At 44.5% G+C, this 72,089-nt stretch overlaps 1 protein-coding gene across 1 annotated transcript; it reads left to right on the top strand.

Annotated features, from left to right (window-relative positions):
* The first annotated feature begins 37,415 nt into the window (after positions 1-37,415).
* On the top strand, positions 37,416-44,632 carry LOC119464214 (forkhead box protein L1-like). Its single transcript, XM_037725100.2, has 2 exons — positions 37,416-37,556; positions 43,252-44,632. Exon 2 carries the CDS (start codon positions 43,262-43,264, stop codon positions 44,402-44,404), a length of 1,143 nt encoding a protein of 380 aa, XP_037581028.1. The 5' UTR covers positions 37,416-37,556; positions 43,252-43,261; the 3' UTR covers positions 44,405-44,632.
* The last annotated feature ends 27,457 nt before the right edge of the window (positions 44,633-72,089 follow it).

Here is a 72,089-nt window from a genome sequence, read left to right as displayed (position 1 = left end):
TCCCGTCGATGTGTCCTCGTCTCAATTGCTGTGCTGCCTCGCACTTCGATTCTCATTACACAAAAAACCATCAGTAGTGACGTGCTTGAGGTGGTCTTCAAAGTTTTAATAATTGTCTCTTGGTAATTTAGCATAGTGGGAAAGCTTGTTCTTGTACTTGTGTCCAAACAATGGTTCAAACCCACTATATATATACTGGGGCCTGGCCAAGAAGCAGGTAGCTTTACATGTGTTTTTTGTTAAGATTATAACCAAAATAAAATTTTACATTTGAGAGCGTAGGTGAAAGATAAGTCTTCACTCAACTCGACGCATTTCTCGTCCATTTCTTTCTCAATTCAGACAGCGCGGCCTTTTCTCACTGCCGCTTCCTTTGTTTTTGTTTTGTTGGCGGGTAAATCTGGCCCGTTCCCAATATCGTCGTAGTCGTCTTCGCGCCGATGGGTAGACGCCGCAAGTCGGGCGCACATATCGGAACGGGAGACCCGACCTCTGCGCTTAGAATCGGCCGTTGAAACTACATTTACAGGTCCAGAAATGTTCATTCGGGGACTCCCGCGCAACAGCTGTGGCCCGGCGCGCGGAAACGGTGGAGGGTGCACGAGCGCTGAAAAGAGAAAGCGAGAAAAAAAAAAAAGGAAAAAGGAAACCACACAAATTGAGAACTATTTGTTTTCTGAACGAAAGTAGGTTACCGCGCGCAAGGTGCGGCCGCTGAGTGGCCATAGGAAACGTTGAAGGTATATCACAAACAGGCTAGCAAGTATATGGCGTTGAAATGTGTATTAGAGCGTGGGCGCCGATCTGCATAGTTTGAGCCACTAGCCCGGTCCCTGCGTTCGTTGCTCGTTTGAAAGATCCTCTGGATTGTCAGCCACATACGCTTTCTCTGGCGGTGCAACCTTGGGCGCTGCGCTGAATTCTTTGTCGTCAATGCAGTCATCGCGCGCTTGACGGAGACATGCAGGGTTGTCATACACGCCACTGAAGCATAAATTTAGCCACGAGAAGATCACGTATGTATAGGAGGCGTTGAAGATTCGTGAATTATAAAACCGATTTGACGCATCCGAGCGTTGATGCATGCATGAGCGAGGGGAGCAGATATGCTGGAAACTGCGCCAATACGAGGCAATGTCAAGTGTGTGTCGGCTCAAAACATAGCAAAATAATGTCAAGTCTGTGTATGTTCAAAACAGCAATTTCTCTCAGGATGATGATGATTTCGACTGGCATCCCCTTTGAAACGGGGCGCCAACAAATAGTCACCTATCCTGCTTGAGCTAATTAGGTATTATATACATATATTGCAGTCTAGAATTTTGCCTATCTCTCCTTGATCTCTTCTCGCTTAATCAAAACCTCTATCTCTATGCCTGTAACGACTTCGGTTCTATCAACCTCTTCCCTGCTTTTTCCCCGCCAATACTATGAATGTCGCTTGCTTATCTCAACCGTTGACCACAAAGTGCTTCCATCCGCTTTGGATCCCAGCGCCTCTGGAAGGCAGTAGATGTCGGCGACGGATGATATCAGTATGGAGGGGCTTTAGTTTCTTTGTATAGGGGGAGGGGGGCCGGGGGACCAGCACTGAAATTTCGCCTGCCAACAGCAGCGCCGTAACACAAAGCCTTACGACCGAAGGAAACAGTTTTCAGTAGCACATGCTGCGATTTCGCGTCAGCGAATTCACCGCTTATCTTGAGGCACATGTGTACAGCTCCTGACCTGAGGCACCGGCGTCGGCGTGCATGCAAGGCCATGCAGACATCTTGACTGGGCGCATCGGGCTAAAGAAAATGTAGATACAGCCGCGCGTGTAAGTATAGTTTAAAAATGTATTGAGATTTTTATGGCCATCTCTACCGGATGGTGGCAGCATCGCAGCATTTTTCAGCTGAACACTTGAACTGCCGTATAGTGCCTCCTGGCTAGCGCTGGTTCCCTATATAAGCTTACAGGAACATTTCGGCCGGCGCTCGCGTGCCCAGCTATAATACAGTAAAAGTCTCATTGGTACAAATGTCTCGAGACCGTTTAAATATTCATGTCATCCGAGATTTGTATGATCCATAGTAATTAAATAATATTCAGCACCAGACGGTTAGGTGTCCTTTTTTTGTGAATACTTACGGTTGAATAAATCCTTGATGGCTTTCTGGATCTTCCCTCATTGTCGTCGAGTGGACACTTCCGGAATGGCAAAGCGCTCGTTTCTTCACCTGTACTCCGCCTCACCAACTCCATGCAGTGAATCAAAGACAAGGGCTCGTGTCAACCAATCAGTAGCAAGAGCCGGCTGCCTGTTCCAGAGAAGGGAGGAGTGCTCGCCCATTGTGCGCCACTGATCCTTCCGTGAAGCTTCCACTAAGTCGGCGTCGCGCTCAGAGCGATCAGAGGCGGACAATGAAGGAGCCCTTCTTTTTTTTATTATTCCTTTTTTTTTCTCTCTCTCTCTTTTCTGTCTTGGCTGACGCGATTGACAACTTTCGCTTGTGAGATGTCAGCATGTTGGTACAGTGAGCGTTTTTAAAATGTTTAGGTCTTCGCCAGGAACACGGAAGACCAAGATTTCGAACTCCGACTTAGCAACTATATACGCAGCGGCCGTACTCCTCTATAGAGTACTGCAGGGTTGTCTGCAGAGGCTCACAAAATCATATTATCCATCACGGGCCGGTAGATTGATTGAATTATCTGCAAATAGAACGTATTTTAGAATGCAAATTTTGGCCGGCGTTTTTTTTTTTCAAAATTTGTATCATCCCGAAATTTGGACAAACCGTAATCGCATCATGAGATTCTACTGCATCGTGAGCAGTAGCTGTCACTGTTTAATTCCGCCATATTGTCACATTCGCCATTTTGGCATCTTTGATTGGCTGAGAGGGTGTCTACGCCTTCTCTGAATGACTTCAAATGCCAACATGACAGAATTTGACGGTGTGCAGTGTAGCACTCCGGGTGCCGGGTCTATATACATTGCATGTGATCTCAGGCTTGTGTGCTTTGAGCGACCATGCACCTGTAGTCTGACATAGATATAGGAGCAGTCAGTAAAATGCCGCGAAAGCTGCACTTGTAATTGCGATGCAATGATGTCATAACTGAGGCAGTAATGGTATTCTAAAACTTGAACGCATGGAGGCGTGTAAACGTTGTGCAAGATGATGCAAGTGCTGTTCTTTTGACATATATCTGCGGTGATGACAGCTGTCAGCACGCATACTTGCTTTAAGCTAGACGCTCTCTTTTCCTTTCCTTTCCTGCTGATGACGTTAGTTGGAAATATTAGTTTTGGTAAAAGGAGGGGCAGCGCAGGGACAGCTAGAATGCAGAGAGGAACCGTGCAGACGCGGCTGCATGCTAACGTACGGCGTGTAACGCGGCGTAAATACCACTGAAGCTGTATACAAGTGGCCGCCGCTGCCTGACCGACTGCGAAGTCTACGGTTCTTGACGTGCGGTTTGCAGTACTTCTCGTGCTCGCTGGGGCGAGGGTAACAAGAGGCGTCGGCGCTGAATCGGCGCGCGGCCACCTCAGCCGGAGCGGCGTGCTCGGCCGAGCAGGAAGCGCTGGCGTGCGCAACAGCAGCAGCGCCCGTGCTGGCCGGATAACTGACGAGCATAAACACGCCGGAGCTCTCGGTGGTGCGATTCGCACTGGGCTGTGAACCGTTTCTGCGGAGAGCCACTGAAGCGTCCGAGACAAGCCTCCCCATTCAGCGAATATAAGCCGAAGTTAAAGGCGCGCGAGCTAGGCAGACTGCGGCGCTTGGGGCACCTTCTGTGTAAATATTAGCAAACAAAACTTTCCCCTGTTTTAAACGATGTTGTCTTTATGCGAGCCATTCCCGCACGTATGCCGGAGCACAAGGCCTCCTCTTCGTTCCTTTGTTGTGTTTACATCGCTACCCCGCGCGCTCCGGCGAGAATATAAACAAACCGAGTCCGCGGAAACGCTCCTACACTGAAACTGCGCGCTGAGGGGAGAAAACCGGGGCGCGAGCGCGCACGCGCTGCCTGTGTGCTCGCGCGCGCGCGAAAACACGAACAAGAGAGCAGCGGCTTCGCTGGCGACTAATCAAAACAGCCGGAGGCCCGCTTTTGGTGGTCCCAGACAGCAGGTTTCTGGGCGCTGTTTATGAAAAGGCTTACCTCGGTGGCCGGCTCTTTGTCCCCGAACTTCGGCCCGGCACAATGGTGATGCGCGGCAACATTTTCAAGCGGCCGTGTTGCGCCTTTTGGGGGCTGTCCAGAGGATCCGCTGAGGAACATCGAACAGTGTGTTACTATACCTCTCCTCCCTCTCAGCGCTCCCGCCCTCTCGTTGGTGCGTTTCGTTCTTGACCCATTCTGAACTGGAGCACGGTAACTTCCATCGGCTACTGACTAATCCTTCGCGCTTCCTCTTTCTCTACTTGATAGCTACCCTAGTAATGTGTAATCCCTTGAAACTTTGGGTAACAGCGCAAACAGACGACCACAAGAAGGGAGACACGGACACCAACTCGCCCAAAAAGAAGTATTGTTGAAGTGTAATCCCTGTATGGATATTACTTTTGTATCACGGGCAAGACGCAATAAGCAATATAACCATGCTAACAGATGACTTTGGCACATTTTTCAAAAATCCTGTTTGGGCTTTAGAGAATCGGTCCAAGTTTCATGCTTGCACATTAAACAGAGCAAGCTGTGGTTGAAGTGATAGCAGCCGGGCTTCGTGAGCGGATCAGTGTATTTTAAATGTACAGTCTTGGTGAAAAGATCCCAGGCCATAGCGTGGTCGAACACGTTGATTTTCAGACTGGTGGCGGGGCTCCTGAAGTAATTTTCGACACTCGAAGTTGCTGGTGTTCGTGAGTAGTGCTATCGCCTTTATCGGAGCACGGTCAATGCTTTATGCACCACCGCCCACCGCCAAGCATTGGCTTTCGCCGTGAGCGTACATAGTGACCTGTATACTTTTGACAAATGATGCACTATAGCTGCCTTGCACGGAGAATATACAACGTAAAAACACTGAAGTTCTTTCTTTTCCTTTTCAAGCTGGTTCCTTATTCTACATTTATATGCTGGTCCGCAGTTTCTTATGTGTTTCATCCACCTAGAGTTATCATTTGCCTATTCTATTCCTAAACCTGATGGCTTCAACTGTCTTCCTCAGCACCATCCTTCCACTTGGCTTGTACATAACTAATTTCTTTTTTCCAGCAAAATCAATCTTTAGAGTCTTCGTGTCGACGCAGTCCTCGTTTATGCTTGTTACGTGGCCAAACCATCCCTTTTTCCTCGAAATTGGGCTCCGATCGATGCCCACATCGTCGACCATTTTTGGGATGTAGTGGTTCCTAACTCGTGATTTTCTTGTCACCCTGACATACATACCTCAGCTTGCTCGGTTCTGCCCCTTGACATTTAAACCAAAGCTTTCTTTGTGAACTCTCCCAGACTTTCCTGACCGTGGCTGCTGGGTGCTGCTGCTGTCTTGCCGAATAGCTCACACTTAAAAAAAAAAAAAAAATACGTGCCCGCTAGTGGGACGGAACCTCGGTTCCCCAGCAGCCTGGTGCTCTAACCATTGGGCCACAATCCCTTGTGTACTTCTATCGTGCCAGCGCCAACTATTATAGCTCTTTGAGATGATCGCAGCTCGTTTCACGTTGTGTAGCACGGGTGCGCGAGAGCACATGCGCGCGCGTGGCACTTTCCTTTACTCCAATGACGCAAGAATAAAATGGTCAAATTTATAGCATTTTATTAACCGCTTCACGACAGCATCGCTTCACATAGATTCCAAGATGTGCGCTGGATCTGCATAACTTTTTTTTTCATGGCTAAATAACTCTCATCGCAATTGTCTCAGTTCTATGCACAACTCAACTTGTATGAAGAGGTGATTGTGTGGGAACACTCGTGTACTCTGAACTTGATACAGTAGCTCAGAAATGCGATCATTGTGTAGCCAGATGCGATATTCTGCATTCGAGTAAAATGTTCGAGTAAAAAGTTACCGTCCTTATAACACGGTCGATGGTGCAGAAATAACTAGTAATCGCTTACAATAAGTTTTAAAATCGGAGGAAATATATTCAAGGTCTCGGAAAGTAATTTTTTTTTCTTACGCATGCCCTGGTAATCCTGTTTTATTACAGGGATTTAGTGTAGTAAGGTGGCGTGACGCCCACTCTCACCTTACGTGGTGATTCTGTCGAATCTCGCAATACGTTGTGCTAATTTGTTGTTGGCTCAACACTAAAAAACACGCTAGCCTTTGTTTTCTTTGTCGTCATCATCATCATTGCCGTCGTCGTCATGACTGGAATGTGATGACGAAGAAACAGAGTTGTGCTTTAGAGAAGCTGATTTATTGCAGGTTGCAATAAATCAAGATATATGTAATGCGGCCCTGTACAAAGGGTTGGGGGCCAGAGACCGTATTTTGATACGTTGCAAGATTGATAATTTAATACGTTGGTACCCCACCGTAACTACACCTGTACATGCTGAGAGCACGCACCTTAGGGGAGCTGTTGATCGCCTTCCCTATGAGATCAAACCTCCCGCGACCTGTCTGCGCAAGTGCAGCATACATACCTGACAACAGCTGCATATAAATACATAAACAAATTAGAATGACAACACAAAACTGCAAATAAGTCTACATAATAAAGTATGGGTCCGCAATAATAAAACTTTAAAGTTTAATAAAAGTTTTGACCAGTACAGTGAAAGGGTGAGCAAGCATCCAACGTTCGCATTCTTGCAAAAAAGAAACTCTTGCACGTAAGGGCTCCCAGGTATGTTATATAAATTAACTTATATCAATGTTCTGAAATGCGTAAACAATAACTGAACTGGTAGCTAAAATGAAAGTCGGCGGTCCAAACAAACTACATTTGCCAGTCAGTCGCAAGAAAGAAAACAAATTGCTGGCTCTCCCGTAATTGCGAGTAGATGTAAGCATGAAATGGCTACTATATGGCGTTCTTTTGCTGCCTGTGGTGCCGCCGCCTTCAACCGCGTTTCTCTAGCAACAGTCCAACGCGCTCAGCGTCTGCCGCCACTTTTTTCTTCTTGTCGCATCGAAGTGGTGGGCTGCAAATGTGCGGCTTAGGTTCCCTGTATCTGCCCTTTGAACGTCGCTGTTGGAAATGACAAATAAAACTTCAGCGTACTAGAAGTTACAGCTTGAGTGATATTGTGAAGAAACATTAGGAAGAACTCGGAAGCAATATTTTTGGTAACTTGTTTGCAGAGTAACTATATATGTAATGCGGCCCTGTACAAAGGGTTGGGGACCAGAGACCGTATTTTGATACGTTTTGACTGGTTGCCCAGATGATCTCGTTTTGTTCTCGCAACTTGCCGGCATGTTCTCGTTTTGAGTGCCCGGGTAACGGCTCTGGCTTTTGGCTCAAGGTCACTTGAAGGTCGCCGATAACGGGAGCTAAAAGCATTTCATGCTTAAAAAAAGTTCAAGAAAACTGAAAAAAGCGTAAAAAAATGCGAATTTACAGCTTACATAAACATTGAAATGTAGAGAGAAAACCTCGCAGCCACTGAGACCAACTCATTCAAGTAGGTTCTTTGTTTAGGGAAGACACTTTACATGTCGGTTTAGCATTTCTCGTTCTCTTAACACTAATTAGGTGGCAAACCATTCCAGACCTTAGATCAAGCTTCGGCAAGTCCTTCACCGTACACATGACAGATGGACAGATAGAAATTGTCATTAGAAGATTTTCGTGTGTTGTAAGCAGGGGCGGGGTGTAGAGAAATAACTTTATTTAGGAAAAATAGGGTTAATTAAGGGGGCCGGAGGGTGGGTCGATCCTTAGTCCAGGACTCCAGTGGCCACCGCCACGCACCGTGCCTGGTCGAGGAGGCTCAATTGAGTCTCCAGGTCACTCCGGGCGAGGATGGCTGCCCAAGGCTCCCTAAAGTAATTTTGTGCTAAACGGAGTGAATTTGAATTTTGGGGTCGTTATTGTCACTCTCATGTCACTTGGGGCAAGGATGGCCTCTCCCCACACCAGGGGCATTGACTGGCATATCTGGTTGACCAGATGGTCATGCCATCGCCCCAGATGTGGGTAGGTGTTTGTCTGGATTTCTCTGTATAGCCGAACCTCCTCCACTGTTAATTGCGGGTTTGGCGCGGCGAGTTCTTGGCGAGAACGACGTTGACGTTGACGCAGGAAAGTTGAGGAGACTTAACTGTTTTATTGCGATAGCAATTATATGGACATTCCAAGCGCATTTCTGCCGTCGCCCTCGCCGTGGTCGTGGACGTCACAGTGAGCGTGTTGACAGCGAGTTTCCGTGGTCATCGAGCGAGATGTGTTCCATGTTTATCTGCGTACGCGTGACACCGTGCTTGTTAATTTAGTTAGTAAGCGAAAGTTTATAAGCTTATACCGCCGATAAACTACTACCCTTAGTTCGTATAACTGTCTACTAATTTGCTATCGCAATCGATGGTTTGCCTTTCGGGCGAAACTGCGACATTTTCTTTTTGTTATACACGCTAGGCTATTTACTAAAAGCGATATTTGATATTTGCGAGAGACGAAAAAAATAAAAATAGGACAAGTAGCTGATAAATTTCAGCACTAGCACGACTGGAAGATGATAAAGTTATCTTGCGCAGAGACTTATCTTGCAGTCGGCGTGCTGGTCTAAAATATGACGTGTGTATGATAGCCTGAAACTCCGTTAAGTAACCGGACTATATGAAATAATGGGCTGAGCAAACTTCACGAGAAGTAATAGCACCTTTTAATTAGCATAAATAGAACAAAAGCTAGTTGTCTTATGTACATTTTGATTTCATCTGCGTTTTGCGGTGCAATGTTCATGAAAAAAGAAAGTAACCGACGATAGCGATACTCCATAATGCGAAATTTGAGCGCAGCTGTATACGTGCTTTCATTGCGTGCTGTATTGAGGCAAATAATTTGAGATCGAAATCACCGCACCGAGTGGCAGTGGGTCAGTGCCCTCAGCGCCTTCGCAGAGGGAGGGGCAGTATGGGAACGCGAGACAGTTGTGGTAGAAGACGACGACGACCGCGTTCGATCGCGCTGTTACGCCGAGGGTCGCCGACGCTCAACCCAGGAACGGGCGCCTAAGAGCTGCGCTCTAAAATGATCAGAAATTACTTGCAAAGGTTACTCTGAATTATGCGACTGAACATTCACGTGTTGCCGACACATGGCGCTCTGATTATGCATACCATACATCATTATTAACTTAATGTGCTTAAAGTCCGGAAACTGTCCATTGGGTTAAGAAGGACGCCGTATAGTGGAGAGCTCCGGATTAATTTTGTCAACCTGGGGTTCTTTAACGTGCGCTTAAATCTAAGTACACGAGCATTTTCGCATTTCGCCCCCATCGAAATGCGGCCGCCGCGTTCCGGAATCGAACCCGTTTTTCGGGATCAAACTCGGATCAACTTGATTCACCGTAGAAACATGGATAAGGAGGAAACATATAATATAGACATGTGTCTTGTATTCCTATAGTAGGTGAGCGCGGCGCAAATTTCATTCCAGCCTAAGGCGAAGAGCGTCTACTTAACACCTCTCGCTTGATATTATCTATTATAAAGCAGAGCTATATAATCTAGCTATATTAGATTATCCAGGAACGACTGGGCAGGCGAATTGGCATAACGGTTTCATGAACATGGTGACTTGTGCGTTATTTCTTCATCTTCAGTCAGTCCATATTACATATCGTGAATAAACTCTCCATGGAATGGTATTTGACAACATGGTTCCATGATGCATCATATTAGATCTATTTTATGCAGTGGAGCCTGAACTAAAATTCAGACTTCCTTAACTTACCGAGAGGCGTAGAAATTTCCGAGAAAAACAGTGCAGCAACAGGACTAATCTGACAGCAGGCTCTGTGTTGCTTTTTCTTTCATTGGTCTTGTTGATGCACTGTTTTTCTCGAAATGCTGCTCAGCCTACTAGCCCGACTTGCCACTCTTGTTAAAAATGTTTTCATCGACTTGGGCTATATGTGTGGCCTTCATAACGCACTTCCTACATAAAATAGGGGTGCTGAATTGTCATCATGTGATTGTGCTGAACCAAATGAGGACATATTGTAGCCCTCTTCAATGAAGCACACTAAACAAACTGCTTTATTGTGGGTGAACTTGTGCCCGTTCAGGTCACCTACTCGGTTAATAACCTCGTAAGGGCCAAAGTATCGGCGAAGTAGTTTTTCAGATAGCCCGCGACGGCGCACTGGTGTCCATACCCACACTTTATCGCCTGGCTGGTACTGAACTTCACTGCCGCGCAGCTTGTAGTAGGTTGCGTCTTTGCGTTGTTGCTAGCGTATACGGAACCGTGCCAACTGCCGCGGTTCTTCAGCTCGTTGTAGGAAGTCGTCGACGTCGCACGGGTTGGTGTTGTCCTCATCGATCTACTGGTAACATGGCATCCAGTGTGGTTGTGACTGTTTGGCCATACACCAGTCGAAATGGAGTGACCTGAGTTGTCTCCTGTACAGCCGTATTATAGGCGAAAGTAGCGTAAGGCAAGATTGCGTCCCATGGCTTATGTTCGAGGTCGACATACACGGACAGCATGTCGACCAGGGTTCGGTTTAGACGTTCTGTCAGGCCGTTTGTTTGGGGGTGGTATGCAGTGCTTTTCCTGTGACTGGTTTGAGTCATCTTCATCAGGCACTGCATCAACTCAGCTGTGAAGGCCGCTCCTTGATCGGTAATCACGACCACCGGTGCACCATGTCGCAGCACTATGTTATAAACGAAGAATTTGGCAACTTCAACTGTCGTTCCTCGCTCAAGACAGCCAGTTTCAGTATATCGTGTTAGGTAGTCTGTCGCTACTATGATCCATCTCTTCCCTTACGTTGACGTTGGGAATGGTCCAAGAAAATCCATTCCAAATTGTTGAAATGGAGTCTTCGGTGGGTCGATGGGTTGGAGAAGGCCGGCCTGTTTTACGGGTGGCGTTTTGCGCCTTTGACATTCGCGGCATGTCTTGTCGCTAACAATTTAGGCCAGAAGATATCTGAGACGAATTCAGGCGAACGTCTGGTTGGCACCTAAATGACCCAAAGATGGCTCATCATGACAAGCTTCTAAAATTTCCGGTCGCATGGCTGACGGCACGACGAGTAAGAATTTTTCCTGATTATGTTCAAAGTTTATTTTGTAGAGCGCATTATCTCGGAGACAAAATTGCGATAAACCTCTCAGAAACATTAGCGGGACTTGGACGTCGTGTCCTTCGAGGTGCTTGATGAGTGGGAGCAGTTCCGTGTCGACCCGTTGATGCTTGGCGATTTCCGAAGCTTTCATCACAGTAAGGAACGGGAAATCTTCGTCTGAAGGAGTAGAGTTCACTGGTGAGCGGGACAAGCAGTCAGCATCATTATGTTTTCCCCCAGACCTGTATACAACAGTAATGTCCTAATCTTGGAGCCTGAGGCTCCACCTCGCAAGTCGTCCAGATGGGTCCTTTAGGCTTGCCAGCCAGCAAAGGGAATGGTGATCGCTGACTGCATGGAACGGCCTGCCGTAGAGGTATGGTCGGAACTTGCTGATGGCCCATATGACAGCCAAACACTCCATTTCTGTCGCAGAATAGTTTGTTTCAGCTTTCGAGAGAGTGCGGCTAGTATACGCTATTACTTTCTCTTCCCCATTTTGCCATTGAACTAGAACCGCGCCGAGACCAAGATTGCTTGCATCTGTATGAACATCTGTGTCCGCCGTCTCGTCGAAGTGGGCGAGGATCGGTGGGGCTTGCAATCGTTCCTTTAATTCATTGAAGGCAACCTCTTGCTCAGAATGCCACGTGAAGGGTACGTCGTCTTTAGTAAGTCTTGTTAGAGGTTCGGCAATTTTTGAAAAGTTTTCTACAAATCGCCTGTAATAGGCGTATAGTAACAAAAAATCGCGGTATTGCCTTTTTGTCTGTCGGCTTCGGAAATCGCGCAACGGCAACAGTCTTGTCAGGATCCGGGCCAACACCTTGCGCGCCGATTACGTGACCCAGAAAATGAAGTTATTGGAATCCAAACTAGCACTTTTCCGGTTTAATGGTCAGGCCTGCCGAGCGGATAGCTTGGAGCATGGAATTAAACACTAAAAAATGCAAAGCTATGTGTTTAACTAGATCTACCAATACAAAGGTTTCATATCATCTTGGTAACTTTCCTTTCGAAGTAGTATCGTCATATCGATATCTTCGCGTCACTGTATCCTCAAAAAACCTGGAATGATCACATCGAATCCATAATCGCCAGCGCCAACAAAACACTTGGATATCTTAGCCGGAATTTCTCACGTGCTCCTCAGGCTCTTAAACCTTTACTTTATAAAAACTAATTCGTTCGAAGGTGGAATACGCCGCCTCTGTTTGCGACCCTTTCCATGACAATCTAATCTACTCACTCGAAATGGTTCAAAATAACTCTGCACGTTTTATTATGTCTAATTATGCTCGAACCGCAAGTGTGACTAATATAAAATCAAGCCTTGAACTACCATCACTAGCATCTCGCCGTAAGAGTCATCGCTTGTGTCTTTTTCTCCGCATATTTCACCATCGTTCACTACACTATGATTTCATCTTTCCTTCCCAGTATGTATCATCACGCATTGACAACCGACATAAAGTTGCCGTTCCTTTTTGTAGGACTTCTACTTTCCAGTATTCATTTTTTCCCAGGACTTGTGAGGAGTGGAACCATCTTCCTACCGCTACTGCACACATTACAGACCATCAACGTTTCAAGAATGTTTTAACTAGCAGTAACTAAATAGTCCTTTACCTCATGTTATTTTTCGTTGCTTCATCTTGTTTGCTTGTGCTTACTTGTATCATCTTGTCAGTTTACATTGTTTTATAGTTAGGTGATTTTATTGATTTAATTTGTTAATTAGAGTATTGAATTTGTATTGGTACATTATATAACTTCATGTATAAGTGTATCTTTTCACAGAAATGTTTTTGCCACTCCCCTCTGTAATGCCTCGGCCCTGAGGGTACAATTTAAATAAATAAATAAATAAATAAATAAATAAATAAATAAATAAATAAATAAATAAATAAATAAATAAATAAATAAATAAATAAATAAATAAATAAATAAATAAATAAATAAATAAATAAATAAATAAATAAATAAATAAATAAAGCCTCTGTATATGCTGGTCGAATATCGCGGTAAATACCACCCCGTCGTCTAAGTACACTAAGCACGACTGCCATTTGATACCCGAGAGGACACTGTCCATCATGCGCTGGAATGTCGCCGGCGCACAACAGAGGTCGAATGGAAGTGCTTTGAACTCATACAGGCCGTCTGTGGTTACGAAAGCAGTTTTTTCACGATCTACTTAATCCACTTCAATTTGCCAATACCCACTTTTGAGATCTAATGAAAAGAAAAATTTTGCATGTCGTAGCCGATCCAAGGTGTCATCAATGCGTGGCAGGGGGCAATACGAGTACATCACGCTTGTTCACGCTGTTCAATTTCCGGTAATCAACACAGAATCTCAATGTATTGTCCTTTTTTTCTCAAGTACTACGAGCAACGGCCACGGGCTGTTTGAGGGCTGAATGGCGTCATGATGTTATGGCGTCATGCGTACTTTGTGCGACAGGTGGCCTTGACACTAAGCTACATACATCTGTGACGGCAGTAACGTTGTGCAGGAAGGCAATGGCTATTCTTTGTGACATGCTGAAATTCACTTCCGAAATTCGTCAGCAATGCATCAGCATCGCGTAGCTCAACAATTCCTCGTGCTACGCAAATACCTTTCTTCAACAGTAGCTCGACGTTGGCATCCGCTCTACCTCCGAGTCGTCGAATGCTTCGTTTCTTACGCGAACCAGGATGCTGCATCGTGGTGGCACGGTTATGTCATCGTCGGTAACCCGCAAGGCAACGGGCTCTGGCTTCTCCGACTCTTGCATATCGATAGCATGCTTCGTAGAAAAGGACACACTAGAATTCTGCAGGTTGATTATTGCATTGTTTGCCAGAAGAAAGCCCATCACGAGTATTACATCCTTCGAACATTCCGGTAGTACGACAAAGTGCGTATCTTACGACGGAATAATCCGCACCTGTGTCCACTAATGCAATCAATTCCCGACCGTCCATGGTAATACGCTTGTCTGAAGAAATGTTCTGTTTACTTATCGTTCAATTTCTTCTCTTCAGTCATGTTTGGGTCAGCGCGTTTAAAGAGGTGGGACATGTCCTCGATATACATGCCAACACTCTCGTTAGTGCGCTGGTTTCTGGCTTGTAGAGCGTTCTCTGCCTTCTCTCGCCGATCGGTGCTGGCGTACGTGGCAAGCAACTATCGCCGAAATTCTTCCCATGAAGATAGCGCTGTTTCATGGTTCACGTACCATGTCCTCGCCGAATCTTTTAACGTGAAGTACACGTTGCGAAGCTTCCGTGTCTCGTCCCAGCGGTTGAAATCTGCGACCGGCTCGAAGTGTTCTAACCAGTCTTCCACATCTTGGAACGTATCGCCGTGGAAGGACTCAGTCGCGCGTGGTGGTTATACGATGAGCTGGGACAATGCCACCGGGCTGGTCATGATTGTGCCGTCGGTGGTTGCTGTTGCCAGCACTGCGGCAGCAACGGGAAGTTGTCCGAACTCGGGCGCGTCTCCTCGGAGGCGGCGGCTTCTGCGCTGATGCACTGGAGTCAGTTCTCCGGGTTCCAATCGCTGAGGAGTCGGGGCCCCACTCTCTTGTGCACTGGCGACTTCCAATCATACCCCGCTCCTCCACCAGAAATGTAGCACTCTTCAATGAAGCCCACTAAACAAACTGGTTTGTTGTGGGCGAACTTGTGCCCGGAAACTCGTGACTAAAACCCACTCGCACAATTCACAAGCAGAGTTAGCTGGAGCCTGCTCCACAGTCAACCACGTCCCTCGACCGAACACATGCGTAGTCGCGTGCGCGTGCACGAGAGACACGCAGTGTCTCGCCATGCGCGAGGGGTTGCTGGCGCTCTTCTAATGGCGATGCAAGGAAGCGCTTGGAAGAGTACTTTGCTAGAGTGCTCATAACTGGCGTGTAGAGAGCTCTCTGCGGCAATATCACATGTGCAGCTAACTTCTCCGCTTTATGACCAGCAGATGCGAGAACTGTGTGCCAAGTTTAGAACAATGGGGTGTCCTAGCTGCGCCCTCTTCAGAGAATATTCTTGGATCATGGCCTTCTCCATACATGGTAAATAGGGCATGATGTGATGTGCGGATTTTTTTTTTTTCGTGTATATGGGCGGATCAACTTTATTTTGATGTTATTTATTATTTAATGCTTTGTACATGAGCATGCACGCGTCTGAACTCTATTTTTATTTAGTTCCTTTTTTCGAGCAATTTTTGTCACTCATATGCCTTAGCCCATATGCGTACATCTAAGTGGAATGGAGAAGCCAGAACGTGCTTCCAATAACTCTCCACCTGATCACCTAGCTAAATCTATCTGTCTCACCATGTCACCGACAAACAGAACCGCCATTTAGGATGAATTTGAATCGTTAGCAAAGGGACAAAGTGACAACAGCTACTGAGCAATGCGCACTGGCATTCAACTGAAGATCTGTTTTGAGCATGACTTATTTTGGTTGTAATAGTTCGTTCGTAGGTTGGGTTGCTACATCATGGGAAGGAGCACATTGCTGTTGAGCTGCTTAGCTACTTAGCGCATTGCTGTGGGCTCCTGAGTCGTTTTTTTTTAAAGTAGAAGCTTTGTAAACAGGTGAACGGATAGCTTAATAACCAACTGGGATCTGCGCAAATCTTTAAGGGTGGGGAAGTTTCATGAAAGAGAACAATGTGATCTACCCGAAAGTGGCGTAAAGCTACAAAGGAAACACATTCAGGCTCCTCAAAAAGAAAGCTTCTCCACTGAAGAAAAATTTCGCTGAGTTGAATTTTCCCTCATATGATGTAACTAGGCTACTTGTTCGCTCAATTGGAAGAGCAACTGCCCTGGGATGGCGGTGGTGCCGGGTTTACTCCCGAGCCAGGACGAATTTTGCTTCCATTGTGACGCTCTTTCCGAGAAACCTGTATGAGTTTTCTCTGTAGCTTCCTGCTACTTTAGAGTGAATAAGAATCCACATATTGTTTAAACAAGCATGCAGTGCGTCATACCAAAGTATGTCGTCGGGCTTATTGGGTGCGCGCCACAGACTGTCTGGGCGGAACAATAGCGACAGGAAAACGCTTGCTCATAAATGTGTATTTTACTTGGTGCATATAGCCTTCGCACAACGAAAGGTATTGTTGTAGCATGCGAGAACAATAGCGCTTAGGTTCCAGCCGATCGTTCCAAAAACTGAATTTATTTTCGAGAGGTGTGTTATTGACGTTTGATTATTTTCGATAACAAGAGAACTTCAATACAAAAAAAAATGACGCAATACCGTGCACTGAAATTGCATACCAGTGACTCAAGAAATGCAATTTCACCAACTTAACTGATCGCGTCGATAAAATGTTGGCGTTCCTAGTGAGAAAGTATCCTGTTGATAATTAAGGGACGGTTGTGTGTCCATCAATCCTACTTCAGATTTCTCGGCTTTGAGATTGATTATTACTGACTTTCATACATATTTGTCCAACGCTGACTGAACTTGAATTTCAGACACGTGAAACGCTGACGACTGACAAGGCTGTGATGTATCTTGCCATCACGACTGCTTTAAGACCTCTCTTGTTTCTTCTTAGCATTTTATTCATGCTGTACTGTCTTGAGCTATTCCCCTCTTATCTCGCTCATGGACGATGTCCAGATTTTAAGAGCTTCTCGCTCTCGCTGCTGTGGTCATCTTGAAATAGATGTCACTGCTCTTAACAGCTGCTGCAGCGATAACGTGCTTGTCTTGAACAAAGATAAACAAAAGTTGTTTTGCACAAACGAAGAACACAATGTATTTTTCCATACCCACGCACTCCGTCTCGAGTGACAGAAATAAGTGATTTTGGTGCCTTTTCTAACAACATTCTTGCATTTCTTGCAGTGATACATTTAGTTTTCGCAATGCGAACGCGCCGCCTTAAGATATGCACACAGGCTAATGAGAAAATCTTCTGAAGTTAAACAACAAAATAATTCTCTCGGGTTCATAGCTAGCGTTGACTGGCTAGAATGGCTAATGTAATCCAAATAGTGATATTGTTTAGAAGGCGTTTAGAAAACTCGCGTTGCATGATCTGTGCACAAAGAATTCCTCATGGGACAGAGACTGGGAAATGTCGCGGCGAGAAGCTCTAGCTATATTTTTGATAGGGTGCACAGTGACAAACGTCTATAACCTTTCCGTATGAATAAACTATAGAGTTCTCTACATTCCGTGCACTTGTGAACCAGATCGGTGCGTGCAGGTTTTTTTACGGTAATGGCAATTCCAGCACTTATTTATTTATGTATTGTTTTATGACTGATTGACGGCTATATCAACAGTATATAGCCGTTCCGACTTGTTGCACAAACATTAAGTTGTTCTCCGTCGAAAGCCAATTCATAGATACGATTCCAATTTTTTCTCTCGAAGATTAGTTCTGATAAGTTGAACGCTAATAAAGATCCGTGCGGTTGGGACAAAGACAAAAACGCGAGGTATGAGTGTGACGGCGCATTAGTCACCATAACCGACTGACGCTTTTGTTCTAATCATGCATGCTTTAAGATAATAAATCTATAATTTCGCAGTATATTACATTTAACGGGTGCGATACAAATCTTAGTTTTGAAGCACAATCCACATATTCTAGTAATTGCGGAGAATTTGCAACGACTCGGCTTTCGGATGCTGCTGTTATACCACTTGACGTAACAATTAATAACATCCGAAATTTCATCGCATCTGGAATCGTACGTAAAGATGGGGACGTGAAGCGCTGTTGTTGCTATTTTGCTAAAATGTAATTTGGCATTTGCTACTCTATGACCCGCAAGCGGGGTGGAAGTAGCGTTGATTAAGACCAGTTTGTACAATTGTTCTGTTCATATTGGAGGGGTATATAGTGGCCTAGTATATTTAATAGACGTATTGGAACGCTGTTAGAAGATTTTAATTTTCCAAGTACTAACTGGAGCTCGTACTAAACTGGAGGGATCCATTGGAAGTAGCTAGTTTTGAGCAATTGATTACCAGAATTTGTGTTTTGTTACAACTTAAAACACTCCATCATTAGATTTCTATATTTTAAGCAGACGAACGTAGTGCAGACGCCGAAGCACGCCGCGAAAACTGCTGAAGATTCAAACAAAAGCTCGCGCGCTCTTCTCGGAGAAGGCTCTCCGCCATAGGCGTCGACTAAGGGGGGGGGGGGGGGGGGGGGCAGAGTGACGCCCGGCGATGTCGAAGCCTACACCTCCCGCCCTAAAGTGTCATTACCATAGTATTGTTGTCCGCATCATTTCAGGTTTCTTCTGCGTTTCCTCTAACTTTTGATTTAAAATTTTATTGTGGCCAAAAGCTTACTGCATCATTGTTAGAGCGGACGTGCACGGCTCTTAGTTCAAGCTTTCACTTTATTTCTGAAAATCCTGACAATAGGAGGACAAGCGCATTAGAAGCATCAGGGTGGATACCTTATTCGTATTTTCTGTCTTCATTAAAAAAATTCCAATGTGATCACCATGCACAAACACAATATATGGAAATATATACGCAGGACAAAGTTTATTATAGTTTTAAAGAGAAGAAGGTAGCCAACTAACAATTATTTCTAATTATATGGATAGCCGATGCCTAGAGAATGAATATGTTGCTGTATGTTCACCTCTCTTCAAATTGTTTTGCGTGCTTTTTTGACCCTGAAAAAACCTGCGAACTTCAGTTACCGCTTAGGTATAGAGTCTTTAATCAACGGCGTGTGAAATGCAAGTGAATGTTATGTGCCGCAATATTGCTTCTCTTTAAAGTAGGCAATGCTAACGACTCATGAAAAATAAACGGTTCTAATAAGTCACAATGGCACATACCCATTATGGAGGATTGGCCAAGAATGGGCACCCACCCACTGACCCAATAGTGGGATGGCGGAAATATAAGAAATTTATGAAAATCAATGAAGCCGTGAAATAGTATGAGCTGTTTCATCAAGAGATCTGTGTGTTTTAGAGATACCGATAAGTCGACGTTATATGTACAGGTTCTGGGTCATGAATTTTTGTTTTCTTACGCAGAACAGATGTAAGCTCAATGACACTAATTTGTAGGTTCAAATTAAACCACTCTACCGACGTACAAGTAAACCGGGGGATAGATTCCTAATGCTGCTCCGCATCAAAACACAATGACTCGGCAGCCCGGAGTCAATGACTTAACCCGAATCAATCACAACAGCGCATGCTTAGCTATTCTGAATACAGGACCCATCTGTAATATCTGTTGGCTGCCTACTTGCTTCTAGGGAAGTTCGAGAAGAAAATTTATGGTTTACAAGAGGAACGCACATTTGTAGGTATAAAATGATTTTAAATACAATAAGCAATTACGAGAAGGATCCAATTTCACGCGTTGTGCACCTAATTTTTCTTGGCACCTGGCTGACACGTGGTCTTGGGCCATGACCACGTGTCATGGCCACGATGTCATGACCACGATAAGAAAAGACGACGATCGGGGCGAAAATGCAAAAACTCTCGTGTGCTTACGTTCAGGTGCACATTAAAGCAACGTTGCGTTAAAGAACCCCAGGTGGTTAAAATTAATCTCCATTCCCCCACTACGATTAGTGGCGTAGAGTGAAACAAGACAAGATGACGAGTAAACAGGAAGACAACAAATAATACGGAAAACGAACTAGCCCAATCCGCCACCTCCAACTATGGCTGTTTTTACTTCCCCCAGTGTTGCTTTTGGGACGTAAAACCCGAATGAATGATTCAATCGAAATCATTCTGTGAACTCGGAGAGGAAGATTTTAATACAACTCTTTTTTTTAATGCGATTACCATCCTTTGCCTACTTCAGGCACTTTGAGTCTGTCTGTCACACCAACGTAATCACGCTGTCGTCATTGCATCGTGATTATGTCATGCCATCGACGTCATTGCGTCGGATTCATATGTACTAATGCCGTCGTCGTCACGCTGTCCTGGTTCTACCATCGTCATCGTTTTTTTTATTTTAAAATTTTTATTAGTGTTCGAGCACCGGCGTCTAATCCCTGACGTTCTTGGTTCAGTCAAAACCACGTAAATGCTTGAGCTTTCTTCGTGCTTTTCGTTTCCGCGACTGTGCGTGGTGGTAATAAGGGCTGTGATGCTACAGGGATATCCATGTATACAAGTCTCATAACTGCTTAACGTATAGTGAAATGGTGACACGACCTGTAAACATGTCCCCAAGTTATTCTCAAGGTTATGCAGATAAATCTGTTTAGAATTTTCAAATTGTGGATGGTTCCAATGTGCAGGATCATCTTAGTGTTATGTTTCATCATTTAGTTCTCTACAATGAATGTCGTAGTTCTTCGGACGTTAGCGATTTCAGGCCCATTTATCTCACTAGTACTTGTTTCAAATTACTTGACCATGTTGTACGTCAACATCTTTTAACCTGCATTGGCACATATAAGTATCAGGGGCGTAGCCAGGGGGGGGGGAGGTTCAACCCCCCCCCCCCCCCCGAAATTTTTGCCGCAACCCCCTCTCCCCCTTACCCACCCTTAGTTCTCGTCGCTTCGCGCTGACATAGTTCATGCAACCGGTGCTACTATCACAAGTTCATTCCTGGGCGCTTTCGTTTGGGTTGGTAATTTGCAGCGAATCATGTCTGCATATGGAAAAAACTGTCACGGTGTTTGTCAAGGCTTTGACACTCTGTGAAGTTTTGGGCGAGAATGTGGAGGCCGCATTCTGAAGCAACAAATGCGCAACAAATGAAGCAACAAATGCGGCAGCCGCATTTGAGATGATGACGAAAACGCTCGAGGCCCGTTTACTTAGATTTAGGTGCACGTTAAAGACCCCATGTGGTCGAAATATCCGGTATACATTTCCGCCGCTTCCCTTCAGGTGCCGGCCGCACTCGCGCAGGATCTTTCTGCGCGAGAAGCGTCTCTTGTTTGCGATTGCACCCCTACGGAAGGCTGGTAATTACTGTTGTGTTGTTGAATCCCAAACCAGCAATTACGGAAGGCTGGTAGTTGCTGTTTTGTTGTGAAATCCCAAACCAGCAATGTACACACGAAGGGGTTGATGACAGCAGTGAAATTCCAGGGACTCGAAACAGACAGCCGACAAGCCATGCAAGAATTACTGCTGTGCGCAGTACAGCGTAAGTAAACTCTTGTTGCAGGCGCTGACAGTTCTCGTCGGAGTTCACGCGTCCTGAGAAATTGGTTATGTGCACGATGCACTGAACAAGACCGGAGTTCATTCCTGCATCACTAGTACACCAATCAGTCGAGATTCTGTGAGGTACAAGGCCGCTACCTGTTTGCACTGGCGTAAGTGAAGCAGAAATGAGTTGCACGCACTACTTAAAATGCGTACACATGCCATATCTATGCTGTGTGGTGAAATATTCTGTACAATTCTGAATCTGTTGACGTAAAGGCAAATGACGGCTGCACGCTCGCACACAGCGGAAGACACAGCGGCCCATGCACTTGCCGCAGGAAATGCAACCCTCTCGTATGAGGGAGCAGGGCGACGAAAGCTTCTAAAAAAAAAAAAAGCCTTAGGCGTTTTTGCGCGTATTTAAGTTTTCTAGCGCAAAGACGCAGCGAACAAGCTATTGCTATGGGAGTAGGTATACAGGGTGTTTCATTTTAGCTGCACCAAATTTTGAAAAATTGCCTGTGGCAGATAGCACAATTATAATCGTTGATCTAAACTACTCGATGAGGCGGCCATTACTTCCACGAGAAATCAACACGCCTAATTGAAGAAATAAGATAATTACGCTAATTAACTTTTTAATTAAGTATTTTACGGCACATCTTTCAATCTACGAAATATAGCCGCTTTGTTCGCAAGGCATATCCCCTTGGAACGAATTCTCAGGACTGAACCAGTTTCGAGATATTAATTTTTAAAGTGTCCGACGAAATGCATGGGCGTTCCAGGTAACTTTGTCCTTCAATGCATAAAACAGCGTTTTCCTCAAAAAGTTAACTGGAACGCCCATGCATTTCGTCGGACACTTTGAAAATTAACATCTCGAAACTGGTTAGGTCCTGAGAATTCGTTCCAAGTCGATATGCCTTGCGAACTCAGTGGCTATAATTCGTAGATTGAAAGATGTGCCGTAAAATAATTAATTAAAAAGTTAATTAGTGTAATTATCCTAATTCTTCAATTAGGCGTGTTGATTTCTCGTGGAAGTAATGGCCGCCTCATCGAGTAGTTTAGATCAACGATTATAATTGTGCTATCTGCGACAGGCAATTTTTAAGAATTTGGTGCAGCTAAAATGAAACACCTTGTATATAGCCTGGTAACACGTGCATTTTCACGCGTATAGCCGTCCTTGACTTGTGAAACGCACTTCGCCCCGACGAGGACGACGCCATCTACGCTTAGCGGAAATTAACAATTAATGATGTCTTCTCCGATCGCGCGGGTCGTCTCAATGATGCGTTTTCGAAGTCTGATCCATTCAGTGGCGCGATGAGATACCGTTGCTCCAAACGCCCACTGTACCTATCGTACTTACTGTATTTACTGAGCTTACTTTACTTTTTACTTAATAATTTCTTCACAAGCACACGCGAGGGTCGGGGGGGGGGGGGGGGGCGGTCACATGTCTTTGATATACATGTATAGAGTCTGCTTAAACTGCCGATATTTATTATCGATCACGTGAGGTAGAGGAAAGCAGAAGCTTGCCCCCCCCCCCCCCCCCCCTCGGTCAGGCCGGTGAACCCCCCCCCCCCCCCCCCGAAAAAAATTTCTGGTTACGCCCCTGATAAGTATAACTGGTAGATCGCCCGCCTCGGCTGCGGGAGGTTGTGGGTTGGATTCCCACCACCGCCGGGCACCCACTGGTTCAAATGGGCACAAGCGTACCCCGGCCTGGCGTTCGGCTTCCTTCAGGGGTGATACGCTTGGGAAAGGAGCCTGCGCCTTGAATTACCGTCGAAACCCTCGTGAGCACACACAAAAAAAGCATTTTGTGTTAAAATCGAAAACCATAAAAAGCACGCCGAATGTAATTTCAGATATTCGGCTTTAACCGAAAAACTCCTGATCTCCTGCATAATTGTATGTAGCGTGGGTGCGTGTGGGTGGCGTGCGCGCGCGCACGCACCACCCACACACATGCAACTAAACACCGAAAAAGCTGGCAAACTTTCAGTCGAAACGTATCATTGAAAAAAACGAAATAACAACAAGCGGGCAATTCTCTCATTGCATAAAAAATACAAAGCCGAATTTAGACAAATAAAACCGAGAACGCTTAACCCTATACACGTAATGTAACGTTCGAAAAACAGCTCGTTTTCCGCATTAACTGTCAACAGTAAGCAGTTATGCAACCTTTAAAAATTCAGACATCGGTAATTGTTTTGCCTCATACTTCCATTCTCGCGAGCATTGTGTTTTCATGAATCGGAAAAAAAAATAACGTTGCCAGTGTTTACTGGATACAGTAGGTCAGCGTCCTGGGCCCCATTTCATTTCCCATCTTTATAACTGGTCTTCCAAATGACCTTACGGCTGCCTTTACGTTATGCGCAGATTACTGCGCTATTTGCAGAAGAATAGAAACAGCCCCTATACGTGGCCAGTTTAAACTAAATAATAATTTACGAGTAAAAAATATTGTGTTATAAATAACAAATGGTTCTTCTACCTAATTAGACCTGTTATTGTGTATGCTGGAATTGCTTGAAATCCGTTCACAGTAATAAACCTTAATGAATTAGAAAAATACAGTGTCTAGCTTCTACGTTTATTTTTTAAACGACCAGGACATCCGGTTCACCGACACATCTTGCTAAGATGTTGCAAGTATTCCATCGTGAGAATGAAGGACTATAACGTGGTATACTAAAGTTCATTTTTCATGTCATTCACAACGAGGTAAAATGAGATGCGTACTGTTTTCAGATTCCAATTGACGAAAAATGCAGGCGCCGCCATAGTATTCGGCTTCGTGTAGTAGATGAAACTACGAATAGGGTTTCTTTGTCAAGGTTATCAAGAAATAGAACATGCTTCCCGTATTTATTGAAGGCTCGCCTTCGCTTAGTAATACAATTAGCATTAATACACAGCGTTAACCCCAATTTATATTTTGAGTAACAACTTGCGTTCATCGCTAAGATGTATAGAGTCCTGATGTCTTTGTACATTGCGCTTTTACTTTACAATATAGAGTAATAAATAGAGCACAATCTAATACCCAAGTCATTAAGTATGAGTCCCGCAGGGAGCTATTCTTGGGCCAGTTCTATTCCTACTTTACATAAACAATATTTAAAAATTTAGGTCTTACCAGTATGATTTTAAACGCAGATGTTGATGTTGCCATGCGGATTTGTTGATGTCGACATTCATAAACTGTACAATGAGGCAAATGTATGGCTGGAAAGAATAAACAGATGGTAATAGCAAATAATGTTCAATGAAGCACAAGTAAAACAAAGTACATGTTATTTAAACCTAAATGAGTTGTCAACACCACCGATTTTATTTTCCAACTTTGTAACAATAATAGTTTTAGGCATTTTATTTAACTAACATATTTCATGGCCATCCACATCGATTCTATAAGAAAGGACCTCTCCATGTCATTCGATCTTTAAAATCGATTGACATATTATCTTCCATTAACTGCTAAACGCCAAATTTATTATGCACTTGGGCATTCATGCCTGACATACTCCTCGTCAGTATGGTTAACGACGACGGCAACAAACCTCCTATGTTTACTTCCCTTATATAGAAGTGTGCAGTACACGCCATTGGTAACATTCAGCTGCATGAAAGCACAATCACTTATTTCAAAAGCTACAAGATAATATGAAGCTGCTATATAAGCACCAGACTTGTACGTAATACGTTTAATGAATTACTTGTAATGAATTACGCTTTTTTGGTAATTCAATAAGTTAACGACTACTTTGTTTACTCGGTAATGCTCACTGTAATTCAATTAATTTTTTCAGTAACCAATCACATGTAACCAGTTGCATGTTCGATGCGACAAACTATAACAGGCGACGCAGCTTTGAGCACCTAAATTTGGCGGGAACGAGAGTGTCCAAAGGGATCAAAACATATACATGGGGTACATACTCGTACAGTCAGCGTTCTGCAGCTACGCCTCGACCACATAAACAAGGCAGGCTCGTAGATTTGCACACCTCTTGGAAGTCCGACCTCTGAGCTTTTCTCTTATAATCAATTTCTCTTTGTCTCTATCCTGGAAGCGATATTGTGTGGCCTTCATAGTGCAGTCTATGACTTCTAAGTGACACACAAAAGTCCTTGGCGGTTAAACGCATATGTTTCGATCTGTTTGATACCCGGGTGTTTTATTTTAAGATTAAAAATTTTTTTGAAAATTGCCTGTGGCACAAAGCACAAATCTGCTTAATAATCTGAATCACTCGAGGAGCAAGGCTTGACTTAGACTAAAAGCCAAAATGTATAATTGAATAATGACCAAAAGTTCACAAATGAACATTTCAACTCATTAATTTAGGGCACATATCGGAATACACGAACTGCAGCCGATAATTTTCCAAGGCACCTGAACTTGGAACAAATTTTGTAATGAACGTCAGTTTTTACGTACCCGCAGTCAAAACTGAGGTAAAAAGGCACTGTTGTTCTAGTTCAACAAAACTGTTTGTTATGCATTGAAGCTCAAAAGTTACTGGAACATCAATGTATTTTGTCGCAAACTTTGGGAATGCATATCCTGAAACTGGTGTCGTCAGAATTCGTTCCAAGTGGATACGACTTTCGAAGTCACCAGCTACATTTCATAAAATGTAATATGTGCCTTAAAGTAACTAGTTAAAAGTTAATTAGTGAAAAATTGTTAATTAGTCAAATTTTCATTTTGATTTTTTGTGCAAACAATGTCCGCCTCTGAGAGCATTCTATCTCAAGAAGCAGAATTGTGCTACATACCAAGGGTTATTTTTAAAAATCGTGCTTAAAAAAATAGACACCAGGTGTACTTGACTCATACAGACTTATTAATGCGGAATCATTATATGCCCACCCGCCGCGGTGGCTCAGTGGCTAAGGCGTTGCACTGCTGAGCACGAGGTCGCGGGATCGCGGCCGTATTTCGATGGAGGCGAAAATGCGAAAACGCCCGTGTGATTGCGTTGTAGTGCACGTTAAATAACCCCAGGTGGTCAAAATTAATCCGAAGCCCTCTACTACGGCGTGTCTCATGATCAGAACTGGTTTTGGCATGTAAAACCCCAGAAGTAAGAACATTATATGCCCCTTTACGCGAAAATCCGGCGCTGTCGTCGGCGGCGTGATCGAAAGAGGGTACCAAAAATGGCCGACGGCGCGAAGAGTAAAAACACGTCAAAAATGCTCCGACTCACGTCAAATTTGTCAGACGTTTCGGTCTAGGTGGAAATCAAACCTGGGCCTCCGGGGTGCGAGACGAGCACGCTTCCCCGACGCCACCGTGGCTCCACGGTTATGGTTGACTAAAGTTGTGCCTAGTGCGTGCGTCATTGCACACGTCACGTCAATGCTTCCGTCATTGCCTCCCACGTGTCACTTGCTCTTCGGATTTCATCGGCGCTGTTTCTACTGGGATGCTTTCCGAAGCGTCTACCTCAGCGGTAGCTGTGAAACGTGGTCGCCCACCACGGAAGCACGCCTCAGAAGCTTCATGCAGTAATAAATGTTTGACTGATCTTTATTGTTATATTATTATTATTATTATTATTATTATTATTATTATTATTATTATTATTATTATTATATTATTATTATTATTATTATTATTCAAACATATTAAAACTGAATAGCGCCTAGTACATCACGCACCTTTAATTACGAGCGTAGTATAGGGCGTAAACCATGTTCATAGGCTTCGAATACAGTTGTCTGTGAGTTATACAACAGCATCATGTTGCAGTGGTCGCCTGTGAACTATACCATATTGGGACATTCACGCTGCGATGCCGGAGAAGCGCGCATTCAATCCATGCATTGCTGTGGAGAAAAAAAAAAAAAACCCATTGACTGTCTACCTGCTATTCCAGAAAGACGACGCCACCAAGACTCAAGGTCTGGCCGCCGCCTGAGGAAGGGGGCTCCGGTGGGGCTAGTCTCCTGGCCCCCGCCTCCCTTGACCCCAGCAAGGACATTCAATAAAGTTTTGTCTCTCTCTCTCTCTGCAGGAAATTCGCAGTGGTCTTTCTGGAGACTCTAGATGCACGAAAGGAGACCATGTAAATAGCCTCTTTGAGCCAGCTTTTTGTGTTTTCGTGGTGTCTGCGCGCTTGTGTGTTTGTGTGCGTGCGTGCGTCTGATGCATGAGTGAGCGAGTTTATGTTATCTCGTCCTTCACCTATCGACAGCATCACGCTGGGTTCCGGCCTGGCTAGCTCAAAATTGCGTTAAGATCTTCATCCTTTTCTCTCCGGTTACAAATATCATCTTATTGTAGTTGTCACTTTTATTTGGTTCTAAATATTTTTCTTGGCAGTGTCTGAAAAAAAAATTAGAGGACACCTAAACACTTTTTATGAGTTGTGAATGCGAAAGCATTAATGTCCAATTGAGCGCCACTGAGCGGTCCTTCGAGTTATCAACTGCTCACGGGCAAGCGAGCACGTTGAGAAGCTTGGCCAACGCCTCCTTGATAGCACAAGGCCGGTGCATTTTGATCCGTGACGTCATGCTACCTTGCCCGACTGCCATAGAATCTAATCGGGACGCTCCCGAGTAAGCCGCGGTGATTTTGACGTCACTGCTTTCATCACTCCGGCCTTGGCAATGGAAATTTCGTTGCAAGTAGCATGATGTCATCAAGCAGAGTGCACAGGTCTGCTATCTAGGACGCGCTGGTTCAGCCCAGTATGGGTTGATCTAGGCTCAAACAGCGCGTCCTAGATAGCAGGCCTGTGTAAAGAGGTAAAGGTGTTAGCTTACGCAGATTATCTAGCGTTTTTCTGCACGGATAAGTCCAGTGTTGAATAGGTTGGGGCTACAATAGAGAAATTTGGCAGTGTATCAGGAGCGCGAATGGACTCCTCGAAAAGCTTAGGCTTATGGTTCGGCTCATGGTGTTATAAGCCAGAACAGTTTGCAGGCATTAAGTGGACTGATGTTCCCCCAAAGTATCTTGGCGTGCCGCGAGACGCATATAAATTAAGCGCGCACTATTGGAAAGAACGCGTTTCAGCCTTGGAAAGTTACGCTCAGAGATTCGTTCCAAATCGACTTTCTATTTTCAGAAAAGATGAAGCCTGTAATTAATTTTCGGGAACAAAATTTACTACGTATTGCATGTTATTCACTGTGCCAGGCTCTACATCCAACGCTTTCACCGAATTTTTACAACTTTCATATGGTCTTCGACTGTTGAGCCCATGAGGCGAGACAATATTTTTAGACCAGTTAGTGAGGGTGGGCTGGGCTGGGCTTAGTGCATCTTTACGTGCGGTAAATAGTGTCTCGTTTCTTCTTTTTTGCGCGATATTGGCATCCTATAATTCGGTCATTCATGCAAGTTACACTTGTTAATGCTTTACCTGATTGAGTTGTTTCGTCTATTTCTTCGCGTTTATGCTTGTGGGGGTTCCTGCAAGAGGTTTACTTGGCGGTTCATTTTCTGACAGTTCGGTTTTCCACTGAATACTTGTACCCCGTGTCGCGTAAAACGTTATACAAAGTCAACAAGGGTAGCGTAGGGGGCTTGTTGGTGATTCATGAGGAACACTTTTGATGCAGCGCGAAACGCAATATGGACACAAGAAGGCACAAGTAAAACGACAACACACAGCGCTACTGGTTACACATTTTCGAATATGGCGCAGCTGTGGAATCCAGAGCGACTCTGAAACTAAACCGGCCGCCGACGGATGACTCGAATGAACTGTGAAGGCGTACGCTGAGGTATGTTTTGTGCAGATGAATCTGCCGATACCATTGAGCGCGCAGAATCGCCGAAAAGCGGAAGTGTGTCTTCGGTGAGGATACCCGTGCGGATGCAGAAACCCCGCGACCGTTACACAAACAAACACACACACACACACACACACACAAACAAACACACACACACACACACACACACACACACACACACACACACACACACACACACACACACACACACACACACACACACACACCCACACACACACACACACACACACACACACACACACACACACAAACACACACACACAACACACCACACACAACACACACACACACACACACGCACGCACGCACGCACGCACGCACGCACGCACGCACGCACGCACAAATTCATCGTTCTGCAGCAAAATGGTCCGAATGTTTCCAGTCTGTGGACAACGTATACGCAAGAAAAACACCCACCGATTGAGCAGAAAAAAACTTGAATGCATGTCGAAAACATAAATCGAAAACATTTCGCCTAAGCGATTATAAGGCTTTCGCATTCCCACACGTAATAAGTGTTGTCTCTGCTCAATTTTTTGTGTTTGTAGCATACGAATGATATTTTTAGGGATGAAATAATATGCAGCTTTATATGAACTTACATCATAGATTCTCCCACAATTTCAAGGAACGGGAGGATTTTCTGGCGTCTGTTACAATTAGTCATTTATGTTTAAATGGATAACGAGTAAAGGGCACCGGCAGAAGGTCCATCAGATGTCCGACAAATTCAAGCGGCGCTTCTACGGGGTGATCAATTATAAGTTTTATGGAATTTAAAAAAATCGCCTGTTGCAGATAACACAATTCTAGTCCTTGAGCTGGATTATTCAGAGAGGCTGACATTACTTGCATGATAAATTGATACGTATATTCAACCAATTAACCAAAATTCACTAATTTCCTTCTTAATTAATTACTTGACGGCAGATATTGCAATTTACGGATTGTATCCAGTGCGTTTGCAAGGCGTATCCACTTGGAATTAACTTCCAGAATGACACCAGTTTGGAGATATGCGCCATAAAACTGACCGTAAAAGTTCACTGTTTTTCCACTTACTTTTTTAACAAAACGCTCTTTTATGCATTGAAGCACAAAAGTAACTGGAACGCCCATGCATTTCGTCCCACACTTTGGAAAACTATACCTCAAAAGTGGTGTCATCCTGGAAATTAATTTTAAGTGGATAAGTTTTGCAAATTTGCCGGCTACTATTCGGAAATTGCAATATGTGACGTAAAGTAATTAATAGGTTAATTATATAATTTTTGTTAATTAGTTGAATATTTGTTTCGATTTCACTTGATAATAACGTCCGCCTGTTTAAGTAATCCAGCTCAATGACAAGAATTATGCTATCTGCCACTGGCGATTTTTCAGCTTTTCACTGGTCCTATCGGAAGCGCCTTCCCCTAGCCCCAGAAACAATAAAGCGCTTCGCTTCATACAGGACCCGGATCCGAGCATCGTGGCATTGAGTAGCCATAATCTTGTGAGCAAGGTGTTCGTGCATGATGACACAACTCTCCTCTCCAGCGCGCACATTGCGCGAGTTTTCAGTTTCGCAGCCAGATGCCTTCACAAGAAAACGAGGCAAGATTACGGAGGAAAATTTTAAAGAAAAATTCTTAGTGAAGGTAAACAACGCGTGAAGAGTTTCAGCGGACGCATGGAAGAGCCAGGTCAGCTCGTCCCATTTACTGTAATCATGCAGTGTTAAAGAAAATAGAGAGGAAAGTAACCTTAAAGGAATTAATTACGTTATAGCAATTGCTAAATTACTTTCGTGGGGCGGTAATTGTTAACCGGAATCAATAACATTTTTGAAAGAAGTAATTCCAGTTGTAATGGAGTACATTTTTCCTGTAACGTGTACAAGTCTGACAAGCACCGACTATCCTTTAAATTTTACGTAAGCACACGCAAGATTAAGTTTAAAAAGAAATATAACATTAAACATGCTCCATAAAAACATAAAAACAACTAATATACAATTTTAGAGCACGCACGAAATATGGTGCTGAATTAATATCCTGTCAAGTAAGAGACATTTTAAACGAAAATCTTATAATACTCGATTTACTAGAATGTGTTTCGCCAGTGAAATATAAAAAAGAACATAAAGTTTTCTATGTGGAATATTAAGATATATTGTTTAGAAATAAGGTTAGTGTGTTTGTGTCAATTTCTATTCTTAGGATCTTACGAGTGTTCTGTATTGAAACTCAACGTATTTTCCTTTCACCACGTCTTCTCCTCTTAGTGCTTACTCCTATTGCTAGTGCATAGTATTCTTAGTTTTATGCTAGTTATTTCAGATATCACAAATCTACAAATACGATTACGTTTGTAACATTTGTGCAGTGTATTCAACGTATCTGTATTTTGTACGTCTTTCTACCTACAAGATGTTGAAAAGCTGCTGTTGCTGTCAAGGTGGCATGGCCACTTCTGAGGCAACTTTCAAGCCAAGTCTGCTAAAATAGTTGTGCACATATCTTTTTGAATAAAAACGAAAGAATTGAATGAATGTTTAAATTATTGCAGTAATGTTTCCCGGAGATGCTATATTGCTCGATTGCTTTGTTCGTTTAGTGCATATTGCTGTTTATTGAGCGCTATTGGCCCTGTATATCGATGTACCTTTATTTTTTTCTTACCCACTGTATTAATGGCTCTTTTGGGGCTGACAGTATTGATTGATTGAGGGATTGCTATATTCGCTTCGTCGCAGTACAGTGTGAGGGAAAATCCGTTCAAATGACGGCTTGAGGGGTCCTTCGCTTCCTTTGTCAACAATGACAACAGCTGAAAGACAGCAAAATATCACAGCACTGTTTTTTTTAAGTTCCACACTGTTTTAAATAATGAACAAGCAACAAAAAGAAAACTGAAAGACATAGCTTATACAACAAAGAAAGCCGCTGTTACTGTGTAATTCTCTGCAATGAAAGAGAAACTTCATACTTACATGCTTTCATCCATATTTTTGCATTCTGATGGCAGTGATTCATGTAATTATAGCCACCTTCTACTTATTTGTTAGATACTGCCGGCTGTCTTTAGGCAACCAAGGCAAGAGTGAATAGGTCAATTTAAGTACACATAAAATAAAGTGTGCAACAGAAATGTTCAAGTTCACAGAAGAGGTACAAAGGAAAGCGTTGAAAAACTAAATAAATAAGCCTCGCGGAATCATCAAAACAGCATAAAGCTCGTGCAATCACAATGATTATCGTGCAACCGGTTATGTTGCATGCTCTATGATTATAATAAAAAAATGGCATAACCCATCCCACGATTAGTTTCGACGGTAATGCGTTTAGAATTGAATCAATGTAGCGACACAACGCATTGCAGCCGGCAACGCATTGCCGAGAAGGAAACAAAGCACCAATAATTAAAGCAGGTAAAACGAAAGATGTACCCGAAACACTTTCATACTCGCACATACACGTGCACCTAAATCTAAGTACATGGGTGTTTTCGCATTTCGCCCGCATTTCGATGGGGGCGAAATGCGAAAACACCCGTGTACTTAGATATAGGTGCACGTCAAAGAACCCCAGGGGTCCAAATTTCCCGAGTCCCCTACTACGGCGTGCCTCATAGTCAGATCGTGGTTTTGGCACGCAAAAACCCCATAATTAATTACTCGAACATACACACAAAAACACTATCTTACTTCAGAGTTTGAAAATACATCGTTTGAGAGAATCGTTGCGACATCGGATGGTGACTTGTTGCATTGGCTTACGGTTCTGGGAAAAAATGACATTTTAACTGCTTCAGTTTTGCTGGCTATTTCTTTAACCTTATTTTCATGGTCCAGCCGTTGAGAAACGTAATCAGGCTTGGAAAAATATTTCCCGGAGTCTATACCTGTTCGAGAGTGGAATATGTTGTGAAAGAGTTTCATTCTGAGATATTTCCTGCGTTGCTGTAGTGGTTCCCAACCGAGGGAACATTGAACAGTGGTACCTACCCAATCCCGCATCTACAGTGACCACTGTCGGCGTGACAGTGTTTCTTGAAGAGTATGTGTACACATTGCCGCATACTCAGTGACCCCAGTTGGCCCGACAGTTGGTTACGAACCCTGTTACCTCAGCACAGCAGTCCGATATTCTAACCATTCGACCATGGACTACCCAATGACCCAGGTAGGCGGGAAAACGGTTGCATACACACACAGCCCATGGAAAAATTGCGTGAAGTACTCTAAGAATGCTAACGCATTAAATTTTGACATTACCGACACACACAAGTTCTGTCCCACTGCCCCTTAATTGAGTAATCGACCGAGTGATTGAGTCTGTCCGTGGAGATAAGGTGAAAGCGAACGAGGTATATTTTGGATTTCGTGGTCGATTCAGTCAGGGCATTGAAGGGAGGCCTTTTTTCTTTCTTTTTATTGGGACTGTTAATAACCGTATCAACTTGCACCAACGTTACTCATACTCATCACACTTCACTGCTTACAAGTAAGGCATGCAGGTGAGCTATCACCTCGCAAAACGTGAAATTGAAAAAAAAAAAAGAAGAAGAAGAAGAAAAAAGTGACTCTGCGTCCTTTTGTTTTTGTCGATAATGATTGAAAATGGGCTTAAAACCAGCTTCTAAATGCTGTTTGTCTGTGCTTGGCGCTTTCACTTTCTCTCTGTGTCGATTCCAAGGATCCTGCTCCAGTGCAGATAGTTTCTTTCTCTGTCAAAACTGGCGCTCTGCGTTGTTCGAAACAAACGCTACTTTTTGTTCCTCTGACCTGAACACGAGGACGTGACGAGGGATAAGTGTCCAGCCCCTCGTAAATAATCGGCAATCGCGCGCTTCTGTGTCCCATGAATGGGGCGCGGAATTCGGGGGCCTGAATTAAAAGGCCATCTGCGCGTGCACAAGAAGTTCCGTTACGCATCAGCGTACGTCACACGGTGTCACTTGTTGTTACATCCACCGCATATCCTCGTGACCGAAAATCGTCCACTATATGTGTGCACGTTTTTTTTTTTTTCATTATCATTTTTTATTGTTTATTCCAGACTGTGCGTCGAGACAAGTGTGACTAATCGAACGCTCTTCCCGGAAATGAAAAGAGAAAGAAAAAAAGGCTGCTCAATACGAAACTGTGCCCGTGGCTTGCCAATTGTTTTTGTTTCTCTCTTTCTGCCCTCCCCCCTCCGGCCGTATAAGTTTATTCAGCGGGTGCGCCAGTCGGTGTTGAATCTCAAAATACAGGGCGCGCGATTGTAATGGGGAAGAAGAGGCGTGCGTGCGCGAGCAGTGCCTTCGTCCTGCCAGGCCGGAGATATATACACACGCGCACGTCTCTCCGGTGTCTCTTTGCTGGCTGTTTTTCGTCTAGTTTCTCACGAAGGAAGGGGGGGCATCAGCGCGCATCTCTATCAGGCCGTCGGCGCCGTATTTTCGTTGCCTGTAGCAACTCGGTGTCTCCGTATCTTTTGTGCGTGCACGGCTCCAACGGCTGTTTTCTTAGAGGAGCCTCATTCTCTTTAGTCGTCCACATTGCGCGCCTCATCTGCTTGTTTCTTCCGCGCCGTTCCCTTTTGGGGCGCGCGGGAGCATATGTACAAAGAAAATGCGCGCGAAATGGGTGCGCATTGAGATGTGACACGTTACGAGCTGCGTGCCTCCACTATCCTGTCAGCCGGGAGGAGAAACAAAATGCTTCTCGGCTAAAATACAGGGCCATGCTCTGAAACACTTTCTCACGAGGAAATAGTTGCACATCATTTCGCCCTCGGCAAGAGAACGACAGACAGCTGAAAGAAACAAAGTGCCACCACGTTCTGTTGTCTCCACCGGAATGAGTAGAGAGGAGACTGGTTAGAAGATGTGCAAAGGGCGCTGCCGTCTTTCCGCAGCGCGTCCCGTAAAATTCCGTCGGGTGATCGTTGTTTGTCGACACCCAGTATCGCAGTGCAAGACGTACGACAACAGGCCCTCTGTTTACAAACACGCCCTATACGCGCGGTCCTCCTCCAAGACTACCGAATTTGTAGTTTTCTGCCACTGCTTCGAGTGTCGGCCTCGTGCGCCCTGCCCTGCCTGTGGCCTGTCGCTGATGTCGAGCGTCGCAGTAACAAAAACAGGATGACAGGCGTCGGTTATGCACTCGAGCAGGGCGTACAACACTCGAAACGAAGTAGTTCCAAACACAGCAATCTCGAGGGCAGCAGATCCATGTATCTCTAGCGCTTTCTTTTCGTATCCAGAGTATCCTGTCCCCGACAAATAGTTTGCATATCTCTAAGAGACACTCGCTGTCGCGGTGTGTGCCTCGAATAGAACTCAGAAGTGAACTGCCGTTGCTTGCTCTGAACATCAGCCACTGGTGTCAGTGTGTACGGCTTTATCGAAGCTACGATGGGTCCCAAGGGTAAACGATGGTGTAAAAATAAGTTTTTTTTCTACTTCATATTGCTTTGGGCCCACTATGGCACCCTGGAAAATCTCAAGCATCACATAAGTGTCAAGCGAACCGTGAATTGGTATACTCGCCGCGAGAGGACAAAAATTAAATCCAGGAAAACTTGAATCGTTTGCAAACTCAGCGGGCCAACGTTTTCAATATTTATTTTGCCTCTCGGCTTCAATAAAAGTCGGAATAAAATTGGAGTCTGGTAAAGGCAAATCATTTCAGTTTGTAGAAAAAACGAGCATGCAGCTGGTACACTGGGGCAGGAACGCCGCGAATCAGACTCACGGTTGTGAATGTGCCTGACAGTTGTGACGACATCGTACATATCACTGAGCCGCCTGGCACCTATATCACTCTTACACTGACGTTAATTCAGGTGGTTTCTTCTTCGTCATTCTCTTCCTCTTCAAGCAAAGGGCTACAAGCAGCGAAGTGACAATGCAGTTTCAATCGGCGCCTGTTTCAATCGGTGACGTCTAAAGCACGCCGAATACTTTCATGCCGATATCTTGCAAAGTTATAGCCTTGCTGAAAGTATGAGCTGTGCCTCATAGACAACACATCTTTGAAGTCGCTCCTCTGTGGCATCTCCATAAAAAATAGGCACATATGATTTAAACTTACTTTCTTAATCTCGTGGGGTGACCCATAGGAAAAGAAAAACAAATCTAACACATGCTTGTCCTTGCATTTGAGTAATGAAGCACTACAAAATCGACACAGTGCAGGAGGGCAGACTTCTTCCGATATCTTTGTACCATATTCATTGTTGCGTAGCCAATTTTGATGAGTTCGTTTATGCTATCCGCTGTCATTAATACGTTCTTTCATTAGCGTACTTGAATGAGCCCCATCGGCACACCATTGTTGAGGGGACGCCAGAGAGAAATATATAGCTTGTAAATTACGCTTGCGCAGTAGCGAAACAGTCACTGTTGCGTTGAGAGGAGGCCCGGTAAAACAGAAAACACGCAGGAACGAAAGGCTGATGGCGGCGCTGCAGTGAAGTTCCTGCACCAGCTTGACGTAACGTCATGGTTTTTGACAGCGTCTAGTCAAGTCTAGTTAATTGTTTACCTGGTAAATGAGGAGTATATTCCATTCTAAAATAACCAAAGAGAGAACCTATCAAGGTGGGAGACCTCTTCGTACAACAAAATGGGGCAAATACGAGAAAATACATTGAAATCCGTGACGTAACACTGCTGTACCGACGTGGTACCGACGCTGAGTTTCAGCGCGAAATTCAACATGTAGAATTTTGGCCTTCACAATGTCTAGCAAATAAATAGAAACAAGACTTTTTCCGACAAATGAATGCAAATGAAGTTCTGTAGGCATACTTTACCACTCTGACGGGATTTAACGACACTCTTCATCGTCCCTTTAAGGCGTTAGGGTTATGGGTAACAGAAACGGTTGTTAGGCAGGTGCCGGTATAGAACATGCAAATAGCAAGCCGCCGACGCGGAGTTCGCGGCAGCATCACACGCGAGCTCGCGGCGCGGGCCCCGCGCGCAGCCCGGGCCGCGGCGACATCTCTCGGCGCCCTCGACAAACGCCGCCCACGGTGCCTGCTGATTCACGCCGACCGGGCGACCGGAACGAGGAGGCTCATAAAATGTATCTAAACATAAATATTCGTCGAGAGGGATGTGTTCGGAAGGGGGAGACCTTTATTTTTCCTAGGCGCCCGGCATAAAGGAAGCAGAAGCGAAAACATTTATATTTCTCTATCGCGCGGGGAGAGAGGGAACGGGGCGAGGGGGTGACTGTTTGTGTATGTAGTCGCTCTGTCGACGTACAGATATATAAACTGCGCTGTTAAGAAGAGGCCGGGTGGTTTTTAATCAGAAACGGTTCCGCCACGCCGCTGATCGGACTGCTCGCTCGCGCTCTCGCAGCCAGTGCGCACTCGGCCGCCGAGCTCGTCTCTTGTTCGTCCGTGTCGTCTGCTCGCGTCTGGGGTGAGTGCTGGCCCGACGTCACCAGCCGAGCGCGTAGTTTACTTACGTCTGTTTGAGCGATTTTCTTCTTGTACGGCGTGCTGAAACGCATGCGTTGTAGCCATAAGGGTGTTAACTATCTCATCGTAGTGATAACGATGGTGAGACGCATGAAGAATTTTTGCCTTTTTGTACTTCGTGAAGCATCTGCAACCTGTCAGCGGACTGCGAATTGTGATATTGTGCGGTAGTTCTGGTGTGACGTGGAAATGAATTCACTGCTTGCTAATAGCTCTGGCTTCCTTCTCCTGTCACGCTCGTTTATGCCAGCGCTGCTATGAGGGTTATTATGCAAGCCGCTTGAAACATAAAATATACTATATGTTTATTTTGGCAACTTGATCCAAGTTTTACTCCGGAGCACTTGCTAGGGCAGTATGCATTCCAATATCCTTTTTGCAAGGCGACTCAAGGAAAAATTCGTTCTTGCGAAAAAGGTGTTGGTGCACGGCACGTGCTTTTATGTGCGAAAATATGAAACGAAGGTTTATCTCTGTGGAGCTTAGAGGAGAGACTTGCCTCATCTTGGTTACTTGAATTGACATCTTGTCTTATTATTATTTTCTGTGGACTTTACTTATTTCCGCTCAAATGAGTTTTGGGTCATGTAGAACATCACCTTTGAGACAGGATTTACGTGACCATCACAATCAATTGCCGCCCGCCACTGGGTATTCCGCGAACTTCGTATATTACTTCACTGCGCGTTCAGCATTTTGGTAATTGACATCATTAACTCTGAGTGCTCATTTACTTAATGCATTTACATTTACGTAACATTAATAGCTTAGCGTGGGTTAGGCGAGACATGAAAATGTGACCGTACTTGACACACTAGTAAATATCTTTCATTAGTTATTGCATAATGAAGTGATATCGCTTTCCATTGAGACTAACTATGCCAGCTTATGTATTTAGTGAGACATCCCAACGAGAACCACATAAGCGGGGAGTCCCTCACCCCTCTACCCCAGTTCTCAGAATGCTTGCGCCCCAAAATGCTGCTCGATGGTAAGCACATTGGCGGGCGTATAACCATTGCTAAAAATATATATATATATATATATATATATATATATATATGGGGTTTTTACGTGCCAAAACCGCGATCTGATTATGACGCACGTCGTAGTGGGGGACGCCGGAAATTTGGACCACCTGGGGTTCTTTAACATGCACCTAAATCTAATTACACGGGTGTTTTCGCATTTCGCCCCCATCGAAATGCAGCCGCCGTGGCCGCGATTCGATCCCACCAACTCCTGCTCAGCAGCCCAACACCATACCCACTGAGCAACCATGGCGGGTTAACCGTTGCTCACCATCTACACTTTCCGTCTGCCCAGCCGCCAAACGATTTCGACATCCCTATTTGTATTTCCTGCATGTACCACAGTGATAGCGATGTGTTAAAAGACCCGTGAAACACTCCTTCCTTTTCCAGAGCTCTTATCTGTCGCGGTAGGGCATGGTAGATGATAGCCACCATTGGCAGCTGTCTTCGTAAGCACTTTCAAAAGCACCGACGAAAAGAAAACGAAACTTCCAGAAAAAGAAATTTTAGGATCCCCAGACAATTTTGCTTGTTGCAGCGTTACTATAATTCGATCACGCTAGGGGTTCGTATGCTTGGGGAAGGAAAGTGGGACATCGATAGGCTCGCTAAAATCAACTACAGGCTGCACGAATGGCCACACTGTTCTGTTAACACTAACCTTAATTAAGTGTGAATATTAAGATTAAAATATACGCTGAGCAGCAAAAAATAAAGAAAAAGAAGGAAAGGTGACAGTATAGCTGCAACTGACAAGGCTCGTGCGTCGCTTAACGCATGCGCAGAAGGCAGTAGACCATCACGGGGAAATGACGTGCATTGCGGCTAACCCGCATTGGGTGCTTAGAGGCTTTGGCGTTGCGCTGCTAAGCACTAGGTCGCGGGATCAAATCCCGGCCACGGCGACCCATTTCTATGGGGGCGAAATGCAACAAAAATGCCCGTCATAAGGTGCAAGTTAATGAACCCCAGGTGGGCAAAATTAATCCGGAGTCCCCCACTACGGCGTGCCTCATAATTAGATGGTGGTTTTGGCACGTAAAACCCCAGAATGTAATTTTAATTTTTAACTATGAGGCTGAATACTTTGCAAGGGGCGCTCATGATATAGTTGATTTGATTTAATGTAATTTATAACTAATGTTAAAGAAGCTTACACGAACTATTATAAGCTTTTTTTTTTTATGCTGGCAATGGTTTTGTATTTCTTGTATGACATGTTTCTTTCTTTCTTTCTTTTTTTGCTTGTGCTTTTGAATACCATATAAAAGCAATAACGATATAAGTGCCTTCACCCACGGTGTACAGATGAAGACTGATGAAATAATTTGTGCAACTGTACTAATGGGAAGTGGCTTACTGCATGCGGAAAACATGTAAGTTTGGCCTGTCCTTGAGGTAACATAATGGTAATAGCAAATCTCACAAAATTTTTGTTTCGCAGCAGTTACTTCAATTGAGAACCAGTTCTTGTAATTAGCTTTTCAGCTAACATGAAATTAATCGGGATGAACCAGCCTTACATATTTCGTGGTTATTGTTCACAGGATCTAGTTAGACGTCTATGCGAATACAGGGTGTCTCAGCTATCACGCAGCACGATTTAAAGAAAGAGGAACGGCGTTACGCGAAGAAAACCTAGCGCGTATTGTTTTCAGTACAGTGTAGTAGCCGCCAGTAATCTTTTGGTTACTGTGATTTAATTAGCTAATTGTAATTAATTATCTAACTCGAGAAGCACTGTCCTAATTGTCAAAGTGTCAATGAGAAAATTGTAGAGCAACATGAAAAACTCCCGATACAGCTTTCTGTTGCTCTCAGTACGTGCTACATAAAAGTGTTTTTTCGAGCATGAAAGAAGCCCGCGAATACACGCAAAGTGCCTCGAGGGACCAGTCGCGCGGGAATTCTGCGTGTATTCGCGGGCTCCTTTCGCACTCGTAAAAACACATTTATGTAGCACGTATTGAGCAACAGAGAGCTGTATCGGGAGTTTTTCATGTTGCTCTACAACTTTCTCATTGACAGTCTGATAGTTAGGACAGTAATTCTCGAGTTAGATAATTAATTATAATTAGCTAATTAAATCTCAGTAACGAAAAAAAAAATACTGGCGGCTACTACACTGTACTGGAAACAATACGCACTAGGTTTGCTTCGCGTAATTAACGACGTTCCTCGTTGTTTAAATCGTGCTGCGTGATAGCTGGGACACCCTGTATATATATACATATATTGTGTAGGCGTTGTGTCCTATCTATTGAACCCCCCGCCACCCCCCCCCCCCCGCCCCGGCCAGAAAACAAGAAAAAAGCAAAAAAAAAAAAAAAAAAAGCGATCGAGTCTCAAGATCTTTCATTTTCCGTCATCGCTTTTCACGCCTTTACCTGTGTACTTCGCGCAAGGTAATCAAAAGACTCAGCTCTTTCTTGCTTGTAATATTGCCAGACATGACCACAGGTTGTGAGAAATAAGTTCTGATCATCCTGGGATAGCCGGATGGTTTTTTATGGTTCAATGCCGTGTAATACTTGTTTGCATGGTTCAACATTTGGGACAGCCGAGTGACGCACATTATACACGATGGATTTTTTAAAACTTTAAATTACATATTTAAAGTATATCACCATAAATTAATTTGAAAGCCTGTTCTAAGAAGTACGGGGACCGAGACCCCCTCAGTCGCTAATCGACCGTCCTGTTTGTGCTGTAGAAAATCCAACATGATGCCTCGATTCAACTTGAGCAACCTGAGTGCCCGCCATACTTACCCTTGCTGTTTTCTCTTACCCAGCCGCTTCATAACCCGCTATCCCCTTTGGCACCCTCTAATAAGGTGCCGAGAGCTCATCATATCACCCGCCTAAATCATGCCTCCGCCAATACGAGAAACGCGCCGGTTTGAAAAAGGAAGACGGATGGAGTGAATCTTTGACGACAGGTATCTGAGAAGCTCAGCCGGTCTCACAAAAATTTTACTTACTATAATGACCTTGCAGAATTAGAGGCTTCCCATTATGTAATATAAATATATGCGCTAAACTCAGTTTAGTGTATCTTCTATTAAACGACCGCTGCACAGCATACGGCCCGTGAGCGGATATTCAGCGGCCCACGGCCGGGTTCAAATTTATAAGGTGTGGTGGTGCTTCAATTAGCGCGTGGTCACGTGATGAGAGAAACGACAATTTTGGGCTCAAACACAATGCACGATATGAACCGTTTGAAGCGTAAAGCACGCTTTAAAAAAGAAAGAAAGAAAGAAAGAAAGAAAATAGAAGAAATACAAAATGCGGAGCATAGGGCATAGGGTCGTTTGCCGGGAACCGATAAATGCGTGGCACAACCGAACGTAGTTGTCAAGTTACGACGTCAAGATCGCATTAATGGTGCATTGTCCAGAATTGAATTGAACAAGTGCTTTCCCAATATGCTTCCATTGAATGAACGAAATATTTGCTCACACAGCGTTGCGTTGGGAGTGGGCGTAAACAAAAGTTACTTGGATATAGTAACATTGTCACTAACAACGTCGTTCGAGCTTCTGTACTACGCCGATACAAACAACATGCCGGTATTCATTGTCATATTTTAAGGAGCGCGTGGTAAAGTGACCAAAGCTTGATGGTTTGAATTGTTGACATGCTGCCAGCCAGACTTACAATATTGGTATTCGGTGCAAATGGCAACTTCTTGCCTATTTTAAAGGTTAAAGTTGTAAAGTTTCGAAAAGAACTCATACTCATGATGTGAAATGGAATGGCGTATTTTGAGTAATTGGTGACATCAAATAGAATTCTAAAAATGTTTCAAGTCATTACAATATAAGAAGCTGAGCGACCACTTGTTTACGACTATGATTATGCAGTTCAACCAGAGCTGACCGACCTGCACTGTTCGCCGGAGCTAAAAGGCATGCTGCAGGAGCAGCCCCTCCTTTAGTTTTATGGTCGTCTTGATAACAACAGATACAGAAACATAGCCATGAATGTCTTGAAAATGGCGTCTTTCTTTGGAAGCACCTACGTTTGTGAGCAGATAACGTTTCTGGATGCTTCCGACACTGCAGATATTTTTTGATTACACAAACTGCCTTTCCGCAAGCAAAAGGTGCAACATTTCTCATTAATGTGTTACCCGTGCGGCTCCCAGAAAAGCCCAGTCTGGCCCTTGCTAGATGAAGTTGTGCAGTTTGAATCAAATGATAAACTTGATACTCATTTAGGCATAGCCTGAGTTGTATCTGCGTGCCCATAAAATGAGAGAGAGGGAGGGGGGGTGCAAAGTTAGAATTCACATAAATTCGATCGACAAGTTAAAAAATAAAGTTCTCAAATTAAAAAAAAAGTATATATAAGAGCAATAAAAGAAACCGAACTGGGCCCCCCACCTCCACAGCACCCCTTTCCTTTCTGGTAGACTATTATAGCCCCTCGGTGCTCTTTTAACATTTTCGTAATCACATTTTCCGCTGCTGTAAGAAATGGGGCCTGGGGCTCAAGCCTCTCTTACTCCCTCCTCCCCTCCCCCCGACCCGCCCCCTCCTCTTTTCTTAATGTGACGCTGGGCTGCATGATCAAAAGCTTTTCGTTCCCATTGCAGGCGCATATCTATGAAGTCGTCAGCTGACACCCAGGCGCTGGACCATGCAGATGCCTGCAGTTCAGAATTTTTCTATCCTCCTGGGTGCCTGGTCCCAGTGTCCGACAGTTACCCGCGATGTCTTTCGTCTTCAGAACAACGAGTGGGCTCTCTTACGTATCCCATCAGCCCCTACTACCGACCAGACGTCGGGGCCCTCTCAGACATCACGAGCCTGGCCGTCGCCGAAGGGGCGATGAAGCCTCCGTACTCGTACATCGCCCTCATCACGATGGCCATCCGCAGCACTCCCGAGCAGAAGATAACGCTCAACGGCATCTACAAGTTCATCATGGATAGGTTCCCTTTCTATCACCACAACAAACAAGGCTGGCAGAACTCAATCAGGCACAACCTGTCCCTCAATGACTGCTTCGTAAAGTTGCCGCGCGAGAAGGGCAAGCCTGGTAAGGGCCACTACTGGACGTTGGGCGCCAACTGTGAGTCCATGTTCGAGAACGGCAATTTCAGGCGCAGAAAGCGCAGGAAGAAACAGCCCGCGATGGATATGGATCGGCCGGCCACAGTCGCATTTGCTAAGCATGAGCGACTCTTCGCAGCAGCAGCAGCTGCGGCGGCGGGGCGACCATACCACGAGCTTGACCTGTCCACTCCCGTCAGGCTGCCGCTGCCGTCTAGTGCACTGCGGACGCCCGAGCTGCCCGAGCTGCCCGAGCTGCCTGCGCAGCCCAGCCGCTTCTCATCGCCGACGCCCGCGGATACTGCGAAAGCTGACGGTCGGTTCAACAGCTCCTTCACCATTGAGAGCATCATGAGGCGGCCCTCGAAGGCAGCGACGAATCGAATGGAAACGGACGCGCCGCAGCTACACGTACCACGGATCAGTGCAGCCGCCGGCGATGGCAGTGCGCTGTTCGGCCATTTGCCCGCGTTCTCGTTGCCGCTGTATTTCGGCAAGAGCTTGTTGGCGGCTGAGGGCTTCGCTCAAACGCAAGGACAGCCTGGCGGTGCCTTGTGGTCGCCATTGAGTAGGTACGAGACGCTCGTGGGTTACAAACGCTCGCTCGCCTCAGCTGATGCTCAGGCGGCCTTCGATGCCTTTTCGCCGCTGCTGAAGGTCGAACTTGGTGAAAAAAGAACTCCCACGCCGTGACATATAGCGCGCGTGCTTCTATAGTAATCGTTTTCAATTCTGCCATGTTTTATTTATGATATTCCCGAAGGTATGTGTTCATCCAGAATAAATGTCACTGACCTATAGTCGGAGCCCGAACATCAATGCATCGACTTAGAATTCGTGGGCAGCAGCCCCACTATACCGTGAGGCATTGCAGGCTTTAGAAATGATGCTGCACCGAAACTTTATAAGTGGCTAAATCGGCAAGAAAAGAACACATGTACAAGCTATCGTAGAAGAAAAGAGTATAACCTAATTGATAGGAAACAGCAGTATCGCATCATTATGGCACCTATATGAAACACTATAACATATATTTAGGCCGAATGATTTTTTTTAGCTAGATTTATTTGCTTTGTGCGGTTGTTTGATCGGAGCGGTGCCTCATTTTATATAGCGTTGGAAATTGGGTGTCGACCAATTCAGTTCTTACGTATGCTCGATGAGAAGCTATGAAGCTGGAATCTCTTTTCTCGTATAATTTTTTTAATTTCTTCTTTTGAAAGCTGGGGGGGGGGGGGGGGGGATATAGGGCTATATTTCTTACGGACTTCCCGCCGCAACTGGTAAGGAAACTGACGTCACCGAGGACATGCATTCGATTCATAGTGGTCTTAATGTTTGATATGTACCCTAATTAGTTCCAAATTTCCCGAGAAGCATAATCGTGCGTGTAGCTTGAGGGTTGTCCTATTCTGGTTCTCAAGTCAAATATTCCTACACGTCTTTTTTATTCTTTTCCTTTTGCGGGAGCTGCTAGCGGGAAGGGGAGGAGGCGGACTACCTCGGGCACAGCCCACTTTGAGTGCCACGTGCACGTTACATAAGACAACGTGTGCCATTTTGACACTTGGCTAGAGACAGGATGTTTAGGCACTAAAGATTGCTGTTTTAGGTGCCTATAAAATGCACTAAAGCTGTCATTTAGGTTCCAAGTACTCCCCTTTCGGTCATATATAGGCTCAAGGAATAATTACTTCCGCTGCGCATCTGAAGATAAATGTCGATTGTCAAAGGAACACAACCCACTGAACCCCTGTTTTGTGAAATTCACTTTATTTTCTCGATAAAAAGGATAAAACAGATAAACTTACAAGTTGCGTAGGCTACAATAAGATGTATCTACAATTTTGTGTGACTATATACACCATAGAAAAAATTGTGAAAGCAGTGACAAACAAGCACCACCTGAAGATTTCAACATTTTCGGGTTTCTTGTTGCACATTTTATTGCGATGGCAATTATATGGACACTCCAAAGCAGATTTCTGCCGTCGGCGTCGCCGTCGCCGTCGCCGTGAGGTTCGTATGACGTCAATGGAGATGAAATCGTCGCCGCGCGTCGCCGAACGCTGTATGTGCGAGTGAAAGGGCGCAAGGGACGCGCTCTTTCACGGGGAGTGAACCCACGGCGGAAAACAAACGCGCGTTCTGCGCCGTGCTTCCTTAAGGGCTGCAGAAGTAGGCGTCTCTTTCCTCCTTTACAATCACCATATATGTAGAGCAAACGCGCCTTCTTCCGACGCGCTAAAGGCGGTGGGGGGGGGGGGGGGGGGGGGGGGAGGGAAGGGAGGTGACTTTTAGCTGCGGCACCAAGTGCCTATTTATATCAGAGGCTCCGGCACCAGTCAGCAACGCCGCACGCATTTTGAGCGAACGCGGGCAAAACGCCGACGGCGTCGACATTAGTTCTGCGTGTTGCCGGTGCTGCTGATGCATGTCCAAGTTTATACAGCTGATAAAGCTACTATCATTTACTCCGTATAGCTCTCTACAAATTTGCTATCGCAATTGATGCTTCGCCTTTCAGGTGAAACTGCGACCACTTTTTTCATTGACTATTAGTTTGTAGGCAGAAAAGGAGACGCTCAACATCCACCGAAGTTAGGGGCACATATATTTCTACTTCGGAGCGCTCGATGATCTAACGTCCTCTGGGACTTCAGAATGTTCGCCGGTAAGAACCTTCGACAGTTTTCTAAGTACCGAAAACGCGAGATTTTAGTCCGAAACAGATTGAAGTCTCGAACCATCTGCATCAGCAACAGATCCGTTACGGATAGGGGCGAACTGTTTCTGAACGTCCAAAATGAGCCGCACATTTCGGGTCAGAGTGGCGCCCGAACATTCGAGTTTGTCCAAGACGACAGCTGTGAAGTCAGTGCAAAAGTATATGATAGGTCACTTTTTAGTGTATCGTCGCTCAGCGCAGTTTGAGCCCTTCTTAGTGGCGCTATCGTATGCTGCAAAGCTGTTAACAGCAGCCTTTACACCGGTACATTGTTTTTGGTAATAATCGGCTGCCTTCAGGCAAGTTCCCAAGCTGCTTATTTATTTATTTATTTATTTATTTATTTATTTATTTATTTATTTATTTATTTATTTATTTATTTATTTATTTATTTATTTATTATTTATTTATTTATTTATTTATATACAGAATACTGCAGGCCAAAGTGTTGCCCAGGAAGGAGTGGATTACTGTTTATGCGGTTATGAAACCTAATATATGACTTTCCAGTGAAAAGAAGAATCAGAAAGAAAAAAATGCAGTGCAGTAAAGAAACACAGTGTACAGTGCAAGGGACTGTGAACATTGCATTATAAGCAAGAAGACCATTTTCGTCAAAAAACATTGTAACATTATACGATAAACATTAAAACGTTATAAACAAAACAAGGCTAGTAAAAAATACTGAAAAATGCAATTTTAGGCTCTGAAAATCTGAAATAGGCACAAAAAAAGTGTCCCCAAAAAGTTTGTAAACCCATAGTTCGCTTGTATATGTTAAACATGCGCAAAGAAAACGCAAAAAAAAGGGGCATCGTGCCTAAAATTTCTCTTTCTACACATAACACAGTGGCGCCTCTACGGCCAACGTATATGAGGTCTGAATTTGCTTAGATTTAGGGTTGAACGACCGTTAAGCGCCTCTAAGCAGAGCAGAGAGATAGAGAACGTTTAATGATAACTGGAGAGGATAGCCTACATCGTCAGGCTTGGCATGCTACACCAGGTGCCATACATGGTGATGGATGAAATAAGTAAGTGATAGAAAAGAACACAGACGAATACACATGCAAAACGCACTAGCCTACAAATTCAAGGTAATCTATATAAAGTCTTATTGAGGCCTAGCTGGTATCCCCCAGGAAAGCTAGAAGCACATTATAGGTGCGCAAAGTAGGGGCTAGGACACCGCCACAGTCCAAGGACGTCCCGCAGCTCTAAGCGCGCGTTGCTACGTATGCTCAAAGGGTTCTTTAAGACAGGGCTTGAGGTTGTAAATAGTATGCAAATGGAAATCACATGCTTCAAGTAAGAGGACTTGGGCCATACTTCTCTCGTGCCAACTAGTGCTTTGAGATGATTGACGCGCACGTCATGTCGTATAGCAACCATTTAGTCAGAAAAGCGAGAGCATGTGCGCACGCGCCAGTTTGCATTAGGCCAGAAACGCCCCCCCCCTCCTCTCCCAGAAGGGGAACGCGTCAATAACTATCAACCTTACCACTGCCTTTGGCATGCGTCACGTCGTATAGCAAGGAGTCTATGGAAGTTATGCTTCCATATGGCAGCCAGCGCTTTGAGACGCCATGTGACAATACTCCGCCTTCGGGAGCGGCCCAGGTCATACCGGAACAGGTCGCAGCGTTTACTCGCCGTACAATAAGTCAGTCGTTACGCTATCGTCGCTGCCGTCAAGCCATCGTCGTCGTCGCGGCGTAGCCTTGCCGTTGCCGTCATGCGCACGCTCGATCACCTACACGCTGCGTCATCTGTTAACACGATGCTAGATAGCGAGCTACCTGCAAACGCTTTGTATAAAATAATTACCCCAGTGCGTAAGATCTGTATTAACGCGAGAGCGTTAAGGACCCCGTGTCGCAGAAAATCCGGTGTCTGCGTTGGCGCCGTAGCCGGCGTTGGGGTCCCGTGGGCGAAAATTGCCGTATATAATCTATACGGCACTAAAGTTCTTCTTCTATCACTAAAGTTGCTCATACCTTGTCTTACATTCTTTACAAAGTTATTCATTGGAATTTTGAGAATTACAGACCACAAACAAATGTAATGAAACAAAACACCGACAGCGCGTACCTTTTATGTTAAATCATCTCAGACTGAAATATTAAAAGAGCGAAACAATAACGGAAAATCGGCCCACGCAAGAGACCGCGTTTCTACCAGAAAGCTCGTCTTCGTGTATGGCGTTCGCGGCCAGCGTTTCCCGGTAAACATTACGGCTACATAAGCTGCAGTTGCCGGGAAGCGTGAGAAGCAGTCAGGGATCTTTGAATGCTATGGCGTTGTTCCACTCTTAAAGACGAAGCTTAAGCGTCCTACAAATTTTATTATTACCATTATTATTATTATTATTATTATTATTATTATTATTATTATTATTATTATTATTATTATTATTATTATTATTATTATTATTACTACTACTACTATTACTATTTACTTCTAGCCTATTAAAACGGTCTCACCACAAACGGTCGCTTTCACTCCTATGAAGGGCACAAGCGTCCTCAACCGTGATACAAAGCCCCAACCATGCCGGATCAGAGTTCGGGCTGAGCATAATATTGTGAGAGTTATCGCAGTAAAATGGTCAGTTCTTGCTTCAGAATCACCCTGCTGAATAACCCGTGCAAGAAAGATTACAAAAAAAAAAAAAAACTCGAACAAGTCGCTGAGATTTTGGTAGCGCTGTGACTTCCACTTCCAATACGTGACGCGGCACTTCGTTTTCTTCTTTCTGGTCTTCTTTTTTCATGCAAGAAAAAAGTGTTTCGTGAATCGTCATCTCTATCTGAGTTTTCACTTGCAGTTTGCTGGGCATTCATGGCCGAATGATGTATGCAAACCGTAGCCAGTTCCTAAAAGATGCAGTACAGCAGTAAACGAGTCTTAAGCATTAATATCACAACTAAACTATGATACTCGTGAAATATGTCCTCGAAATCTCAGGCGAGTGCACTTACGTTACAGTTAACACTTATCGGTGTTGAGGAAAATCACTTGCAGACCAGTGAGAGAGATAAAAATGAGATTGGCAAGGCAGGGAGGTTAATCGCGTAAGAGAAGCTTCTGATTTCTTACTCTACACTGGACGAAAAGTAAGGAACAAAGAATAGCGGAGAAATAAAGCAAACATGTGAAAAAAAGAGCAGGTTGCGAACGTCTGGGAGAATTATAGCCTCTCTAATAGGCCATTTGATCGTGATGACTTTAATAGTGCCTTGACCAATTTCTGGTGCGCCTACTGTATAGGCCGGCATTCTAGAATTGTCTGCTCCGCAAGTGGCCGGTCGTCAATACGGGCCAACTTGGTGGCGAGTGACTGCTTGCGTGGGCTGCCGCGAGGACAGTGGCAAATAACATGTTCAATAGTTTTCTCGCTGCCGCAGTGGTCACAAGCAGCACTGTCTTCCTTTCCGATGCGGCCGGAAAGCAAGGTATTTCGTGAACGCGACACCAAGCCACAGTCGACAAAGTACTAAGTAAAGTTCTCTGAGTTCATGATAGTCCAGATGGAGGATGAAGTTGTTATGAACGGACGCGTGAGTCGCAACGACACGGAACACAAAAGCGTTTATTACAAGAAGGACACTGCTTATATAGCTAAGACGGTGACAGGTATCAGCACACTTGGTGATAACATAAGACAGGCACAAAACTGGCGCATGCTCTCTCGTTGCCCACTGACGTCACTTCGTGTGATTTCACAATCTATCACAGAAGTCAAAGAGATGGGTTCAGTCGATGTTGACGTCTGGTGATGGAAATTTAGTGCGTTCTACGAGGAGTGTGTGCCATCATTCGCAAGCACTCGAAGTTTCGTTGCTGCATGTGTTCTTCACAGCGGAATGGGTTCCTGCTCGTCCTCTTCATGAGCAGATATAGCTCATTTATCGGCATGTTCATTACCCATTACGTCACAGAAGCTTGGAAGCCAAGCAGATCATAGTTAATTAGAATATCAGTTGCAGTCTATGTATTTCGTGACAAATTTGCAAGACGTATATATCCCGAAACTGGTTTAAGCACGGCATTTCTGCTAGATCAACTTCATTACGTCTCCACTTCAATTCCGCTAATGGTACATTGCGAAATGTACTCGGCAAATGTACTCCGCAAATGGTACAGGAAGAGAGAGAGGTATATAGAGACGTGCACGGGCAGTACTACAATGTGATGAAATACTGAGTGAGCCACTCAAATTTTACTGCGCTAAGTAGTTATCTGTTAAGTATTGGGATAACCCTATAACATCAAGGCTCCTTGTAACATCACACACGAAGCCTCGGAATGGAAGCGAAAGCAAGAACAAATTAACGATTTTACGTGGGTTCGAATAAAAAACCCCTCGGGTTTTAATATGGTGCTCTACGACTACTGGACTAGCGCTTTTTGATGCGAAAGCATCAAATGGCCCGTTGAGCGAAAAAGCCGCCGTCTGTAGCAGTGAAACGGCACCTAAATTCGCATTGGCTGCGACGCCACGTCACGAGGGTGCCTCCATACAGTAGAGCGGACGAAACGAAACACCTGCTGCCGAGGTAGCGTGCCAGGGGTTGCGTTAGGGGAGAGGGTGTTCGCCGCGACGTGCTTCTGTCTCATCCCCACTGGGCTTAGCTGCTGCGCGCGCTTGCCGGGCTTGGTGGCCGCTGCCGCTCCCTCGGTCTCCCGTCGCGCAGGACATCGGTAGTATGCGGCGTTGGCGCCACAGGCTGCTGCTGCTTGCTGGCTCGGGCAGCACGACCGCTACGGAGTCTGAAGCATCTACATCGTCGGCGGCCGCAACCTCGGCAGTAGCGAAACATGGCCATTCGCGCCAGTACACCGCAGACGAAGTGAGAGAGCGGAAGAAGCAGCAAAACGAGCGAAGAGGCAGACGTGAACGCACTGCGTGCAAATACATGCACTTCATTTCTCAGCAATATCGTCCAAATCATTCCGGTTTACAGCCAACATGCTAACGTAGAAACTGTAAAAGAGAAATAACCCGCACTAATTTAATCGCAAAACTCGATAACATACCCCGCAGCAAAACTCGAAAACTACTCGCAGCACAAAACTCCAAGCACCGCTCAGCGGCGTTCAATTGAACATTATTGCTTTCGCATTCACAACTCATAAGAAGTGCTTAGGTGTCCGCGGATTTTTGTTTCTTTATAGCATGAGCATACTGTTACCAACGCGGGCGAATGTTATTTCTATCACTGTTGCACACAACAGACACACTTTATTGAAAAGTCTAAAGAAAATTCAAAATTCTGGTAAGAAAACAAGGGCGTCTAGCAGGGGAAGCCACTCACGAACGGGTGAAAAGTTGCTGACAGCGCTATACGCTTCAGCAGATTCTTCTCTGAAGATTGACCCTGTCGGGTGAGGAGATTCAGCGTATCTGTCGATCCTGCGACCCCTACGTAACGAATGCTGTCTTAGTACCACAATTAAATCATATGACTTAATCTTGATGTTTTTAAAAAATTTTTTTTACAACGGGAGGCACCAGTAACCATGAGACGAGATGATCAGTTCTCTTTCTCTCTCTTTTTTTACAGTTCACTGTAAAATTTTACAAAAATGAAACGCGTCACGACGAAGAATGAAGCAGTGTTACAGTCTCAGGTTGGTTGCACAGCCTTCCCTTCACATTCCAAGGCACAAATACTTCAGAGCACAACAACACTGCATTTGCAGTGGAAACAGTTGCGCTGCAGGCTCACTCTTTGGGCTCACAAAATGGTTTTAACAGGTCAATTAAATAAAACACCCGCTCTTGCATTCTTAAATTAAGACTTAAATGTACCCGAGGGCCAACCGAGTAGAACAGCACTCCCAGCCATCTCCTCTCATTTCGCGAAGAAAACAACAATTTATAACCTTACTGCGCACTATAAAATGATTTAACGAGTAGAATTAAAGGTAGCATAGACACATTAACTTCCTTCTTTATTTACATTACACCTTAAACGTACACGAGGGTAGATTACGCAATGTACAGCGTGCCTCTGCTTCTTATCTCGTTCCCTAGCCCAAGATCTCGTGACTGTCAGGTCAGCAAGACAGAATTATAAAGGCGCACCACGCATGAGATTGTATACTCTATATTTCTCATTGTATTCAAATCATTTTGTACCTTAAAATTTGCCTTCCTCTTGTAGACCACATGTTCTCATCCGAAATATTAGTCTATCAACAGTGTACAGTGGCACTCAAGGGAAAATCAATCATGAGAATTGCTTATGTAAACGTTCGTTCCGTTGTATGACTGAGATTGCTAAGTCATGCAAAGGGGCCCATTGCAGTGGAGCTGCTTAGCGCAGTCATTGACTCGAGGCTTATCAGTCTGTGTATTTTGCTAATTAGCAAACTAACTATACAATTTGTCTTTGAAGTAGAGTATCCGTCTCTCCAAGTAATCCTGCTGATGAGACGTAATCGGGCTATCTGCCGCAGGAGAAATTCAATGGCTGTTTCTATTAAAATGGTTATAGCGGTGTGTGTTCCTACTACCTCGCGATTGACTGCTGAATGGTGGGACAAGTTTGAGGTGATCAATATAGAAGTGCAATGAGAACAATTACGGCTCTTCTTCGTTTGTCACCCATTATGCCAACGCCACAAGAGCACTTCTGAGTTTGCTTATCAGCGACATCAAGCAAGAAAGCTTAAAAGACACGATATACCGAGAGTCGCGGCTCTCCGTTAACACAACTAGGACATTGGACAATATTCCACCGTGATATTACACGACGATACCCAATAGCAAGACGACAAAGATCAGACGACGGTTTCTACCGATTCCAGCAATTTAAGCGACCGTACCTAAGGAACGCTGTGTTATCTGCACGGATACGGTGGTTAACCCAAGAGAAGGAAAACTAGCCTACTTTAGTCCAACACATCCTGAGATCCAAGCTACCAGCAACTATACAAGGGGCTTTTCAGATTCATTATTTTTTTTATTTGCAGGCTATACACGATGCGATCGAAGCCCTCGTCAACTTGCCTAGTGTCAGCGATGCCCACATCTAATATACTGACCGCCTCAACGCAATTAGGCAGCTCAGACAACTGACAAAAACGCGGCGTATTTGCGTGTAGATTCACTGACTTTACAAGGATTCACGTGTAAACATCACTGTCCATTGGTTGCAGGCACATGTTCATGACCACAACAGTGACCTTGTGGACCGCAATGCTCGCTCTTTCTCGCCACCTGCAACTCCTCTTTCGCTTCCCTCTGACCCCGGGCTCTTTCCTCATTGCCCAAAAAGTTATCCTCCAGCAGGACACGCGTGCCCTCACCCTTCCGTGTCTGTGCTCCCTTCCCCACAATCTTTCTCGGCAATAGGAAGTTTCACTTCGGAGACTTCGAGCCGGGCTGACCCTTACACCAGCCATCACATGTACCTGGGGTCAACTATATGAAGACAATAACTCGTGTCCGAAGTGCTCAACTCCTGCGTCTGCAGTGGATAGAATGGACTGGTGTACCCCAGGTTTTCCCGCAGAGAAATTTCAACACCTGAGCAACGGCAGATAACTTCTTCAGATAGACGCAGTGAGGGCTCCACGAGAGGTTGCGGTCAATGAAAGCCCAGAAAGCGATGCGTCTTAACATAGGATACAGGTTGACCGCTGACTTAAACGGGATACGATGACATTTGTTTGCGCGTAAACCAACCAATGCGCACTTTAGGTAGATACACTGAGGTCTTGTTCTGTAAGATAAGACAGCATCATGGTTGCCGCCCGCTGAAGCTTGGTCCGCACCTGAGGGCGAGTCACCGCAGAGGCCTATATGCAAATGTCGTCGGCGTATATTGGGACATGAATTGTCCGCGGTAAGTACTCAGCTAGTCTTACCAAGACGAGGTTGAACAATATGGGGCTCAACACTTCACCCTGCGGCACACCACGGCAGATGTAATGTTCTGAAGTTGGGCCGTCTTCGGTCAGTATGAAAAAGCTCCTCCCAGTCAATCCATTGATACATCTGGCCATCAATTCCCACAGCCTCAAGTCAGTTCTGTATATATGGCCTCGTGGGTGACGTTGTCGTATGCTCCTTTGAGATCGAGAAAAAGTGCCATTGATAGGCGCTTGGTTTTTTTTTTTTTTGTCCTTGGACCCAAGTAACGAGGTCAATAACGTTTGCGATGGAAGAGCGACCTCGACGAAAGCCTGCCATGGCGTCCGGATAGATGTTGAATCGCTCGAGGTACCATTCCAAGTGAGCAAGAATCATTCTTATGCTTGACTTGATTTAGATGACGGCTGGCATGAACATGCTCAAGATGCTCACTGCGTTTCCTTCGGCGCGTTCACGTCACACGTTATTTTGACCAAGTCAAGCTTGGGCTTCAAGTGAATGCGCATTTCTGAATGCGGGGGTTAGAAGTGGGAAGTTAAAAAGTGACTAACCTGACTACTATTATGATGACTCATGACAATATATTTCATAAGTCGCTTTGCAGTATATTCATGAAATCGGCCTGCATGCTTATATGTAATTTCGTTCCGACATTATGCCGCGTGGCAACGCAGGCGGATAAAAAAAATAATAGGTGAGGATCGAAGTTGCGATCAGCTTCATATTTTTAATAAAGAAAAGTATAGTCGAACTGGAGGGAAATAGACTTTTAGCGCTGGTTGGAACTGTACAGTACCTCCAAATCTGCATGCGTCAGGATGACGTGCGATGCATTTGGAAGATTGCTGCTCCGATTGAGTAATCGTATGTGATGGAACCTGACAGAACATGCTGTAAACTTGGATGTTGGTTGGTTGGGTCGTGCGCTGCGATGCGAAACCCCGCCACCTCCCTCCCATTGTATCGTATCTGTGCATCGTATCTGGCGCAGCGCTGGCTTCGCATCTACGGCACGTGTGACGGGACCGATATCGATCTGTATCCCACTTCTGACACCATGTATCGTGGTGTTACACCACGGTACACTCATACGCTCCTTTCTGTGCTCCGCAACTCATTATCGCGCGCTTTTCACGGACGAGTGCTGCGTACACTGTTTTGTATAGCCTGGGCGGCAACAGAACACTGGAAGTGCAGACTCGCTTGGAAGAGCAAACCATGATGGCACGTGTGCGCGGTGTAAACTTTCACGTTCGCCCTTTAGACCAGTGCCAGAGTCTATGGCGCCGACAGAGCCATGAAAAGCGAGATCAACGCTGTGTTTAATTATCGTTACTGTCGAGTGCTCACCTCCCTTTTCCCCTCTCTATTTTCTGTACTAACAACAACACAGGGCTATACTGAGCGTCGCAAATGTTTCTCTGGCAAAAGGGGCAATCGATGCGTGTGATATTAAATGTGGAATCGCAGCGGTGATCTTGTGGCGCATCTGTGGCAGTTGCTGTCGGCAGTGGTTCTTCTCTTGCTTTTTCCGAACTCAAGAAACTTCATCAAATTTTTCATCGACCTGCGCGAGCTCTGACAACTGAGAAAGCAACGCTGTGGCATCATGGTATCTGCGGTACACTTTTGCGTAGATTTTTACGGCATCCCATTTAGCTTACGAGGCAGTCCTCTCGTGCACATCGCAAACGTCATCCAGGAACGTGTCGTAAGCTGGCGAAGGATAAAATTATTTGTGGTTTTATTTTTTAGACGTCTTTTACAGGCCCCTCTTTTTTTTTCGAGACTCTGCATTCTTATTACTTGCTTTACGCACCTTATGGATCGTAGAAAATGGCGTGAATTCTTGATTGCTCAAAATCTCCTGCGTCATCTTTCACAATTAGCCTGCAATAACTTATTAGCTTTTGCTTTGCCTTGAGTTCGCATAACTTCTCTGTTTAGTTAGCCTTTAATAATTTATGCCAGCTTTATATTCTACGTTCGCGAAATTTCTTGAACACCTGCAGTGATTTTTCGTTCAATTGCTATTTGGCACCCTTGCAGGAGTTCGGCTGACGTGAAAAAAGTAACATGTTAATTAAAGCCATTAGATTTTTTCTTTAAAGTCTTAATGAATAGATAGCTAACTTAGAGAACTTATTGACACCTCATGATAATTCTTAATCTGCATCATGGAAATATCCAGTATGGTTCAAGATAAAACGCGGCAATGAGATTCGAGTACATAGCAAAAAATAAGGGACAATTTGTATGCGCTTGGACAGTGTAAGGCGCAGCACCGCGGTGAGCCGCAGTACCGGGCGCCGCGGCTCAATGAGTCAGGCTGTAGGAGGCTCAGAGAGCAGTGACCATATAAGTATGGGAAGTTAATGCAACATGATCACGCTTTTACCTGTACAGAGTAGACTACTAGCTGTATCCTCCGGTACTTAGGGGTCCCAAAAGTTCTGCTATCGATGAAGAGGTCACATCTTCACAGGTTTAAAACTAAAGACGAATATACAGTTAAGCTGTATAAGGCTGACTATATTTCTGGAATGTTATTCTTGGTAGGCCAGCGAAGACGCAAAAAGGAAAAGTGGATGGCGGCGCCATCTCGAAGCTCTCGAACAAGTACCTCGTGATATCATAGAGTTTGTCAGCGTCTCCTTGGGGCTAGTTAATTGTTTACTAATAAATAAGAATTACATTGCGGTATAAATCGCAGTCTGTCCAGTGGCGGCAGTGACAAACAAGGACATACTGTGATCCAGTAATGTGGAATATAATTTATCCAGATATATACAAGAACAGACGAATGTAAGCCATGCGGCTCAAGAGCAACTCTTGAGCATATGCTCTGGGAATTCAAAGTGCTGACGAGTAGCAAGGGTAAGACAGTCTCTAGCGAAATCCTCCGCGCGCGTTGGTGTGCTGTGCTGCTCAGCTCAGCCCCAGAAGGTTAACTGTGGGCAGACCAGCGGGCCGACGACGGCCCGCTGGCAGATGCCTAGGCAGCCCAAGGACTCGTGGCAGATGCCTATGCAGGGTGAAGCTCACCCTATTAACTTGCCGGAGAAAAAATAAAGTTTTTACCGACCGACCGACCGACCGACCGACCGACCGACCGACCGACCGACCGACCGACCGACCGACCGACCGACCGACCGACCGACCGACCGACCCACCCACTTACCTAAAGGCATCAAACGCTCAACCTGGCGAGTTTTCAGAACTTTCTCTGCACAATAACGGCCGCAAGTACACAAAAAAATTTTGAAATCCGTGACGAAGTGTAACATCACGTGACGTCTATCGGTGATCAACTGGTGTATGGCAGACGAATAGCAATCCGGACGGGTTGGCATTCTTTCATCGCGAATGACACAGCCCGAGAAAAAAAATCACCAGACTCAAATGATACTTTGATACCCTTAGCTCACTACCTGCGACATCAAATAATTATGATTCTATGATTCCTGGATACGTTTGAAGGATCTCAAGCGTTCTGTGGAGAAGCCCCGGTAATCCTTGAGTGCAGTGGGAGGGCTTCAATGACACATGAACAACTTCTGGAAACTCTAGGACGACGCTAAGAGGCTCCTCCACCATCTGAGGCGGCATGCAGCACGCATCCACTAAAATACTTGCGCTGTCCACTGCGCCATCCATTTGCAAGTAGGATATGTGAAACACGACCGGTTAGCCAGCCCTTCGTGAGGTGGCCTTTACTGCATGAGTGCCATGCGATTCTTGGCCAATCCTTTATATTCAGTATGCGTTCACTTTTAGAGGGACATCAAATCAAATCTGCACGCCCAGTACCCGGCTATGCCCGACTGGACGCTGTGGCACGGTGCACGAGATAAGCCCGACTGTTCAGTCGCGCAAAAAAATTTGGGAAGGATTTAGGCCTACATTGCATTTGGTTATCCAGAGTGGCCAGTCGTCATGCAGATCTGGATGTGAGGCGAGTGACTTTTACCATTATTCGAGCTGAATGGTTTTAGTGACTTCAAGAACCAGAACCGCACTTTCTTTCAATGTTACAACTAATGTACAGTGAGATATATGCTCCATTTAAGGGGGAAGGTGTGAGATTTTGTCTTGGCACCTGAAAGGTAAATATTTTATGTGCTCACAGAGATTTCTCGTTTTAAAGAAGTGGAGTGAGAACCCAATCTTTTTCTTTTTCTCTAAGTCAACGACAGGCTATAGCTACAACCAACTGTGAAAAAATATTCCGAAGTCCGTTTTCCAAGCGGGAACCACTGAGACAAGGGGAGCGGCTCTCATTAGCGTCGCTGTGATGACTTCCAAGAGGTCCGGACTCTACGCCAGAAACTTAACCAGAAAAGTGGGCAACTTGAAGCGTAATCCTAGAAACCGAAAGGCCGGGACAAGATGAACAGAGCGTTCAGAGGAAGGGAAGGTTGCAACTGGACACGTAACTGCTCAAGCAACTATCCTTACACAATAACCAGCGTGATTGACCTGAACTCATTTCTTCTCTCTACTTCACTACCTCACCTCCCTCCCCACGTGTAGGGTAACAAACTGAACAAAGTCTTTTTAACCTCCTTGCCTTTCTTCCCCTCTCGCTCTCTTAGTATAATGGCCGTAAAGACGTCAGCAGCAGCTTGGGTCACTTGTGTGCTGACAACTTGTGAGGTCGGTGCCCCAGGATGCTTTTACGCGGCAACTGCCAACTGTCCAAACGATAGCGTTCTTATCTATGCACTGAGTCAAGGACAGTGAAAGCACTATCAACCAATTTGATCAGTATGTAGCAAACTTTCGTGAAAGCGGTTTTACATATAGTTACAGACAACAATGTACACTTCAAGAACAAAGGGAGGGCTTGCAACTCCTCTTATAGATACGGCATACTGTATTAGCTCAGAAGGTCGGCTAGTACAAGACATGTGTCGATAATCACAGCGTTTGAACGACAAACTTCTGGAGCTAGAAAGTTCTTGCTAACCTTCCACATCTGTGACCCGCCGTGGTTGCTTAGTGGCTATGGTGTTGGGCTGCTAAGCACGAGGTCACGTGATTGAACCCCGGCCACGGTGGCTGCATTTCGATGGGGGAGAAAACACCCGTGTACTTAGATTTAGGTGCACGTTAAAGAACCCCAGGTGGTCGAAATTTTCCGGAGTCCCCTACTACGGCGTGACTCATAATCATATCATGGTTTTGGCACGTAAACCACATAATTTTTTGCACATCTGTGGAGTCGCCCCACGTTGCTGTATACGAATTCCTTTCACCTTGTCTACCTTTAACTCTTAAAAGGCCGGCGATCATTTTGTTGCCTACATTTTCACTGTCAGGATAAATAAATAAATAAATAAATAAATAAATAAATAAATAAATAAATAAATAAATAAATAAATAAATAAATCGTTTCATTTATTTAAAGTTGATTTTGACAAGGCTAGGTACAAACGTTAGCTGGATGAATTAATTTAGAATAATCGTCATCATAATAATGAAATTTTGAGTCCACTGCCGGACGAAGGCCTCTCCCATCGATCTCCAATTACCTTTATTGCGCTAGCTGACACCTGTGAATTTCCTAATGTAATTCAAAATTTTGATAATGTGGTACAATAAGGGCCGGTGGTTATGTCGAGCGCGATGGGATAATTAAAGTGACGTAGAAAACGGTAAATTCTCAACAGTTTTTTTTTTACAGTTATGATGCGAAATCTATGCGAAGTGCTTTAGGAATCCCATTATCGAAATAAGATTGTTTTGCGGTTTTCGTGCACAGAACTGGGCTGATAATGAATTATCCATGTTAACCATTTTCTAATATCAGTTTAGGTTACATGTAACATCGTTGAATCTGTGCAACGACATAATCTGTAATTGTTTTCAATATATACTTAATTTGGTTATGCCATCAATTACACATTCATACTTGGGGAAGGTTAAACATTAAACCGTTCTCATCTTTAAACAACCAAGCTGATATGGCTGCGCTTATTACTTTCTATTATTGTTTTAACGTAATTATAACGCCTACTCGAACCACGGCTACTGCTGCAAATTTGGTCGATATATTCGTAGCTAGCTCCTAGCGTAGCGCACTCTAGTGTTTCTATTGTTTCTGTAAGTGATTATCATGCCATATCGACACGTGTACATTGTTTATGTTTTTTAGGTGATTGTTTATCTCCAACTAAGAACTGTTACAAAGTTATCGCGCTGCTCAGGACACGCCTTCATGTATCGGCACCTTCTCGAATGTTGTTACCGATTCTATAGCGAAAGAATCTGTAATCTGCCTGTAATCAGATTCCATGCGTGACGCAAATAATGGTGTACGTTCTAGAACATGCGCGAGCACCAGTGATCACGCTGGAATGTATAGTGACATCTACAGGGCGTTTCAGCGAACGCTTTAAATAATATTTTGAAATTACCTGTGGTTGAAAGCACAATTCTAGTCCATGAGCGGGCCTACTCGAAGGGGCTGACATCACTTGCAAAAAAATTTAACTGTATAATCGACTAAGTAACAAATATTCGCTAATTATGTTTTTAACTAATTAGCTTATGGCCCATATTGCAATTTCCAAATTTCAGCCGGTGAGGCTGCAAGACATATCCACTTGAAAAGAATTGTTTCGATGGCACAATTTACGAGATATGCGCCGTAAAACTTGCTGTAAAAATGCAATGTCGTCCACTTACTTAACAAAATGTCGTTTTATGCAATGAAGCGCGAAAGTAACTGGAACGCCAATGAATTTCTCCGCAAAGTTCGGGTATTAATATCTAGAAACTGGTGTCATCCTGAGAATTCGTTTCATGTGGATCCGCCTTGCGAACTCCACGGCTGGAATTTGTAAATTGCAATATGTGCCATAAGGTAATTAGTTTAAAATGTAATTAGTGAATTTTGTTAATTAGTTGATTATGCATTTCAATTTTTTTGCAAGTATTGTCCGCCTCTTCGAGTAGACCAGCCCATGGACTAAAATTGTGCTTTCTGCCACAGGCAATTTAAAAAACAAAATTTTGAACGTGTTCGCTGTAACACCCGGTATAAAGAACCGATAGACGCGCTTGACTTGTAGATGAGATTTCAACGATTGGCGACCGTGCTCGCCGCTATCATGATTGAGTGTTACTTGCTTTCCTGGGCACAAGTTCGCCCAATAAACAATTAATTTTCGTGACTCACAGTTGTGCCACTCTCTGTTTGTTCACCGTCACTACAACGTGACAATATACTTAGGTGTTGTAAGGAAAATTAAGCATAAGCACCAAATCGCTCTACAAGTATATATAATATCAAGACAAATTCGGGCACACTCTCGTCCAATAATGATGAAATAATTAAACTATGTTTCGACGATGTCAGTTTATTTTCTCCCCCTATACATATGAGCGTTTTATTAAAATCTTTTACAAATGTTTCCCACAAAATCATACATAAAAAGACGCACGCACAGTCGCTAATCATGGATTTCCTCGAAGCTGCACAAAATGATGAAAGAAAAATACGTTGCATAATGTGTTCATGGTTAGATGTGATTTAGATACGTTAACAGCATTTTAAAATTTGTTGGTATAAAAATACAGAAAGTATCTTACTAAACTATGAAGGCAAGCTAAACGTAAATGGCACTTCTCTATGTTTGATGGTGTAGGTGATATTCAACAAATGGGGGGAGAGCTGAACTGCCTCATATCTTCAGGGCGGCCAACCTATGTCACTGGCGAAATTAAAGTAGGAGAGAAAGGAAGTATTCACAGGCACAACTCTCACAAATAAGTCTAATAATTTATTCACCTTATGGATCACCAGTGCTCATGATCATGGAGCAATCAATGATTTAACTGCCACTCTAGTGGATTCCGTGTACATCCATACAACCGATGAATTAGAAGTAAGCTATGTATTATAAAAGCAGAATTATAACTCAGTATATAAGTGGAATAAAAATAGAACATATTAATTTTATTGCAAGTTCACTTAGTCCATGCCTATCAGACGTTCATGATCTGCTAAACGTCTGGCAATTTTTTTACATAATATGAAGAGTACAAATGTAACGGTTATGCATAAAGGTGAGGAAAGAATAATCTGGTTAAGTACAAGTTCATATCTGTTCTAGTGTTGTTTTCTAAAAGACTAGAAAAGAAATACATAATACTTGTGTTACCTTGGAGAATAACAATCCAATTTCCAAGAAAGGTGTTGATTTCGAGAGCTTGTAGTTTCTTCCAGATTCCCCAATTAACCCATACACTGTGTTCACAAATCATCCCTGACATGCCTGGCTTCTTTTCAAATTTGAACTCTCTGTCACATAGTTTTCCGAGGATACTGGGAAAACGTACGTATAACGCTTTCGGGCGCTTCTAGTCTCAGTGGCAGCTTCTCTGCAAAAAAATATTCATTAGATTGCCAAGATTTTTCGAGAAACATTCCTTCATAACACCGTAACTGTATGGGCTACTACGGGCGTTGCCATTCAACAGATATGAATGATATTGAAGGTATTGATGCTTCACCTCAATATTTAATATACACAGACGATAGAAATTCTTTTTTCACAGGAGTAAATGTTGACGCACTTGTAAACTGTTCTGTTTCGCGCAAAATTTATGCCATTTAATCTCCCATGTTCTCCTAGCTATAATGAATGCATTAGTTAACTTTCTTCTTGTGATAAAACTCTTGGGCTTGTACACGTGTTTCATGAATTCGTGATGTGCGGTTGTTATACAGAGAATCCACGAACTAAACTGTGTGAAGATCTAGATGCCAAACATTATATTCAACACCGCAAAACTTCTGTTCTATAACGGTGTGTTTAGCATTTCCGCTGTATTGCAAAAGTGCTTTTGTGATGACACAATAGTGTTACCGAAAAAAAAAACAAGAAATGCCCCATGTTCAATTTCAGGCATCACATATTATGCGCGCACAGGTGATTTGTTCTTTAGGTTGATGAGTTGACGGTGTATACGCTTTGCACGATTATCAACTGCCTGTATACTTCAGAAGTGAACTAATAAATAACGGTGCACGTATACGAAATTCTCCTAATTGACGCCAGGATGGTACTTCTCCTGTCAGCCGACATATGCACCATTGGTTGGTTACACGCCTAACTGCAAGCTATTTGTTTAAACCATTAATTTACTGCCAGCCGACTACATTTAACATACACACGCTAACATTTGAAAGTCTATGTTACCTATCTTAAAATCTTCCATTCCAAGATGATTACGTGAATGCAGTGTTTCTTGTTCGGAATTATTTTGAATTTCTTGAACTTGAATAACTTTCTACTACAGCTGTTACGTGAATTGTCATATTTTCTGTTGTGTTTACGTTTGTTGTTGCTGTCTGGTTGGTGGAGAGTCCAGTCAAGCTGTCTTTGCGCGGCTTTTTTTTTTTTCCAGCATAGCAGCCAGTTGTGTTTGCGAATGTACTCATGTATTGAATAAATCATAATATACTGTAAAAGAAAGTGCTCCTTACTTTGGATGTGACATGATGGAAAATTTTTTTATCGCCCAGGGACCTTTAATATGTCTATAATTTTTGGAAAATTTAGACGAGAGAAGGCGGAGATTCTTTAAGTTGTTTTTGCTTATATTAAATCCCTTAGATTATAAAAACGTTGTAATAGAGGTTTTGCAAATATTTAAATTAGGATATTAAATTTTAGAACCCTAAATTTATGAACTGTTTGCTAAAATCATGCATAATACTACTGAGGACAAGATATGATCAATAGAAAAAAATCAAAAATTTTATAACTTTTGCAAGAGACGACTTGAGAGGGGGGCCACTTTATGAAACAATCCAACCGATATTTTGATTTCCAAAATTAGAACTTCTAGAGAATTACAACACAGATAAGTTCAAGGTAAATTGTGGCACATAATTTTAAGGTCATAATGCACGTTGGCTTGTAATATCAAATATTATTTCACACTAGTTAACTGCCATTTCGACAGACCATGATTCCTGCTTGTAGTTCCACCATGCTTGGTATGGTACTAACCATACCATCCATGGTACGAATTCTGGCTTAGCGTGCGAAGAAAGAGCGATGTTTAAAGGAGGAAGCGAGAGCCGTCCTAAGCGCAAAGCTCACCAAAAGCCTCTTAAAGACGTCCTTTTAAGAAAGTGACACTTTTCGATGAAAATAAAGCGAAGGCTTACAACTCGACGAACATGGCGGAACTTTAGTGGGGCCACTAGAACTGTTCTTCAAAAAAGTCGCAAAGGATGTCGACAAATATTTCAAGACGCATCGTGTTCATTTGAAAGGACGTAGACGAATGACATGAAAAACCTTTGGGGAACGACATCTGCAAGTTCTAAAAAGAGATCTGAAGAGAGGCAGGCGCCGAATTTTCGGTACTTGTCTTTATAGCAGAAGTTTGCTACCATGCTATGCGCTTTCAGTGTCATCGAGTTCCCAAGTATATTGCACGTCAGAACACTGCCAGTAATTACGTACAGCAGTAACTCGCTTCCTTCATTGGAATGTATTAGCGTAGTGCTACCGTAGGCTACCCCAGTGAGATGCCAGCGTGCACCGGTGGCGCCTAGCAGTTGCGATAATGGGTAATCTTAGAAGTGACGTTACATTGAACGCTCCCACGCTTGTAATTCTTTGAAGATGGTTGAGGAATTATCATAATCAATCAATCAATCAATCAATCAATCAATCAATCAATTATTTATCGTTCCCAGGAACAACCATGAGGTCTAAGTGCTGGCGCACGCATACATAGAACAAGAAAAAAATATACAGCAGGGGATTATCAGTAAAAAAATGAATAAAAAATAACAATCTTGAAAAGAAGAGTGTACATACAACAAGACGCAAAATGCATACACAAGAAAAAGGGGGAGCAGGGAGGGTTGAACAATGTGTGAAACTAAGACGCAACAACGGAAAGCTCAGAACAGAACAATGACAGAATGACAGCGAGTTGTAAAAAATATCAAGGACATGAAAGTGGGCGTTATAAAGACTGTATTCTGTGGACGGTTGAGTGTTGGCGGTGACAGGCAGAAACATGGAAAGGTATGACCCCCCTCCCTCAGATTTCTGCATAGCCCCTCGCTGACAGGGTGATGGCCTTGTCCCAAAAAAATACGGCCACTAGCATTTTTCAAAAGTATTTTTCGTGAGTACCAGCGGTATCAGCGATGCAGAAGTAAAGCTGTCTCGCTCACAAGTCTTCCGTAGGAGTGTGGTGTCGCGAAGTTGCCGTAATTATTTTTTTCTCATGAACACCTTGGACTTCCTGACGCTGGACTTGACACCTTGGACTTGACGCCGGCCCTGGCGTCAAGTGAACGAGGGAGCGTCCCTGTTGTTAAGCACGCCGATGCATGTCCGCGCGAGCGCCTTCGCACCTGATTAACTTCGTTCCCCCTCGGGGTGTCATCAGTTGCCTCATTGGCTGTCATCGGTTCCGCGACCAACCTGCTTAATGAAAAAGATCTCTCACTGAAGTGTTCATATATAAATAATAACAACTAACGGCTAAACTAAGAAATACGCATAGGCACCTTTTTTAACTGCAACACTCATTGTTATCCTAGTTACACGTTGACAATATCCAGTACGAGCAGAGTACCGTACGTACGCTACAAGTTTTTCATTATAACTTCGCAGTTTTATTGTCGTACATTAAACATAGGAGGCTCAATACCGCCTGATCTGTTTGCCTGAGTGGGCGTTCTCGCGTAGCGGGGCGAAGCCTCGATCCGCGGCTGCGCACTAGGGGAGCGTGACGTCAGCGGCCAACGCCAGTGCGCGGGCCTAGGATGGCGTCGCGTGGTTAGAGAAACGGGAGCAGATTCGCGCCTTGTGTAAAAGGATGACGTCGCGTGGGAAACAAACATGAAGACGCTGGCTCGCGCTCTCGGCTACTACGCCACATCGTCCACATCGTTCTTCTTGTAGTTGGCGTCGTGAGTCTTCATACGCGGTGATTCGAATATCGTAAACAACCAGCGTAGAGGTTGCCGCGTTGGAGCGGAAGCGTTACGCCCGTATTCAAGAACCATCCTCTAGTCAACACAACACCTCCACTCAAGAGAGTAGATATCACCGCCATCCCTCCAGAGAAGTGGTCACTGAGCTTCATGATCATTCACGGGAATTCTTGAGAAGTGTCGCGTCTTTATCAGTCGAGAGGCGGCGCTGTGCTCAACAAAGTGAAGTGGAGGAAAAGCTTCGAGTATTTCTCTTTGAGAATACGGGAGTTAGTCCTCCAAAGTAAACGAAGGTGTCTCAGCCGAACACAAAGAATCTTCTTAAGGAACTCAAGGTGTCCCAACAGAACTCCAAAGACGAACCCGTGCTTACGCATCTATAACGAATTTGCAACAGGTCATCCCAAATTTTATTATAAGAAACAATTACAGGATTAGATATACCGGGTGTTCAAAATTAAGCTTTATGGTTTTTTTAAAATTAGGCACTGGGAGGCACGTGAAAACGACCTGTGCATATAAGTTATGTGGCCAGGGGGACACAAAGTGAGATGATAATTATCGCTGTCAGCAGCCGAAATAACTAATTATGGATAATTAACTTTTTAATGACTGCAGTAAGTGGGTATTTTTGTATTCAAAAGTTAGAGGCAGTCGTATTTTTACACAGTTTCACTTGGAAGAAATCTTCTAGCATGTCTGTGCTCCAAGATATCCGACTCCAAATTTTAATTGTTGTTCGCATGATTACGCATGCAAGAGAGTGAGGATCGGCGCAAAGCACCTCCCTGATGTGACGCGGCTGTTGCGTGCGGCGTTTAGTCTGACAACAGGGCGGAGGCATAGGCATAGATAACTGTTCCCCTTCCACTCTCGGCTGGCGAAATCAAGATATGACAGCGCGGTCTGTCGTACGCAGTACGCATGATCCTGTTAAATGCGATAACAGGAGATAATTTTTCGGCACATTTTTGTATCACTTGAGATCGCACCGGGCCATCAAACGCGTTAGCTTCACTGTTATCTCCTAGAGTGCTTATGGATTAGCGGCGCCTCTGTACGGAAGTATAACCAAGAATATCCACGTAGAGTCCCTTCGTGCTAATATGGCTGCTTCTGGCGGGGCGAGGTATTCTACCGAAGAAAAGATAGACGTGGTACTTGCAATGACTGAGATGAATGGCAACGCTTCATCGGCAACGCGGCTGTACGTGGCTCTCCACCCACACCGTCCCCTTCCAACTATAGGCCTACCTTCACAAACGTGTTTCGGCGCTTTCGCACATCAGGGCCAGTCCATCGTCGGAGACAGACCAGGAAGACAATCCTCGATGAATACTTTGAAATCGACGTTGTCGCGTGCGTAAAGTCAATGCCAGAAGTTAGCATCCGACAGACTGCCGATCAGTGCGGTCGCAGCGTTGGAACAGTCACAAATGTGCTAAGAAAGCACAAGTTCCATCCCTATTATGTTTACCTTCACCAAGACCTAAGTGAGGCGGACTTGGAGAGGCGGGTCGACTTCTGCAATTGGGGCCTGATCAAAATTGACGAAGAAAAGGACTTGTTACCCAGAATAATTTGGACAGATGAAGCTCGGTTTTGCCGCATGCAATGGCACTGTCAATATTGTGGGCGTTTATTACGCAGGTCCTGTTCAGCTGTATATTATAGTCATCATCTTACGTTTCTCGATCCTTATCTTCAGTTCCATGTGATCATCATCAGGTGTGTGCCTTTGCTGACTTCGATCTGGCTTCGATCCTCAGTTCTCTGCACGCTCAGTCTACGTCCTGGAGCTTCGTTCAGCCCGCCGCTTGCACCCACTGTCCGCTAGCATGTCTCAGGACGAACCACCCTCCCCTTCTACCGCTACCGTTCTGACACTGCCAGCCACCTCTTATATCCTAAGCAGCGTGTATTATTCACCAGCGTGTATTATTAAGCAACACGCATTATTGATCACAAAAAAATCCACACTGGCTGCGGCAGCACAAGCAAAAAGTTCTCTGGAGTGTGAATGTGTGGTGTGGCATACTTGGGGACAGGATCATTAGATCTTACTTTTTTGAGGACAACTTGAACGGAAAGATATACACGGAAGAAATATTAGGTGTTGTCGTCAACGACTCTGTCTCCAATCTTTCCCTGAATGAAATGCGCCAAGTGTGGTTCCAGCACGCCGGAGCACCACAACATTTCTTCACCATGGCAAACAGCTGGTTGGACACACGTTTTCCATGACAGCGATGTTTCGGCCGCCGAGATCCCCTGACCTTTCTTCGCTGGACTTTTTTCTTTGGGGCTACGTTGAAGATCGAGTTTATGCAACAGAGCCCAGTGATGTCAATGATATGAAGCACAGGATAATATCTGCCCGTGAGAGCATCCGTCCAGAAGTACTGCGCAGAGTTATCGAGTCGACGCGAGAGCGGTTTATGCTTTGCGTTGCTGTGGAAGGGAGGCATTTTGTGCATATTTCAGGCATTGGCATCTTGATGGGTGAAGTGTTTTCATGATATTTGTGTAGGACCAAACCAAACTTAAAGCGGCAGTATGAAATATTCGTTAGCATAGCTAAAACTGTTTCTGCTGTTGATGGTGCAGTTGTTTCTCTTGGTTTCAATAAAACTTACAATACTTGGGAATCAGCAGTCAGCAGGCTGCGCGGTCGCGTGTTACGACAGTGGTTCCGGGTTCTTCGATTTTTTATTTCGCCAGCCGAAAGGGGAAGGGGGACAGTTATCGTCTTTGCCAATACCTCAGCCCCGTTGTCAGACTAAACGCCGCACGCAACAGCCGCGTCACATCAGGGAGGAGCTTTGCGCCGATCCTAACTCTCTTGCATGCGTAATCATGGGAACGACAATTAAAATTTGGAGTCGGATATCTCGGAGCACGGACACGCTAGAATAATTCTTCCAACTTATACAGGGTAGAAACACGATTGCCTCTAAGTTTCCAAGAAAAACATGCCCACTTACTGCAGTCGACAAAAAGTTAATTATTCAATTTTAGTTAATTGGGCTGACAGCGGTAATTATCATCTCACTTTGTGCCCCCCCTGGCCACATAACTTATTTGCACAGGTGGTCTTCACGTGCCTCCCAGTGCCTAATTTTAAGAAAGTCATAAAGCTTAATTTTGAATACCCTTTATTATCAGGCACAGCGGCCAAGCACACAGCTGTGTTGCGCAAAGTCCGTTTCCATAAGTTCGGAGAAACCGATAGATGGCTTCGCTACAGGTGTTGCACTAGCCGAATAAAAGACGGGTTTATCATGAGCATAAATGGTGAATTTCGGTAAATAAAAAAGGCTAATATCATCATCATCATCATCATCATCATTGACAGACGCTGACCCCCCCCCCCCCCCCCCCCCCCCCCCCTGAGAAAAAACCTGCATCCGCCCCTGTCTGTGTTCTCAGGTGATCTTGCGCGGGATGCGAAACATGATGCAACTGAGGAGTTCGGGGCACATGAGGCTACCGTGAAGAAGTTTGAAAAGAAAAGCCCAAACCGCATTCACGCGATTTTGTGCGCGACGGCGACGAGCGACGGCTTCGAGCGACGAAATGGGCCGTCGCGCGAACAGATCGCTTGGTCTTTTCGCTCAGTCGCTCGGTTCTAGAAATCTAGAATTCGTCGCTCGTCGCCCGGAAGTGCTATGAGCGACTAGCCAATAGCGCGAAGCCGGAACTGGATATACATCAGTCAAGTACTACCGATTGTCGCACGGAACGAGCAAACGACTAGATTTTGATACGTGCAAGGATAATAACGTAGTGCAAGACCTTTAGAAATATTTATGCTGCTCTTTACACTAAAACACATCAACTTAAATTAATAAAGCAAGCGTCACGCCAGTTTCGGCGAGTATTTGCTGCCCTCATACCGGCAACACCGGGGAGACGTCGCTCGAAGTCGTCGCTCGCATGCGGTGCGACTTGTAGGCGACGAGCGACCGCGACAGCCATCTCCATCGCGTCGCTTGTCGCTGTCGCGCGCAAGATCGCGTGAATGCGGTTTATACTAAAAGGGTCAGCGCGATTACGATGGCAACGATGTAAGGGCAATAACAATAACCCAACAGAGCTAGAACAAGGTGCAGCGTCCGTGTTAGCAAAGCCGTGATAATATATGTTTAGAAGCGTTTTCTTGGCCCGCCCTATAACGTCACTGTTGTATCTAGAGATAATAATAATAATCAATCAATCAATCAATGATTTATTTATCGTGCCCAGGAGCAACCATGAGGTCTAGGTGCTGGCACACGTATACACAGAAAAAAAATGCAGCAGGGGAATATCAGTAAAAAAATGAATAAAAAATAGCAATCTTGAAACGAAAAGTGTGCATACATGTAACCGTAGACGCAAAATGCATGCATAAGGAAAAGGATAAGAAGGGAAGTTGAACAATATGTGAAACTAAGACACAACAACGGAAAGCTCAGAGCAGAACACAGACAGAGAGTTGTGAAAAATATCAAGGTCATGAAGTGGGCGTTATAAAGACTCTTTATCCTGTGGACGGTTTAGTGTTGGTGGTGACAGGCAGCAACATGGAAAGGTCTGTGTTCTCTGGCGATCTTGCGCGGAATACGGAACATGATACAACTGAGGAGTTCGGGGCACGTAAGGTTACCGTGAAGGAGTTTGAAAAGATACAGAAGGTCAGCACGATTACGTCGACAGTGAAGTAAGGGCAATGACAATAAACCAACAGTGCTAGAGCAAGGCCCAGAGTCCGTGTTAGCAAAGCGGTGATGATATATGCTTAGAACCTTTTTCTGGACCCGATCTATAATGTCACTGTTGGATCTAGAAATGCCATTCCAGACGAGCGACGCGTATTCGAGTTGAGAAAGACAGATTGTTGTGTATAACTTGCGGAACGGTGTACGAGAATTGAATTCTCTCGACAGTCTGCAAACAGAGCCAAGGGTGAGCATGCCCCGCATTGCAACGCGTTTAGTGTGAGCTGAAAAGTGTAAGGTTGTATCAAAAAGTACACCGACATCATTGATCTCACGGACCTTACACAATGGTACAGAATCTACTGAATAAGAAAAAGAAATGCTTGCTGTGTTGCGGGTGAAAGTCATGACTTTGGTCTTAGCAGCATTCAAGGTGAAGTTATTATCTGTGCACCATTTAGAAAAATAAAGTAGGTCAGACTGCAGGATGCGACAGTCATCAACAGTCTGAATTGTCTTAAATATCTTTATGTCATCGCCATATAGAAGGAATGAAGAATGCCGAATGGCGGAAAGAACGTCATTAATAAAAATTTTAAAAAGGAGTGGTCCTAACACGGATCCTTGAGGAACGCCTCTGGTTACCATGTACGAAGAAGACGTTTGGCCGTTGACGTTAACAAAACATGACCTATTAATAAGATAACTCCGCAAGAGATTTACAATTGACGAGTCAACACTTAAGTGCATAAGCTTGATAAGAAGCAGTGAGTGGCTTACCACATCAAAAGCTTTACTGAGGTCGCAATATATGGTGTCTACTTGCCCCCTTTGAAGTGCCGGCGCGGAGATCTGTGTCATGAAGCTTGCGAGATTTGTGATAGTGGAGTGGCCATTGAGGAATCCATGCTGATGCAGAATCAATGTGTTCTTCACAGTACAAGACAATGCGTTGTGAAGAGCAAGCTCAAAAATCTTAGACGTGGCACAGAGAAGAGAAATCGGGCGCCAATTTGAGACATCGGTTTCACAGCCAGACTTATATACAGGCAAAACACGAGCAGTTTTCCGCATGCGAGGCAAAG

The sequence above is a fragment of the Dermacentor silvarum genome, chromosome 1 (genome assembly GCF_013339745.2).
Source record: "Dermacentor silvarum isolate Dsil-2018 chromosome 1, BIME_Dsil_1.4, whole genome shotgun sequence".
In the NCBI taxonomy this organism is placed as follows: Eukaryota; Metazoa; Arthropoda; class Arachnida; order Ixodida; family Ixodidae; genus Dermacentor; species Dermacentor silvarum.
This window is presented reverse-complemented; position numbering and strand designations above follow the sequence as displayed.

What these genes read in the sequence shown, in the direction of transcription:
- LOC119464214 (XM_037725100.2), top strand. Translation starts at nt 43,262, where the DNA reads ATGAAGTCGTCAGCTGACACCCAGGCGCTGGACCATGCAGATGCCTGC.